Here is a 72,089-nt window from a genome sequence, read left to right as displayed (position 1 = left end):
TGCTGAGATTTCTCACTGTAACTCCTTCCGAAATTGATCTTTGTGACCTTGAGAGGGTTGGCAACCGATGGCAACCGCAACAACCTTTTAGTCTTCCTTATTTTAAGAGTTGTAGAAAAAAAAACGATCCCTATAAAATTTGAGCAGATAAAAGAGTGTAATATCCATGCCAGGCCACCGATCAGGGGGAAAAAAAAGACTTTTTGTGGAATTATTGGAGACCTTGAGACCCGGACCTCCATGTCCAGGCTGCAAATGAATGATACTAATTTAATCATACTTTCAACTTCAAAAACAGGCAAAACACTGCTGTTTTGAAACACCATTGGCCAAACAGAAACTGTGGGTCCTTGAAGACATGGCTGGTGTGGTAAGGAGCTGCAAGTCAGAAGCTGGGAAAGCTCACTTTGAAATGACAAGTTTGTGCTGGTCTTGAGTGACACACGAGAGCGTTAATATTCCCCGTCTGATTATAATCCCTGCGGTGGAGCTCATTAGCCAGGCATCCCAGTTGAACCCTGGCTGAGTCGAGTCTGTGAGCTCAGCTGTCACTCAACACCTTTTTTCTTCAAACAAAAGGGCATCAGGGAGAAATAATCCTGCTCTCTTTCCCCCTTTCTCTCTCTTTTTCTGAAGTTTATGAACTGCCTGTTTTTATGGTTTGTGCAGACGTACGCACGCAAACACATGCATAGGTCTGCACAATGTGTCTTAATGTTGTCGAATATAATAAAGCATCTGTGAAAAGTAGAGGAAACATATCACTGGAGTCAAAATTCATTATGGCACGCTTGAATCAAAACACTCTTATCTCAACTCACCTTTTCTCAATAAAATTAATGGAAATGCCCCACATTTAACAGTATTCCAGGATCACCTTGAAAGTAACAAAGAATGTTATAAAGTGTACGTTAATTTGGACAAAAAACATTCAATGAAAGTGCAGTGTAAAAAGATATACCGTCTTAAAGTGAATGGAACAGTTTTTTCCCCACACTGTATTAATAGAATGGCCATTGTGCAAATCTTTTACCAGCCTCAGCCTATCATGGAGAAGACAGGTGGACAGACATACTGTTCACTGAAATTCCTCAGCTTCACTCAGCCCAACAGTACGGCACTAATATTAGTCGTTTTTCCCAAAGGATAAACAACGTATGACTGCGACTATACTATCTAGTAACATGTGTTACCACATCGTTGCCATTCAGTCGGTTCCTAAAGGGTTAGAACATCACAACACGGATGCTATTTAGAATTAGCATTGAAAGAGTTGACTGAAAGTCAACGTTTTAAATACACTTGATTTAATTCTCTTGTGTTTATATTTAGAGTGAAGTCAGCTGAGCTGAGTTCACCGTCTCCAAATACTTGGTAAACACTAGGTTAGGATTATGATGAGGTGAAAGGACTTCATCGTGAGAGGATATAGTGCCACCTGATGCTTTGGTACATAACCACATTCTTACTCGATAAGATGACAAACTAGCTATTAGACTAGACAATTCTTATTCTATGTAGTTTCTACAACTACTACTACTACTATTACTTCTGCTGTTACTGCTACTTATACTATTATGCCTTTCCAGCAGTCACTCACGGGTCAATGTGTACTGTATCGGTCATCTGGGTTACACCACACTCTGAGAGCAATAATAACACATTTTCAAATTTGTTAAAATGTTGAAAATCATCACATATATACTGTAAGTATGTACTGGGTCCTCAATGAAGTAGAGCATTGAATCCACAGCACTTCTTTTAAAGTACGATACACAACTACATTGATGTGGATGGCCAGAAAGAATGCAACAAAGCCTCAACTTTCCGGACTAAACGTATTAGCAGGATTCCGCAAGGTTCAGCCACTGGACAAAGGTTGGACGGAGGCTCTCCTTAATAACCACAGGTTTTCTTTTCGTCCCTACATTGATCCCACTCGCCAAGTCCGACACTCAACATTTAAAAAGCAGCACGATTTTCAAAGGCCTCGTGGTTACGGAGCAGGGTGCACAAAAAAAAGCCTATAAAATGACGCTGGCCGCTTGGAAGCACAGAGCCGCCAAGGTGATTTACTTCATGCTGCCTTTTCCTGAGGGTGACAGCGGAGACAGCGAGGAAGAGTGATTTGCCCCCTTTGTGGGGTCCTCTCATAAAAAGGTTGAGTGATGAGACCCCACTGATCTTATAACATTCCTTTGTTATTTGGCTAACAAAGACAAATAGAAAACGATACGCCGCTTGTGCTAATTCGCCAGCGTCACCGAAACACTAATGCCCGCTCTTCATCCTGTATATCTTTAGCAATATTTTCATGGGAAACGACCATAAGTTAAGATGCAAACTAATAAAAGTCCATTGAATTTTGTTTTGTAATTCAAAGCAACAATAATTTCATTTGACCTGAAAATAACCGCTTGAGCTTTAAATCAGGAGAATGGCATCGAGGTTGTTGCCATAGTGACCCCCCCAGACCCCCCCACACACAGACCCAAACTTGAGATGCAAATTCAAAACCTCAGAACTGTGAGGAAGACATGCAAACCACTTGCTCACCGTGCTGCCCCAAAACATGACGTGCAATGACCCCATGCGAGGCACGTAGGATCTCCTTCCCGCAAGACAAAGCTTGTCCCACTGTCAAGATGTGTCACTTCAATTCTTAAGGCATGCACAGACCAGCTAATAGAGGTTTTCACGCGATCTTTATCTTCTCGCTGCTGCAGATTTCGTAGTCAACTGCTTTAAAAGAGCCACCATTGTCTCCGAGTACCTAAGAAGACCTCGGTGAGCTCCCTGAGCGACCATCGCTGCTATTGATGCTTTTTGCTGTATTTCAGCTTTTGATTGAACACAGCTCTACCCCATAAACTGCTTAAAAAGCGGAGCGATCTGGACATCGGCAGCTCACTGTGCACCTGGAAACTGGATTTCCTTAGCAATACACCCCAGAATGTCAAGATCGGAAACAGCACCTCCTCCACTCTCATCCTGAACACGAGGGTACCTCAGAGATATGCCCTGGGTCTTTTTCTTCATCTTCACACACAGCCGCTCTCCCATTCGCCCCATCCACACCACCATCAATTTTGCTAACGACAACGAGTCAGCTTACAGAGAGGAGGGCGCTGGTGTGAAATCAACAATATTGACATGAATGCAGCAAAGTAAAAAAACAAGGGGATGATCATGGACTTCAGGAAATCCATTAACACTGAGCACACCACCTTGTATATCACGGGAGAGGATATGGAAAGGGTGGGAAGCAAGTTCAAGTTCCACCTCAAGTTCCTCGGAGTGCACATCTCTGCAGGCCTCAGCTGGTCCACAGCTGGGGAAATCATGTCAACGATTAGACTTCCTCAGGAAACTACGCCAAGCCCAGCTCCTCCAACACCTGCTAACAATCTTCTACCGATCCAGGATGGAAAACTTCTCGAGTAGGTCACTGGATGCATACTACCAACCCTGTGAGACACCTACACTGGCAGACTGACGGACGCTCAATTTTTTTTCCCCCCTCGTTCCCTCTGGAAAATGCCACATGCAGAATGTTTAAGACTTGAACCATGTTTCAGAAAAACGGCTTCTGCCACCGAGCTGTGAAAAGCATCTGCCCTATACCTCATAGTAAGGACTAATTATGCCACATTGCTTTACATGTACAGTAAGTTCAAAATAATGCACAAGATCTGATCAAGATCAATAAATATATCAGGTATGTCAATATTTGCACGACAGCCATATCTTTAGATATACATTCACCCAAATGTGAATAATGGGATGGTCTACATTAGTGTTTTTGATAAATGTGTGTTTTCCTTCTTCCTGTCCAGTGAGAATAAAGTTGCATTCTATTCTATTTCATTGTACTCAATTCAACGGTACTACTGTTGGAGTGTCAGACATTAAGTAGAAATTGTCATCGAATCGGATCGGACAAGAGGCAACTGAATTCAAACCCATCCAAAACCAATCAGAGTTGTAACGAAATGCCGCAATGCCGTCATTCCAACATGCCTTTGCATTCAAGTGCGCTCTGCCTGGTGCGCCGCCTGGGAAACAGATGGCAACCGCTAACACCGACACCCACCCTGAACACTGAGATCCCGGACCAGACCTCCGCCAAGCACTCTGCTAGCTGGCTGTGCCTCAAATCCCCAACAACTGATCCTCTCCAGAGCCATCAGCAGATTAGGGGACACACATGAGTGAAACTCACTGGACAGCTGAGCCTCATTATCCGTCCTCTTTGACTACGAGTCCATTTACACTCAGTGGATATTTTGGATTTTGGGACAATGGGACGGAAGACGGGCAACACGGCCCCCATGAAAGCCTTTCGGGAGCCCAAACTAAGGGAGGCTCATTTATTCACTGTCTGGATTCAAACATTTAGACAATTAACCAGTTAAGCGGGATCAATTGGCTGTTGGATTAAAGACAATTGGAAACGATGATCTACTTTAGATTAGATAAAGATTACAAAGTGAACATAATGTTCTCAAAAGAGATTGCACCCTTGCATTTGGGTGCAAATTAATGGTATGCAAAAATAACAATAACAAGCATTTGACGCACCCGTGTGCTCAACAAGACGAATAACAGTGACATTATAAGGATTTCTGTCGATAGGGAGTAGTTTTCCTGAGAAATTTTGGCGGGTTCTGCATCATACAACTTTACGGGATTTCCACGGTGGAGAGATGGGTTATGTCGTGGACTTTTGTGCTCTATGAGGGCCCCCTCTAGTTCAACAAGGCCTTAAATGAGTCATGTCATGACACATCTGCGACAGCACCAGACAGACGGTCTCTGATGCTTCCCGTGCAATTATTTTAATATTTCCCATCTTTCACATCTTCAGCACTTTTTAGCTGACAACCAGGAAGTCATGTGACACAGTTGAAAGCTCCCGTAAATCTCATAGATTTTTTTGGACCTAAGGAGAAAGCCCCCACAGTGCAACAACAAGCCTCCAACAAAACTCCAAGAGGAATACGATTCCATCTTGGATTTGCTCTTCGTCATTCAAACGTCACTGCAATTGTGAGGAGAAACATTCACTTTGACGATGAAACTGGTCGTACAGAAAGGACTCGGTTAAGGCAGATTATGAAAACTGCTTTATTTAGACACATGGTTAACATTATGTCATACCGGAAATCCAGTCCTTTTGTGGGTCAGTTAATCCAGTTTTCCTAAATTCAATGTTTATCATTTTACATAACTAACCAATGAGGTGTGTAATCCGAAAATAAGCAGGTAGTAATCAAAAGAATGCTTCACCTAGAAGGGCATTTGCAAATCACATTGCTCTACTGAGGCCAGTAAAATAAAAAAGGGGAAAAAAGAACTATTTCAAAAAATAATCTCCCATGGCTGCACTCCCACCTGACTGACAAAATGAGCATGGGGGCGGGGGGCAAAATGAGTCTAGTGGGCAAAATGAACATGAAAATCCATCAACACACCTTTAGTAAAATACTCACCAAATTGCACTTAACAAAAGATTTTGCTGCCTTTGGACTTTGTGAGATCCCTTTTGCAAAAATTATCTGTACCAAGATTACGAAACCCAATCTCGATCACAATCGATATTACAAAATACGATAATACAAGATTGAGTTATTTTTGCACAGGCGTCACGTTTGTTGGAACCAAGTAATTTGCGTTACAGATGGAGTCAATAATGTCGGCACTACACTTCCGGGTTTGGCCGTTGGGACTTGGAGTCCTTTTGCTCGATTCCAGTTATGTTTGCTGAATGCTTTCTTATGTTTGGAATAATGAACATTGACAGTACATAGTTTAAAATCATGGTTGATTTAATTATTTATTATTACTATTGTGAAGTTGAAAGTATTAATTAATGTAGTATTAGTGGTAGTGGTAATAATAGTAGTACTCAGAGAATGGTTAGAGATTCAGCCATCTCGTTACCTCTGCGTCCCGCGTCCTCGACACATAATTTTCCCACGGGACGCACAGTTGCAAACAATGTGCGTTTTGGGGACTAAGGAAAATTCTCAGGCAAAACAAACAAACAAACAAACAAACAAACAAACAAACAAACAAACAAACAAACAAACAAAAAAACTACTGCAAGCCTGAGGATTTCACAGTAACAATCGTTACCGGTAGCGTGTCGTTTCCGTGGCGTCATTTTCACGGTACCGAAAAATAGTTTAATTATAAAAGTCACCGCACTTGAATTGACTGTGTGATCCACGCGATTTCACTGCGCCTGTATGTGTATTTGTGATGTGGTGTGTGAGTGTGTTTCTTCTAATTTACTTTCGTTTTGTTTTGTTTTCAGTGTTGGGTGGGGGGACACAACAGATGACGTTATGTGCGCATGCGGGTTGTTGTTTTAGTCCGCAAACTGAGAAATCGCGCGGATGAAAGTTTGAGTCGGCGGCAAAAAAAAACTCACCAAGGTCTACTAATTATGATATTTAAGAAATGGGAATGCTTGTCTGATTTTTCGGACGAATCGTCCAAAGGGCGTATCACTAATCTCACCTGCGACGTATCACAGAACGCGGGAGCGAAATACGACGCGAGGCACGATTACGAGGCAAATTGGTCATTAGATTTGTAGGCTAATCGCTGTGAAAAATATTATGAAACAGTATTGGTTATTCTATAATTTACTGGTTGTAGCATGGTAACTTTATGAATAAAACATTCGTCACAAAGTGTAGTAATGCTAATGTTAACTGTTGGTAGAACTTATGATGCCGTGTGTTAAATTCTTTCGTCAAATTGATTGTAGTTTACACATGCGTCATCTTGGGAAGAGGATGTCAAGCCACATCAATACTTACCTGTATTAATGATTACCAGTAAATTAATCTTTGCAGTGGGAGATTGGAAAAATACTCTGATGATGCCACATGAGTACACCAGTTTTTGATCCATTTATTTTTTGGAATAAACCTGGAGTACACAGCTACTGATGTAATGTTCATTGTTAATGATTCGTTTTCAAACATTTACCCTTGAAAAATTATACTTTTGAGTGTCAGAAATCTTGATTATTAATATCAGTCAAAATAGAAAAATGGGTTCCCATGATGAACGTTTACGGAACCCAACATTTGTTATCGTGGTTTCCCATTGGGTAATCCAACGGAACCGAAAAACAGTTACCATGAATTTCCGAAATCCTCAGGCCTGCTCCTGAATTATTTAAATGTTTGCAGCATTTGTTTATCATTGTATGTATATGTTGTTGTTTGTGTTATTATCATATGCAATTGAATAAGTAGACCCTTTCAGAATTTGAAATTTGGGACTCTCTCAATCCATAATGGCACTCATACTTTTCTGATCAGCGAGTCCCTGGGACTCGTTGCCGGTAAACTGTAAAATTATCACTGAGAGATTACCGCTTTTTCTGCAGTCAGTGATTGACTTCTATGCAAAGTCATTTCTCGACTTGTGTTCCGTGCCATGTCATGCCTGTTGAGTGTTGATTTACTTCATATTAAGAAACAACTGCACTAAAACATTAATTCATAAATGTATACCATATGATTTTATTTTATTTTCTCAGCATAAATAACACGTACGCTGACAGTTGTTTGAATAAAATCATTCAGGCGTTAGGGAGTGCAAAGGGTTATGATGGAGGGGTGTTGCAAATCATGAAGACCTGCTAAGTGGTATGATAGCATTGTTTTATACATGTCCTCGTGTACGCCTCAGTTTCAAAATCAGTCCTTGGTCCTTGGCCTTGGCCTCGGAGGCAAGTCCTTGCTCCTTGGCCTTGGCCTCGGAAAATTTCTCAAGTCCTTGGCCTTGGCCTTGCCCCGGAAAATTTTCCAAGTCCTTGACCTTGGCCTTGGCCTCGGAGTCAAGTCCTTGGCCTTGGCTTGCCGGTTCTTGGACATAACACTGGTATTTATCAACATGTTCCTTAAGTAGATCAAAGAAAGGTACACACCTAAACCTTGGTCAAAACGTTTTAATGTCCATAATACAAAAGTGTCGCAGATTCAAATTTCGCATCTGTGTACGGATCTCAATAATACAAGAGTAAAAGTTTATCCTGGCATTACACCAAAGCTACAATTTAAATCTTATCCAAAATGTATCCATATCCAGATCCTGGATCAGAATCCAGGTCAAGATCAAAATGTGTAACATTTTTATTAGGTCACAGTGTTGAAGCCTTACACCGATTCATTCAAAAGTGTTCGGGACATTTGTGAGTATACATGGTCATTTCCGGTCCCTGAGAAATTTCGTTCTTGGACCATACTGAAGCTCCACATTTCTCAACCGTTTGCAAATTTTGCTGGCTGCGCTGGAAACAAACATAACAGAAACACAGGTTAAAAACATGACCTCCAGTGTTGGGCGAAGTAAACAGGAGTCCAATGCGCTCATCAGCAGTCTGCATAAATCTTGCATGTATATGTTAACGTGAGATATTGATATTCATGGCTGCCACTTTCACTTCTCACTCGACGCTTGAACCTTCTCAGACTGGCTCAGTGCTCTACAAATGTCACATTAGCCCTGAGTGGCATTTTACTTTCCTCTGGACCTTGACTGGAGTCCCTGCAGTGTCTAATGTCTCTGCTTGTTAACTGTCATGCCACCCGCAGGCACCATCTCGCCTCAAAACTATCAGCAGACCAGGAAAGGTGACCTTGGCAACAAAAATATCACTCCTGACTCGCAAAGAACAATCAAGAAAATAAAGTGGTGGGTGGTCAGGGTCATAAAGGCCTTCTCTGCTGGCCTTAATGCGATCAGATGTAACTACTGGCCCAAATTTCCAAACTTAATTCCAGTGTTTGTTCCATGAAATTGTGTCAACTTGCTCCCAACCGTCACTTCTAATAATTTCAAAGGATTTTTCCTGGTCACGGTGCTTCCACGTACATGTGGTTGCTCGACTTTTTGTCCAATTACATTTTAGACTCTACGTGCTGCCATGTCAATCTAATCTGCCCCAGGGCTTTGAGGATCAATGCTGCCATCAGATATAACCTGGCTAAGACTTGGCTTGACAACATCAGCATTTTCTCCGTCCTCTGGTCAGGAGGATCATAACTTGTTCTGGCCAACTTCTGCTGGCAAAACACATCTGTGCACATTAATAATTCAATAACTAGCATCTCTGGGGAGTATCAAAATGTTGTATGTTTAAGTCATGTTATTTGAGTAAGGGAGAGTTCAATAAAAACTGATTCTGATATGCTCCAGGTGATGCACACGAGATGTTGTGACATTTGTTTTGGAAATAATCGTGTCATCGCGTGAATCGATGTGACGGCGGTATTAAGAGGTGGATTTAGTCAGGTATCAAGGGCTAGGTACCAAATGCACAACCCACCAATGAGAAAATGCATCACTGTGGAAGAGACAGCCGGCAAGGAGTCGTGCTGACCTCCGACCGTCAGCATTTATATGCACGCGCTAAATGTTGCATGTTCCATTTTATGGCACATTGAGCCACAAGGGAAAAACCTTGCGTGCACTTCGTGGCCAAGACAAAAAGATAAATAGATTAGTGTTTGCATGGTTGCAATGCAAAGAATCACATCCAAACGTATTCTTCATGGGCACCGTGAAGCGCTCTGCTGTAGCAGAAACTAAACTTGTCAGGAAAGCACATGCAGTACAGGATGACAAATGACTCATCAAAGTTTCAGCACATCTGTTGACTGTCAACAACTCAAACATGGTGAAATATGTAGCCTCCTAATGGATTGAACAGGAAAACACTGCGCTATAAATGCAAATATACATGTAACTGTTTTATTTATTTAGTTATTACTATGGCAAATAGACAGGAATATTTCCCTCTTTCTTTTATATGTAAACCAAAACAACTGCCTCAGGTTTGTTGTAGTTTGCTGTAGGAGCTTAACTAAAAGCTTGAATCACGAGTGGATAGCTCATCTCATGCCACAATCAAAAATGGGGGAGTCCAACTGCCTTGTGTCATCTTGTTCCAGGAACAAGACAAAAGACACATCAAAATTGTTTAATATTTTCATTCATTCATTCATCTTCCGAGCCGCTTGATCCTCACTAGGGTCGCGGGGGACGCTGGAGCCTATCCCAGCTGTCTTCGGGCAGTCGGCGGGGGACACCCTGAATCGGTTGCCAGCCAATCGCAGGGCACACAGAAACGAACAACCATTCGCACTCACACTCACAACTAGGGACAATTTAGAGTGTTCAATCAGCCTGCCACACATATTTTTGGAATGTGGGAGGAAACCGGAGCACCTGGAGAAAACCCACGCAGGCCTGGGGAGAACATGCAAACTCCACACAGGGAGGCTGGAGCTGGAATCGAACCCGGTACCTCTGCACTGTGAAGCCGACGTGCTAACCACAGGACCACAGGGCCGCCCGTTTAATATTTTGTATGAATGTATTTCTTATTTTATGTGAGCCAATATCCGCCTGAGTTTGTATTTCGATCTGCTATCAACAACACTAAATATGGAACACAAATAATGTACAAATTATTATTTGTCTCACTATGGAAAATTAGTGTCTGAAAGCAATGCATTTTGAATATTTTCATTCAACCAGGTAAATTCATTCTCAGGGCGCTGAAATGATCGCAGCCGGACTTTGCTTGAATAGCACAGCTGCGACTAAATCGACGCCCTGAGAATGCCTGAAAAAACAATATGTTGGAGACGTCATGATAATCGATAGGAACGGGCACTTGTCACGAGCCTCCTCTGTTGCACTCCAGTGATTTTTCCAATCGATGGTACTCTGTTCAATTTCTGCGTTCGGTGCAGAATCCGGGGTGAGGCGGGCTGTTCGCTGCCTCACTCAGCGTCTTAACAATGTATTTGCACAGGAAACACGCAAAACAAACTATTTTGGCTATGAAATCATTATTGGGTATAAAAAGAAGCTAAAAATACAGTCGGGATCAGAGAACTAAAAATTAAAAACATTATATAATCATTTATATTTGCTCCTTGCTACAAACGATGGACACAATTCTCTCGCATTTGTTAGAGATATCTGTTACAGTGCACTCCGCTTAATAGAACACCATTGGGCCGAAGCGCTTCTGTTCTACGAAGCGGGGTTTCTATTAACCCGTGACACTTTATTAGGTACACCTTCAGACACGTCGACGACCAAGTTATGCACGCAGAAAACCCCCTGCTGACGAGTTAGAAGAGATATTTCGACTGTGGACGTCCATATCTTTAATCAAACAAAACAACAACTTTAATCAACTTCATTCAAACATCTCAAATCACGAGAAAAATTTTGTTATTTTTGTCTGGAAACAGGAGTCCGTAATTTTGCGGTTGACTTCCCTCTCAATGCGCTGGATAAGAGGGAAGTCCTGGAAACCGCGGGCGTACCTTCTGAGAATCCGGCAATGCATCGTATCGTCTGAGTATGTCCTTCTTATAGCCCTCGTCTCTTGAATGAAGTTGAAGCCATTGTGACGTGCGTGTGTCTATGTGTGGAGTGACGCGTGCTACCTGTTACTGTATACGGCTAGAACTACCGCGTTTTCTCGCATTAGTGGTACAGTATCGCGATAGCTACACTTCGAAAACCACTAGTTTACAATGTTCATTGCTTACGGCCTGTTCTATTAAGCGGAGATCTGTTCTACTAAGCGGAGTATCTTTATAGGAAATTGCATTAGGCAAATCCGTTCCAGAGCCTTTTGCTCTATTAAGCGGATTACTCTATTAACCGGTGTTCTATTAAGCGGAGTGCACTGTATCTTCATTTTGCAATTTGTGCCACGACTCCCTGCAGCACAGAATTTGTCCATTTGTCCTATAACCTCCCTACATATTCTACTGAATGCTACTCTGCCTTATATGTTGTCTTGAAGAGCATTAGGTTGTGCAGATATTTCGAAAATGCATCCAAAATAAGAGCATTCACTCTCCTTTGAAGCCAGTTTGCGCCCAGTAAACATGAGTTCTCCATCAGGGGCAATCATTTGCACTGGCTTTCAGAGACTTTTGGTGATGAACAAAGCAGCTGTCCTGTGCACCCTGCGTGAAAGTGGACACGCCCCTTGCCTCCCTCGCCAATCTCCCGCCTGTTTAATGTGTGCGCTTGTAAGGAACGCACTCATCTTGCTCCAATGTCACATGATGGCACTTTGCGGTCTTATCCATCTTGCCGCTCCCAAGAGCTCTCAAGCTCCCCCGTCTTGGGTAAAAGAAAAAAACCCGGCATGCCGTCAAAACAGCCGACAGGATGTAAGTTATGGGCTGCAAGCGCTTAGCGATTCGGGAAAACATGATGGCTGCTCGTTCATTTACAACAAGCAGCTGCGCTCAGAGCCAAAAGACAAATGTTTTTTAAGAGAGGTTTATTCATTACCTCGACACTGAAATTAAAATTGCAGCTTCACCACATTTGTGCAAATAATAACATACAATTTTATTGTTTATTTTTTGTAATTTAATGAGTGAATGGCCTGTTTACAGTTTTCACCAGTTCTGCAGATTTGGCATTCAGTTCAGTCAGTTGTAAGACGGAATTGATGCCAAGTCTCGTAATGATTCACATCGACCGGTTGGCGTGTGTGCTTTGTTAAGTTTGGATACAAATTGCCATTTGTGTTGTTATTTTATACCCCAGCCACAACATTTGTGTCCCTTCTTAAAATATCTCTTTCCTCCAATCTCCTACTTCTCCCTTTCACCGACTTTTTCCATTGAATTTTCTGCTTTCAGTTTGACGCCAGCCGACGGGGACCGGCTCAGTAATTGGCGCCTGAGCAGTTACAATTCCAAATGATTCTCCGAGGAGGCTTCCTATTGAAGTGTAGTCAGTGCGTAGTCATCATTAGGGTCTTTCCATTGCCGTGAAGAGTACTTGTTGATACCGTCATGGCACCCACTTTTTAACAGCAAGCGACTCTCGCTCTGCGCCTCTCAGCTTTCAGGTGGATTTCATCAAGTTTGCCTGTGTTGCTCCTTTCCCACAGTGCAGCGTTGTTGTTCAAAGTGGGTCAAGGCTGTGTTTTTAGTCCACACAATGTCTTTTCCCAGTCTATCAGCAGGTGACATGTCACGTAAATCACAGAATCTATGACATTATTCCCGCTGTTCCCTTGAAGTTTTCCCGAGAGACAACATGTTTGATTTTGAACATATCATTAATGTTGCTAAATCGCTTCCTCAATCTAAACTGAGCATTGTTATCTTTGTAAAAGGCAGAATATATGACACACAATTCTCTGGTGCAGGCTCGCATTAGTTCATGCATTTTATGCATGAACTTGCAAGTCATTTTGATGGCTACTTAGGAAACTTACACCGGCAGATGCGCTGACCACCTCTCACTGTGCGGCCTCGATGATGACCTTTGATCGACAACAAAAACAAAATCATTATATGCACCAAATGTACCACAATGGAAAATAATAATATCCCGACAGTGTTGTTAATTCTACACGTTTGACAAATATTGATCTGACTGAGCTGGTTTTGGCTGAAGTTGGCATCCCACTTGTGTAAACAACAGCGTGGACTGCATTAAAAAAAAAAAAAGACAGAAACATGTGAATCAGTCCACAGGTTGAGCATGGAGGGGGAAACAGATGAAAGGAGTCCAAACAACCTGTCAAACATTTATATTGTGCCGCCTCTTGAGATGTTATGAGTTCAACTTGTAGAAAATTAACTCTGAAATTAGATCCCGCATGTGCATGTAGTGCACTGTTGAGGCAGGGCGCAGCATATAAGAGTGGGACGAGCCGTGTGGTCCGTGAATCACAGCTGCTCAACATCATTTCGTGATGAAGAACCTCAGAAGTTCTCACAGTTGGTAGCAGGCCCGGGAAGAATGCTGATGAAACCCAGAGGCACTTGGAAGGACACCGGGTTTTTCGTGCATTTCCATATTGTGGACATAGAGAGGTGTGTAAAATGAGATTAAAAACATGGCCGCACAACAGATGATTAGCTGTAAGAGGACCCGGCTTGGTTATGTTTTCTTAGTTGTATTGACGTTAGTTAGTAAGTCCCATATTATCCCATGTGGTTCAGTCGCCCTTCCACTTAAGTTCGTTATTTATTCACCTTCATGTCAGTTATGCATTCTGGGTCGAGCAACCTTAAAATGTGGGTGTTCCCTGTCAAATTGGCATGGCGTGCATTTTTCGGTCGACTTAAGCACGTGTTTGTTTTGCACTCCAGAAGCTGTATTAAGTCCAGCGCCCCGAGAAGGTGAAACATCATATTGCTCTTCAAATTTGGATTGAGCTACAACATATGACGCTGCATGTGTTAAGTGATTTGCAGAAAGCTATCAAATGCACTGCATGTGGAGAGATTGAAGTGATGAAAGTGGGGCAGCTACAGTATTACAGCACTTAAGATGTGATATTTAATGGGGAAGAATATTTGCACCAGCGACATTTTTTTCCCACCTTCAACTGCAAGAAGTGATTCTACTGCCAGTTGGAATGGTCTCAAGTCAAGTCAACAGTTTTATTTATTCATTTTTGAAGCATAGTTACAGTACATTCATTCTCCAAACATGCTTTCAGTCATAAGAATAGTAGTCTGATTTAAAAAACAAACATTCTCCTCCGCGATCCGCAATTTAGGGCCACCCGTAAACTTAAAGGAGTAATGCTGCTTTGGTGGTTGTGCACAAATTTCCAGGTTATGTTTGGAGGGTGTGTCATAAGTCTGGACGGGAAAATGGTCCCAAAAGCCAAGTGCTTAAAAGTGACTTTAGCGTGAATGGGAGAATATGTCCCTTGGTTAGGAATATGCAATAAATAAATAAATAAAATACACAATCAATTTCCATCAAATGCCCATCATTCAAGGTAGGTTCGCAAAATCTTTTGTGACAAAATGATTCCAACTCCCACAAACATTCGGGAAAGAATTGGCACATCAACCAAGGAATGCCACTCTTAATTTAGTTCCAATCTAGACAAAGGTGGCAATTGATTTTCCTACCTGTGATACTAATATGTAATAATACTACAGTATATGTTTGGACATTTTTCAAAATTTCTATGTGAATGATGAATATTGAAGAACATATCGAATGTACTTTCACAATTCGAAAGAGAAGTGTGACTAAAATGTTTCTAACATTCTCTCAAAAAGAAACAAAGGATAAAAATTTACAGCACACAATATCCACTTGTGACACTGTTACCATGACGACCTGGGTGGAATAAGGCTCTGAAATGATCTTACGCTCAGCTTTGACTTTTTGTGGTGTAACTGGAGACTTCTGGAGACGAATAGGAGACGTTAACCCTTCTGCATCCAAAGTGCAAATGAATTTTTTATGCGCAAAGCCACAAATTGCTAGTTTTAACAAACACACTTCAAACTTATGCCATATCGATGGCCAAAATGCAAATCCTCTTATCTGACAGAGGTATCAAATACAGGTCCAGGAAGTAAATCTTGCCAGTTTGTCTTTAGCCACAGGTCCTTCTTCTCAACCAGCAGGTAAACTAGCTCTGTTGCGGGGTTAACTCTCTGGACCTGGAAGGTGACAGGATGTGCACTTTGGCATGAAATCATGGCCCTCAGTGTTTTTCAATATTTTTCCCCAAGGAAATTACGGATTCATTTTCATTAAAAAAATATACCTAATGCAAAAGGGGGATATGGGGGCGCTGCATGTTGTCCAATATTAGACGAATCCTAATAAGGACTGTTTGGCCTTGGTGGAGGTCTGGACTCTACTCATTTCCATTTTCGTTTTGTTTTCTGAAGTCTCATGACATAAGGGAGCTCGCGTGTCAACTTTTTTGACAGAGCAATTCCCGGCATGATAAAACACAACCAGCCCACATCCCATCACCACAGTGGAGCACACGTTGCTAAGAGACAGACTGTGATGATGCAATGTTGAATTTGAAGGGCGAAGATAACACCTCTCGTAGGGAGGTCCACAATCCCAATTGACAGAATCATTTTTTTAGACCTCCATGGTGTCACGAATATACGTGATGAAGAAAAATTCCATAATTCATGAGCTAGTTAAGTGTTGAACCAGCTCTCCGTTGATCTTAATGACTTTGGGTGTGTTTCAACAGGCAGGTCAAAGCAGTCACATAAATGCCATCCAATCTTGCAACTCTGAACCTCCAAACTTGACATTAATCCAGAGGGTAATGTGGCCCTTCCTGTGCTCTAATGAAATCTGAAGCTTTTCAATGGCCAACACATAATGGCACTTTTGGAATTAAGCAGCCAGGACTGCTGGGACCGGGCTAAATAGCACACAGATGGCTCACCCCAACCCTCGTGTCAACCTCCCACGCTTGTTTGGCCTCTGGGTGTTGGTTGCATACATGCTCTGACTGATTTCAAACATTTACAATGGTACAACAAAGAACGTTTGATCAGAAATGCTAAATGAAAGACTATGTTTGAACAATCACAACAGGCAGGAGTGTTCTGTATAATTCATCAAGTCAATTGCTCAGATCCGTATGAAATTGAAATGTACCCAGTGGAATCGAAATGACTGATGGGTGTTCCAAAAGTCACTATACACTTCATTTTTGGTACCATTCAACCACATTTTCTTTGTTTTCTTTGCGCTTTGCATTTAGTATCAAAAGACCCAGTCAGAAACACTGAGTCACAACGGTACCGTCCATCCATTCCGAACATGCTCCCTCCAAATCAGAAATTACAGACAAACAAAAATACCGCAATCCATGTCCGTCCATGTTCCAGTTTTTGGGGGAGGGGCTTAGTAGAGTATGCACTTGTACTACCTCTTCAGTTTTTCATGTATCGATGAGTACTTGTAAATTCAGGAATGATTAGTCGTATACTGTAGCAAATTACGGTGTCCTTGTTTAAATTTGTGTTGCACTTCAATTTATGCAGTCTTATTTCCATACAGCTGTCTCTGGCTCTAGAGTAAGCTGACATCCTTCAATAAAAACTGATACGCTCACATAAAATGGGATGTTCATTCACGGTGGCACATCTTCAGTCAAAGCCGAGGGCGGTCTCGCTCTCACTCACACTCTTTCGCCTACCACCAGCGGTTGGCAGTTCGTAAATTAAAAGATTTGCTTTGCGGAAAATTGCACCCAGCGCACATTTCAGGCAATCAAATTTGCAATTATGCAGTCTCGCATTTCAAATTTGCATCCAGCTGTGAGACGCTCACTCATATCTGCTTGGATTTCCTGGAAAAGGGAGACATATAAAGGGATGACCTGGCATCAAACACCCAAGATGACGCTTGAATCTGTCCAACTATCTGCTGCAATCATGAAAATAACCTTTTCTCCTTCTGTTTAATGTCACGAAGCAAAGCGAAACATGACATTCCGACTTGTATATCACCAAGAAAAATGAATGAAATCCAGATAAAAAAATGACATTCATGAATAAATGTAAACCCACTGTTCAAATCTTACAATTTCAACTTTTTTTGCAAATGACAAGAACAATATTTGGATGGCAGGGAGGAGCTGGAGCAGAGTGGCACTATACGATCACAAAGTCTCTTGTCAAAACGCGTGACTACACTGAGGCTCATCGATTTCACAATATGAACTTAATGACTGCTCTATAACTAAATGAAGTTAGGCCCAAGTAAATACTTTCAAACTCGGGTTAAAAACATTTTTACAAGACCTCTGTTTAAGTGAGTCTTTGAATGTTGTATTTTATCCCAAAGAAAAGACGTGAAAATAAAAATTGTATTTCAACGATGTGAAGCACAATAACTTACCTTGTGTATGAAATGTGGAGTATGAATTAAGCAACTTCACCTTTGAAGACAAAGTCAATTAATTAAATAGTTTATTGACCTGATCAATACATAGCCTGCTACTGTAAATGCAAACAAATCATCCAATTATTACTCCTCACAGTCTATGAAAACATAGATCATGCTCAAATGTGGTCGGATTCTGGTTGGCTTAAGTTGTCCGTGAAAGTACAGAGCAGACGGTTTGCCTTAAAAGTTGATCACCGTCGCGTGCTCTGCTGTGCTAAGATGCGGACAGGATTAGATGTCTGCATGTTCAGGTAGACTCAAAATATTTGAAAGTCTGCAAGAAAGGCGACTCAGAACAGAGTTATTTTAGAGAAAAAAAAAAGCTGTAGGAGCCAGATGAGCTGGCTCGGGCATCTGATTAGGGTGCCTTCTGGACCCCTCCCTGGTGAGGTGTTCCGGGCATGTCCCACCGGCAGGAGGTCCCGGGGACGGCCCAGAACACGCTGGAGATACGATGTCACCCAGCTGGCCTGGGAACGCCTCGGGTTTCCCCAGGAAGAGCTGGAAGAAGTGGCTGGGGAGAGGAAAGTCTGGACTTCCCTGCTAAAGCTGCTGCCCCTGCGACCTGACCCCGCATAAGCGGTAGAAGATGGATGGATGGATGGAAAAAAGATGGCTGGTAAAGATCTAAGGATAAAAAAAAGTCAAAGCTGGTGTTTTATTTCTACACTGTTATTTTTCATTTCCACAATGTCATCTTTAAGAAAAATGTTGAATTCTTGCAATGTAAACTAAAGTAAAAATAAATAAATGACCCCTTTTTTTTAAACAAAATAGACTCACAGAATTCAAAATATGAGCAAACAAATGAATGTGCTTGAGTAAAATCCCATTTCACAACCCATGCCGTATCTATATTTACTCCTTATCTGTGGTAGTAGCTAAAATGAAACATGCGTTAGAATGAGGATTTGGTGCCAGTTGAGTGTTAAAGCAACATACATTAAAAACTACAATGATAGAAAAGTAAGTGGATCTGCATTGCAAAACAACTGCAAACATCTTCACATCATTACATTGGCTGGTAGACTGAAGCATTTGAATCAAAGTCAAGGAATTGGAATGACATGAAACATATCTGGAGGTTTGCTTTAACAGATGCCTCGGCATGTGTATCTTTCTTCCGCAATAAAGCACCAGCCAAGGTTTCCAAGATTTCAACAGGGTTACGGATTGAAACACTCCAGCCACTTTGCGTTGATGTGAACGTGTGTTAATGCGAGTTAGCGCTCACTAGCCATTTATTGCGTGTGTCATCTCATGTCAGAAAACACAGCGCCTGGCTTTCAGTGAAGCCATATACTGTACCATATGCTGTACTGGAACTCCAAAGTTGAACACAATCCATTCAGCTGAGATTCAAAACAATTTTCTGCAGGAAATTATGTAGTGTGATTTTATATGTTCCAGGACTCCAAAATGTTTGATATGAAATTAATATTTGGAACCTGCATCAAGATTTGACTTTTTTTTTCATATAGGAGAAAGCAACTTTTTAATAGCCGCCCACACAAGTGACCACTGTCCTGGAAAGGGTTAAATTTCCTGTACAATGAAAATATGTCTTCTCACTTCGGCACACAACAGCAAAGGGGGGTTTGTTAAAGATAAATAAACTGCTTTTTAAACTAAATTCCATCAATCCATTTCAGCCTTAACCAGAGAAAAAATGTTTTGTATTTCAATGAGAAGCACTCCATATTATTCAGTGACATGTAGTCAGAGCCTTCTCACACACACACACACACACACACACACACACACACACACACACACACACACACACACACACACACACACACACACACACACACACACTCCGGCAAAATCACTTTTGTTTAACAATTCGGATTTCAGATTCACCACAGCACCTCCACGAATGCTCAGAGAGACGTTGTTTCCTCTTATTTTTGTAGTTGTATATACCTCTGATGGATTGAGCTTAAAATGCGCACCAGATTGATTTACAGTGGAGGATGATGTCAGATAAGAGCATGTTGAATTATAGCACCGCAACATAATTGCCATTTAGGAATAACAATTAAGATGGCTAAGTGGAAGACTAAACCATGTGGCACAGCTCCATGGAATTTATACATTTTAGAATATCCAATAAAATGATGGAGATGTTGAACTGGGGTGACACAGATTTCTGATGGGCTACAGCGCCATCCCTGGTCCTAAATATACAAGGTGTCATTCTGTTTGTTTCATGTTTAGTTTGACAATCAACGTCTAGCGAGAATTTCAAACAATAGCTTGAAGACTCTTTTTTGGGAAGAATTGTTCACTATTTGCTGAATGTTGGCTTATGGTATCATGAGTTGGGTTCACTCCCACCGTACAGCACTCCTATCTCAAGTCTATGCTTGCAAGACAAAGGAAGAATATGGTCGGATGGGGCCTTGTACCTCCCAAGAACTCGTTCATTTGAAGCACTTCCCACATAAAAACAAAAAACAAACAAACAAACAAAACAATGAAATAAAATTTCATAGAGGAAATGTTGGCTGCTGTGTTAGCGAGGAGGTCAAACGTCCTCTGTGGAGACGTGACTGCTTCACAGACGTCCATTCATCAAGCAGCATGTCAAGTACAAAGGACACCATATCCTTTGCTGCCTTTTGTTATTCTTCTCTTTTTCTCAACACCCCTCAACCCCCCTTGACTCTTTTCACAGTCCGATATGAATTTCTTTGAGTGCCAACAGAATAAAGAGATAACGTGATATTTCCTTATCTTGAGAGGGGAACCCATAAATATTCTCTTGTTTGTCAAATAAAATGAAAATAAAGAGAGAATTTGAGGAATATTTCACCGCCGGTCCGTTGCTCCCCATGTGCTCCTCATTCAGGTGATTTTAAAATTCGCTTTAATGCCTCACATCTTGGTTAATGGAGCCAGGTGAGCTGGACTATCTCTCATAAAAGAGCAACGAACTGAGCCTAATGCACAAAAAAGCTCCTGTGTCATTAATAAAGTGGCCCATAAGGCAGCTAAAGATGAAGCAGCCACTAGACGCCGCTTCGACTTTATAGACCAAGAATGCTTGAATAATAAGTGTATTTGATTGCCCATATCGTAATAGGAGGGGAGGGGGAAAAAAAGAAGGGAGATGTTGAAACGTGGGATTGCGAGGGACCGGCGAGGTTTCATAATAGGAAAGAAAACAAAGACACGTTTTACAACAAGACAGAACACAAAAGGACAAAAGAAGTCACTTTGGAAATGTTTTTTTTTCTCTCCCGTTTCTTGCTCGCTTGACTGAAAGCGTTCATCACGACGGCAAGTTGTTTTCCTTTCGTTCTTTACACTTCACTTATCAAGAAAAAATGGTTTTGCCGCATTTTGTTTGTGACCATGTTCACCTAGGTGATGCAGAAATGTAGCCACTTATAAATACATCGGATGTAGCCTTGTAGTGGGGCCTGGTTGGCCTTTGGTTTTACTACAGTATGTTCTTTAACAGTGTTGGCAATTCACATTAGTTTTGCAAAGTGCCACCCCTAAACATGATTAAAAAACAAAGATTTGGGATGAAAGAACAACAAATAACTCATGTCTTAATGTCAACATCAGCTATGAGCACAGGTCATGGCAAGAATCCGTTGAAATGGAATGCAATATGCCTCTAAGTGCTTGTAATAATAAGTAATGATGATGAATAATAAAATAAAACTCAATTTTTGACATTAAAAGGGTTTACAAGTTCAGGTGCTCATGTTTTAAGTCGAACCACAAAAAATATCCTTTGTCTTGCTGCTCAAGGCGGAAGGCCTAAGAGGATGTCGTTGAAGGTTCAATGAGCTCTGTTTTCTTCAGCGCCTCCACTTCAGCGGCACAAAATCTCTTTCAAAGACACATCATGTCTTTTTTTCTTAGGGGCTGTCGTCCCCCCTCGTACCTCTTCCCTACAAAACATTTGCTTATCTCTCGTCTGTCACGTCACATCTCTCCGTCCCGGCCCGAATCGGCGAGCCCAGGCCCTGGCACGCTCAAGCGTCCACAAAAAACAAATCAGCCATTTCTAAACGGATCACGCGTCTGATAAGAGCAACAATATTGGACAGCGAGAGAGAGCGCCACTTTGGAGACAACGCCTCCTTGCTTTTAGCTTGTTTTGACTGTTTGATGCCGTTTTACAATGAAAAACAAGGCTGGATCTGCTGAGAAACAATGACACCAGCACTGGGGGAAGCTCGAAGTTGGTGTGTTTTCCTGATAGGCTGTTAGGAGCTCCCCGAAGCCGGGACGTTGCCACCGGCTGCCCCCACCGCAGCGCGCATACCGACGCACACGGGTGAGGTTAAAGGCCGAGCTTAAGATGGTTGCTGACAAGTGAAGAGGCAATCAACGGTAGCGGAGGAACAGGATGGTGCTGCTATCACCTGGCACCTGAACACACACATACACGCATGAGATCCCGTGTTGTGATTAGACTGATTCAGTGGATATTTGTTGTTCTGTAATATCTGCCTTTGACACGCGCATGAGGGTCTGCAGCAGGTTCTGTCCATGCTCATTGGGATGGAAGTGTATGTGTTCATTTTACAGCGGGCCTTGAGATACGAGTGACCCAAATTACAGCGCAGTGGTTTTGAATTTCAGCTTCGGCATTCCTGTGTGGATTTCTCTCTCCTCCTCATGCTCCTCATGCTTGAATCGCTTTAGTCGAGGAACTTTAGCTTCCTCCCACATTCCAAAAACGCGTGAGTTGTGAGATTGATTGGAGACTTTCTCTGTTTACAGGCTAAAATATTTTGTAATATTCTTATTTTAAAGACAGATATGGCTAATGACATGCCACCTTTCTTCAAATTTAGACTCAATTCATCCGTCAGGAAATGATGGAAATCGAACGACTCTCTATCAGGCTCAAAATGTTGTCATCTATAAAGGGCTTATATCATGCTAATCTTTAGGCAGTTAACTCCGGGCATATATGTAATTGTATGTTACCTTTAGCACGATGGTGATTTAATATCTCATGAAATCTGAATTATTTCGGTGTGTTGTTTTCTCATCCGGAAATAAAACGGCTGGCTCATGTAATCCCAGCTTCACTCATGATATCACCCTAACGCAGGCTGCTGCAAGCACCACCGACTAAACAGGAAATAGTATTAATTAGTAAAGATGAAAGAACTTTATGGAGCCTGATGCCCTTGATCCAGAGTCAAGTGACACTCTTCATACAGCATTGTACCATGCACATAGTAATGATTTGAACAAATAAGTTTATTTTTGCACCACAAAATACGTCTGGCATACAGTATCTTGCTCGACAACAAAGCGAGCGAATAACACATGATCATTTACTGGCAGCTCTGCCCTCTCCAGCACGTATGATTGTGGGAATTGCGGCTGTTTTAAGGTTTAATCTCCCATCCAATCCACTTAAGCACTGGCCAAGATGGCTGCTCATAGCAGTTCTCTCCCAGATATATTTGTCCAGCATCTCGATGCTGGCTCAGAGAAAGCGGGTGTGTGTTTGGTCTGCCACAGCGGAACGGGTTTGGCTCACGCAATCTTACACGTATAAGATTGATCACCTAATTATTTTCTTGGATTGGCTGGAGCTGGTTATCAGAGCGCAGGAGTAGCACAAATGCTCAGAGATGGGCGAATGGAGGAAAACACTACTTGGGGGTTGATTTTGATGAGAAATTAGAATTTTAACATGGCAAAAAGCTAAAAAAAAAAACAAGTGGATTTTGCATGATATATGCCATTTCGAGCTTTTATTAACTGTGCAGGTGGTCTTTTAAGTACTGTTCAGTAAAATGTTTCATTATTTACCATACACATGTAAAATATGTTAACTGCTCCTTTCCTCTCCTGCGGGAGCATTTTCCTGACACGGTCGGGCAGACATCCAAACTGTATTCAATAGTACACTTAAAACATTTCTTTCTGCTCAAATAGTCAGGGATGACTCAGGCTTGTCTTGTGTCGTATCTTCGTTCTGCTGCCATAAAGCTTCGACTGCTGGGGGAACCTCCTTGATGAACTGAGCTTTGCAAAAGACTGCGAGTTCTCGTGCAACCTTAGAAGAATAATGGTCACCAAATGCTTAAAATGGACTTGTATGACCTTTAGAAGCTATGCTGTCCTCCAAGACATTTCATGGCTAGATGAAAGCAGGGGACACAGTTTCGCCCTCAGAAGTGCAAAACACCACAAATGAATCTCCCGTCTCATCAGGAAAAAGCAGAATTTCAACCAGTCGAGAGAAGATGACATTGTGTCATCATTTCTTAAAAGACCTGACTACAAGTCATCACTGTTTCGATATCCAAATGCCGCCCTCCAAATAGTGGTGGAGGTTTTTCACTTTTTCTCAACAACAGCATCAACGTCTGTCTTCAGTCAGCCAAACAACAATACGAACAAACATCCGAATTCTTCATTAACATTTCCGAGAATCTGTAATTTTTTATGGAGGCGGAAAACAAACAGGAAAAATCAATTATTTGTGTACAATCATGAGCTCATGTGCTTCATTTAGCCACCGCTTCAATCGAGGGACCACCTGGGGACCAATCCTGCTGCGGAAATTGACATTGGAAAAGAGGAAAAAGATGCCATTCGCATCATACAGTACGTGTTACTTGAGGAATGTCTATTATGAAGAAGTCAGGAATCAGGAAAGGTCATCAAATGCAGACATCCACGACATTCCTTCATGTGCGCTTCCTGTAAACAGCCAAGTGTTTCCTGTGTTGAGGCAGATGTTTGGCCCTATTGCTGCCTTCCGACCTCAACCCGTGTCCTGTTGACCCGAAGCACCCCGCTCCCCCGCATGTAAACGTGCAGCCATTCCCTGGCTTAGGGTTCACGTCATGGCAGACGTCCACCGGCACACAGTGAGGAAACGCCATCTGCTACAGTTTCATTACACGGCTTTGCTCCGAGCTAAGACAATTAAAGCTAATAGAGTGCAAATGTCTGAGCTGGTACTGCCAACTTTACAATGTCGGCCATATTCTCATCCATATCCATATAACTTTTTAATGACCGCTAAGGCCACAGTCATGAATTATTAAGATGGCGGGTGTATGTGGGGGCGACGGTTGGGGAGGGGGGTGTTCAAACACCTGGATTGGGCGCAACTGTTTAATAGCCCACTCAAGCACATTACTGTTCATTTGAAATATCTCTGCTGGCTCGCTTTACAATCCTTCATGACTGTTGGATTAAATTGAATTTGGAATTACTCCTAACTACTAAGTGGGCTGGTAATGGCGCTGTAATCCCCATCTATCCACCATTAGCGACGATTGGGAAGGATTTCTGTCAGTGATCAGTGAGCACATTTGAGAAGATGTCGTGAACAAATTATTCTAAAAGCAACCAAGCTAATTAACTCCTGGCTAAGAAAAAGGGCTTAGATAAGCATCTTGAGGGACTCCAAGAGAAGCTCAACACATGAACAGGGGCTGCCTTCAAGTGCTGCGTGTAAAAATGGAAGGTGCCTCCTCCTGTTGGATCTGCAGTGGGTGGCACAGCCACTGTTGCCCCTACGGTACCCTTGGCGCAGACAATGGCCGGGTTGTTATGACACAGGAGTTGGAGAGTTGAGGGACACAGGACCCCTCTTCTTAGGTCCACACCACTAAAGTGTGACTATTTAGTCACAACACATAAAAGAAGCCTCGCTGATAGGGGGGTTAGGGTTCGGAGGGTGGGACCCAAAGGCGGCCCATCAATCAAGTGTCACTACGTGCCTTTGGGGACTCGGATTTCCAACCCCAAATGTGAGCAGATCCCATTTGAGCTCACTTAATTAGGTACATCTTCACAATGTAAAAGATGAATGCAAAAATGCAAGAGATGAATCAAAAGGTTCATGATGATGATAATGCTCAATTCCAATGTACGTTAAATTGATACAAATCAACCAATGTACAAAGTTCAGTTGTGCCTTGAAATACAAGTGACCCGATTGAAGATTTTTTTTTTCTAGATACAGGATACAGTATGAGCTGTCAGTCGGATGATTTTTATTGCTTTGCAAACTTGAGATATGAACACTGTATGGAGGCAGGCAGCTCAACTAATGTGCTGAGCCTTTCAGTGATCCTTCATTTTATACCCAATACTCATCTGTTTTCAATCAATCAGTTCAGCCTGAGAGTAGTTCCAAATGAATATATATATATATTCATTCATCTTCCTAACCGCTTGATCCTCACTAGGGTCGCGGGGGTTGCTGGAGCCTATCCCAGCTGTCTCCGGGCAGTAGGCGGGGGACACCCTGAATCGGTTGCCAGCCAATCGCAGGGCACACAGAGACGAACAACCATTCACACTCACACTCACACCTAGGGACAATTTAGAGTGTTCAATCAGCCTGCCATGCATATTTTTGGAATGTGGGAGGAAACCGGAGCACCCGGAGAAAACCCACGCAGGCCCGGGGAGAACATGCAAACTCCACACAGGGAGGCCGGAGCTGGAATCGAACCTGGTACCTCTGCACTGTGAAGCCGACGTGCTAACCACTGGGCTACCGGGCCGCCCTATATATATATATATATATATAGTGTATATTATCCATTTGACCAGTCCCAGATTTTTTTGGACTGTGTTGCAAGCATCAAATTCAAAATGCGAGGACGTTTTTTTGGGGGGGGGGGGGCGGGGGGGACTTCATTAGTTTGAACAATGTCTTAGCTTTGTAGTGTGTTCAGTTGAATATAAGTTGAAATGACTATAGAAATCTGGATGTATTGTATTGTATTGATTGTATTCTGTTTTTATTTACGTCTTATACAACATCTCAACCTGATTGCAGGACTGGGGTTTGGACAACTTGTCATGGCAGACAGTTTGAAGTTTCTTTTCTGTAGAAGTGTTCTCTATATGTCAAGCTGCTGCTTCTGAACTGAGTCGAAGCGCTCGTACCTCAAATTTTAGCTTGCAAGTCAAAGTAAAAACTCAATCAAATGACAACTCATATCTTGAAAGACTCTTTAGTCGGATCACTAAGTTTCCAATTATTTCAGTGAGTAGCCTAAATAACGGATTGAATTTGTCCTTTTGGGGCAAATGGGTTTCTGTAACCTTGATTGCAAACAAATGCAATTTTGGATACTTCACTATGCCTTGGCATTTTTTCCAAGTGGATCCCTAAACACAAATTTTATTTTGGCTTCAGGTGCATTTGTGAGTTGTGTTGGATAGCATTAGATTGAGTTCAACTGGGAGTTTGCCACGTTTCCATGTTTCGACCCGGCCACAGCAACTAGATGACCAGCCTGATGATGCAAATCAAACACTGCTAATGTTTGACATATTGTTCATTTTTGAAAACATTTTTAGTGGGGGGGGGGGGGGGGGGGATACCGATCTTGGAGGCAGAAAGCATGTGGCCTTGTTATAGCGACATGGCACGATGCGATAAGGAAACTCCCAATTCTCACAATTCATTGCAATAAAAATCAACCTTTCCTGTTTATTGTGTGGTAAACAAACGAAAACGAGATAAGTTGGTCTCTTATCGGCCTTTGTTTGCGAAAAGAATATAACAAATGTAAAAAAAATGACTGCTTAAAGGAGGTGGGGAGCAATAATTGATACGTTTTTTCCGGCAGTGACTCCCCAAGTGTCCCGGTGGCCGACTTCAAACGGCGCGTGGTGATTTAAGCCATCCATACCTATTTAGCCGGAGGCACGCTGCTGAAAGAATGGAGCGAGGGTTAGCGATACAAAAGCAGGAAGCTCATCTCGCGCCTTCCCTTCTTTCATCCGCGATAGCTTGCTAGCATATTTTCATTCCCCCGAATTCCTGGCATGTCACCCTGCATTGCAATTTCAAAAGAGTTTTCAACAAGAGCATCTGTTGGCCTATTATCATAAACCTGCACGCACCCCCCACGCTCCTTCCTCCTCTTCTTCACACCCCTCCCTCCCTTTTTGCCAACTCCCAGCCCATGCACACTTACTGACTTGGGGGGAGGTGGCTTTTCTGTGACCTAGTGGGTCTAAGATACATAAGCCACATGACCAGACAGCCTCCTTATCCGAGGCGAGCAGGACTTCCAGAGACACTCACAGCTCTGCTGAACTTGGCTGCTCATTTTCTGACACACACTGTGGGGGAGCTTGGATAGAGACGTGCCTGCAGTCATTGGAGTGGTCCTGTCACATATAACACACACGGATACACAAATACACATTTAGACAGCACTCATTTCTTACACGCGCACAGAGACACGCGCACACACACAGAGCAGAGCAAACAGTCTCACTCACTTGCTCTCTCTCTCTCCTCCCTCCCATCCACACACACACACACTCACACACACTCACACGCGCACACACACACACGCACACGCAAACACACACACACGCACACACACACGCACTCACACACGTACACACAGCACTACAGTATATCAGCGAGCGACTAGCGGCGAGCCAGAGGGGAGTGCAGAAATGAATGTGAAGATTCTGACGCTGGTGATTGTGCTCCTGGTGTCTCTGCTGTGTTCTGCCAGTGCTGGTGAGTAGAAGCGAGGCACCGCTCATGCACCTTCTCTTCTTTTTCCTCCTTCTTCTATTTCTGTCCTGTTTGTGCTCATGCTCAGGCTGATCTGTGTTTGTATGTTTGGTTGATCAGTTACCCAGCATGTGTGGGCTCTCGGCAGGATTATAGGAGCACCTGGCTGGGTACAGTACTGCACTGCGGTGGTTCAAAAGGCTTCAACTTGAATGTTGTTCTCCTGGCATAGGTGCATCATTATCGTCCCCTCATGAATCCCCCCCGTCTCACCTTGATGTGAAGCCAAGCTGCAAATGGAAAACTGAGGGCTTGTCTGTGTCGGGTGATGGATGCATGGCAGAGTGTTGTTATGAAATGTATGCTATGCATGGCACATGTTCCACAAGCCCAAGAGGTAATCTGACAAACTGATGACTTGTGTTCCATCTGACCTGCATTGCATGATGATTATTCCATGACTTTGATTGTGCAGTAGAGCAACACACTGCCTATAGAAGCATTCTGTGGTGATGGTAATGAAGACTGTCTAATTGTTGGATGGGTCGATGAGGGAAACACACACATCCCGGATGCGTGGATCCTCTCTCCCGGGATTCGGTCTTGACGCCTTGTCACCGGATGCGTGGATCCTCTCTCCCGGGATTCGGTCTTGACGCCTTGTCAGAGTAAATTTCCGTAAAGTGCCACTTTAGCCACTGTTGGACTATATCTGGATGCCTGCAAAGTCTAATGTTGCATAGTATTGCCTTGGGAGGGTTTAGGGGTGGCTTCTTTGGGGTGGGGGTGGGGGTGGGGGTGGGGGCGGGGGTGACGGGCCAAGCCTACAGATGTGATGCAGGTAACACTATGGTGTGAAAAAACAACAGTTAGGCCTTGTGTAAACGTCCAAGCCATTCTTGGGATTACCACTTACCTCCCAACTACATTTGCTGGGAAGACAAAAACAGGCTTTAGGTGATTAGGGTTTAGACCGTGAGGTGTGATTGAGTCCATTTTGGTTGCAGTGATAAGCCTACATGCCTGAAATTATAGACTTAGGTAGAAAAGAGAGGCTGTGCAACCTGGGTGCTTTCCATTCTGCGTATCGATCCACCAGAGCGGCACCTTCCACTTCCCCATGCTTCCCTGCACATTTTCCGTACAGCGACACACGCTATTTTTGTCCGACACTACTGAGCGCTCGACTAAATGAGAAGCAATTATCTAGCATCATGGCCAGTGTCTTTTTTCGCACCCCTGTGTGTGGCGAAGCATGTTCACCGCCTTGCGTAGCCCCACGGTGAAAAAACAGGGCTTTTCACCACAGCTTATCCGTCTTAGTGTTTGTTCCAGTCATGCCGCTTATGTGCTTCTCATTCCTAGCCCTCCTAACCCCCGGGCTGCTACCGTATAGTACCACAACTCCATTGATGGCGAGGAAGGGAGAAAAAGGGAGCTGGTAGAGCTGAAGGGAGGCAAGTGTGTTGCGACGGTGATGGGTGTGGAGAGGGATACTAGCTTGAGTGTGTCTGCTCGGCACAAGCAGCATGCGCCGTCACGGAAAGGTGTCAGAAGAAGCTCTTCCATGTAGGCAGTGGGTGTGAAGTCTTTTATCTTGAGACAAATGCTCTTCCGATTCATTGGGCATCTGTCTAAGCCGCGTGTGTGTGTGTGTGCGTGTGTGCGTGTGCGTGTGTGAAAGAAGGTAAAATACACAGGGAAGCGACGTTGTATCCAATGAATTATAGTGTTTAATTATGAAGTGAGACTAGATTTTCCGGTTTATAGTCATGGTGGTGTTTAAGCCAGAGGATATATTGACGGGAAACTTTGCATTATTTTGTTAATGAGAGGTTTCAACAATGGTAGCATCGTTGACAAAACGTTTTCCCTGCGAAACCGACTGAAAACACTGTTAGCACGTGACCGGCCAATCGTCATCGACTTCAGTTTATGAATGAACACTATGTGATGGTTTGAATACAATTAGTCAACAATTGTTTTTATGGGAATAAATCCATTTAGGACAGCAATAAAAAAAGTGCAATTCATAAAACCGTGTTTTTTTTTATACCCCCCCCAAAAAAATAAAAAAAATAATAATTTGCCATGTTTTGGAGTTTGTCAAAGGCTTTCTCAAACTACGTCACTACTTGGAGCCCCTAGGGGGCTACAAAACATGTTTTTGTTGGTTTATATTTGTTTTGACATGTTAAAGAGCTCTGCTTAAAATTCATTTGAACAAAACCTTGCAAAAACATTTGGAAAGACATTGAAAAAAAACTGGAAAATCGTACAAGCACAGCTGAAATTTATTGCGGGCTAATCAGCGGATGCTTTATCTCTAAACTGTATCAGATGTGTGCTGACTCCCAAAAAACACGTCCCAGAAGAGGGTGTGCACACTTGTGCAACCGCATTCAAAGAATTATTTTTTTAATCTATTGATTTGTAGACGTTATAGGTCACCTTAATGATATGAAACTTTTTTTTACATTATACAAGTAGGTCTCATTTTTTTTGTAATACAAAAACCTGGCATTTCTTGAATTTTTGTATCCACTGCAGATATTTAGCACGTCACTTGAGAAGTGATCTAAGGACAAATGCGACAAAAACATTGTGGTGCTTTTATTTTTCATCTTTAAAAAAATCTCTCTCTCTCTCTCTTTATATATATATATATATATATATATATATATATATATATATATATATATATATATATATATATATATATACTTTTGCTTGTCAAGTGCCCATATAAGGCTTCATTTTCATTGAGAACCTCTTTTTGAAAAGCTCCACTTTAGGGCGCCTTTTAAAATGTTTTCACTCTCTTAAACACTGTTGCCATGAAAACTCAATCAATTTTAAGCATAAATTGGTGTTGTGGAAATGGTAGCTGAGCACCTTGTAAAATTCAAAATCATCGAACAAAAAAGGAGCAGCCTTCTCCATGTAATACTGCCATCCTCTCGCTGTGCACTTCAATTACCCATCCTTGAAAAGCACTCTGGCTCAAGAGTCGGCTCCAGCTTTAGACATGAGGTATCCATAATTCATCCCTGTGGCCAATCGCTCTTTCTCACTCTGAGTCTTAAGACGTAAACAGTCCTTCCTTGTGTCTGTCGCATGAGCAGCCATCCATTTCTCTGCATCCCATAGCAACACATAATGGCAGCTGGAACACACACACACACACACACACACACACACACACACACACACACACACACACACACAACGCACATAGATGTAATTGTTCGAGCTGGGTTACACAGGTGAGGTAGTCATGAGGCCCTGATAGGCTGCTTTTATCTGAACGAGAAATCGGCTGCCTGGAAAGCGGGCGATATCATGTGAGCCTGTCAGCGCTGCTATTATTCCGTATGAAACTTTGATGTATTGTTGGGGCTGGATGCACGCATAAGGCACCGCACCGCAGCACGTTCATGTGCTCAACCGAGTGTTGCAGGTCAAAATACAGCCCAAAACAGTAAGGCATCTCAGAAGGGGCCAGAAAACAGCGCCTGGTCTGGACTGATTGGCAAGTGTAAATCATTATGTGGGGCGTGCTAATGCAAAGGGGGTGTTTGTGCCTTTGGATGTGCTGACGGTGACTGAGGAGAGAACAAATGTAGCTAAACATTTCCAGATGCCTAGCAATATCTTCATAAGTGCTGTATGAAAGTGAGTCAGCACTTTGGAATAATGTTATCATGGGAGTATTGGAGAAATGAAGGTACTGTGAAACATATGCACTGGATATCATGTCACTAATAAACATAGTGGGTCAAAGCTAGACCACTGCAGGAAGAATACAATTTTCCTCAACTAGAGCCAGTAAAATGGGTTGCATGGCAGCCAATAATTGACTCGGAAAGATACGCATACACAACCATTTATTAGGTACACCTCTAACCAATGAGATCCAAAACAAGAGCTAGAAATTATATTATGAGTATTGTTAGCATTACTTTAAAGTGTTTATCACTGTAGTTGTTGTGAAAATGCATTGCTTATATTTTGCTTCTCATGTAGCTAAAAAATATATTAGAAATGGTGGTGCAATGTGTGATGTATAGTACAGCAAGCAGTGCCTTGAGAAATGCGAGACCGGACCTTGGAGATTTGAGCTGATGTTCGCAAACTTGACATATGAGCGCTAAGTGGTAGCAGTGAACTCGATTCCAATCATTTTGCATCATTATATGTAGTTCAAGTAGTAGCACTCTTTTTTTATTTGATTGTATCGGCATGACTGTACAGTAATATTCTGCCTCTCAGTGGCCAAGTTGGGTACACCAGAAGGAGCAGCTGAATGAATTTGATTGCAACATTAAATCATGAGGCACAAACTGTTCAATGGTTTACATCCCAGCTAATTGTTATTTCTTTTTATACAGTACATTGCTATAGAGTGTTATTTTAAGAGGAAAACGTTTATAGAAATTAGCCAAAATCCATTTTCCAATAGCGTGATACAATTCATACCAAGTTTCATCATCGTCGTCTTTGTAAATGCTGGCTTGTTAACCAGCTCTTGCATTAGATGGCATGGGATTGAGACCAGGTGGACCCAATATTGTGGACGAGTGTTTGAAGTGAAGAATGGGTTCCCAATAGAGACGTTCTGGGCTCAAATTAGCACATTTTTAAAGCCATGCAGACGTCTGTATAATACTGGCTGACACAAGCTTTGTGAATGGCACCCACCGCTGGCTGCTCTGGTGCAAGTGGGAGTTAAGGAAACCATTTGAGAAAAATCATAAGTCATTTGGTCGGGATTTAAGGCAAACCTTTGGGTCGACGCACCTAGGAGATTCGTGAAGACTTTGGCATATGTGACTGCCGGGTCACCATATTGCAAATCAGAACGCTTTGAATGAATAAATCTACTCACTTAGATATTCCCTGGAGAGCAGATGCGGTGGAAAGAGGGGGTTGGGTGGGGTGTGGGTGGGTGGGGGGGGGGCAAAGACAAGTTAAAGAAGAAAAGCTGAGGAACATTAAAATAAAAGGGTGGACTGGGAGCAAGGCTATGTGGGAGCTCAGAGGGTTGTCTCATCGATGATCGGACAGATGCTTCTAGCCAGCAGAAAGCTGACATTGATTTTGTGGATATGTGGTGCTGTCTCGCACCTTGGAGGGCATACAATGTTCATTGAGACGTGAGTTCCATGATCATACTCATGATCATACAACTTAAAACACTCATATCGCTAGTCATCTCTCCTCATTGCAATGAAATGAAAATTCCATTCATCTGCTCCAAACTTCAACAATATTTGAAATGTGTTTTATAATAAATGAAACACTCTCTAATATTGTTCTTTATCATAATTAGAGGCAAGGGCTTATTAACATAATTTAATAGAAAGTAAAATATTTTACAGGTTTTGAATCATGATTTCATGCTTCAAGTTACTTGCATATCTTGAGCCATGTGGTACGTTAGGTACGTTCATTTTTTTTGGTAACAGGATTCAAAAATACTTGAACACAGAAAGATGTGATTTGTTCCATTACAACCGTTGAGGGGTTGATGTTTTATTTAATCGATATTAAACGTGCATCATCCCTGTCATTTAATACACTGACCACCCTCTGCTGGGACTCAGCAGTTAAGTTTAGTTAAGTGCTCAATGACATTTGCCTGGGTGTGTGCACCGTACCGGGACTGAGGAGCTTCCATGACATGTGAGGAAGCGACAGGTAGGACCTTTCTTCAGTGAGGGGTCAAGGGGCTGGAAGCAGGTTCTAAATGACGATACAAAGCACCTGTGAAGTTTGGTGCTTTGCCCTGCTGCATGGAGGGATTTACTGCTGACAGCAAGCAAGCGTAATGTCTTGATAGTGCACCGTATTTTCATGTAATATCACACAGTGGTCAACTAGTTAGTTAGCACGTTCGCCTCATGGTGCACAGGTAGGTTAATGGAACACACTAAATTAATTGTCTGTAGGTTTGATTGTAAGATGTTTCTCTAAGTGCACCCTGCGTTTGGCTGGCAACCATTTGAGCACAAATGATGTAGCAACACATGGAGACAGATCATATAAAAATCTTCTGTAGACAATGTAGGCTATGAACTTCCACGGGTAAAGATGCCTGTGTTGTTCTGCCCCTGTCATCTGAGCAATGAATCCAAACTCGGCTTTGACCCTGACATTGTGTGGCATGCTTTTCAGCCACATTCCGGTTATTGGGTGAATTTTGAAAAAAAGCATGGCATGCCTTGATTTTCGAGTGCCCCAACTTGCAAGTTTTTAGAATTATGAACCGTCACATAGTCTTCTTCTTCTTATTATTATTATTATTATTATTATTATTATTTATTTATAAACAGATTAGCAGAATTTCAAGTTCAGCAGGAAATTATTTCATTTACAAGTACATCAAGATATGAGATTAGTTGCGGCAGCATTTCAACTTATAAATCCCCCTTTAAAATGGAGAGGGCATAACCTGAGCTGGGCATGGGGCCGTATGGAGTGGAGAGAGTCAGGTTCTGACTAACCAGACCTCATGTGATCATCAGAACTTTTCCTTCAGGCCTGCCGTTCTCCCTTAATAGGAGCCAAATAGTCACTGCACTAACGGCTTTTCACCAGTGCCCAGTGAAAATATTATTTACGACCCTCTGTTTAAACATTATGTGTTTATACGTTTATACCAGTAGTCCTGGGAGAAGTAATTCCTGATCAAGATCTGAGTGGACACTTTTATTAACAAGCTACCACAGAATAAATATAGTGCTCTTTGGGAATGCAGGTGCTTTAATTGCTCATTTGAAAAAGACGTCAAAGAAAAACTTTGGGCATGCCGTTTTCATCATCATACATATTTTTCATCAAGGCTCACAAATTCAGATGTGGCTAAAAATCAACGCACAGCCGGTTGTTCTTAGTCTGAATTGGGACGGGAATAAAGCTGCGGGCAAAGAAAGGAGATCTCACCATTGTAGTGAGATTCTGTCTCAATTTTTCAAGTTTCCTCCGCGGGGGATGTGGTGTGACAGGGAGCTTTGGGCAACGTGTTTCCATCATGAAGCTATTGTGGCGCCTCTAAAGTGGTTTCAAACTGTCATGTTCGTAGTGTTCTCACTTTAAATGAAACGTTTGAAAATCACAGCATCCCTCCCATTCCCCACGTAACTGGAGATCACTCACCGGAGAATTAAATCGTGCATTATTCATTAGACTCGTTTTAACGTTGGAATGCATGTTTTGTTGTATGTCAGGTGACTATTTCACTGTTTAAATCTTGTCAGTCAAATGACCTGCCACTGAATAATAGTGGAGGTCTAGCCTATGCGCAGGTGGTTCCCCTGGATCACTACCGGGCCCCTTGCCAGGAGAATGGAAACAGATGTTTATAAAATTAGCAAATCCATTTCTAAACATTTATACACATAATGGAAACAGTTTATTCCAAGGGAGACCTTGTGGTTCATCTGCAACGCTGGTGGCTGTCAGCGAAGTAATCTTACATCTCTATCCATCTTATTCATATCTGTTTTTGATGTACACAATCATCCATGTCAGTTATGAATAACCATGACTTCCAAAGATAATTGGGTTCGGTTTAATAAGTACAAATACATCCACGTGTATGGGTCAAAGCAACACAGCATCTTAAGCCCATTGTGTCCAGGTTAAGCATCTGAGCCAACAGTATTCCTCTGGTGACGCAGTCTGATGCAACTTGGCTGCTATTTCCTGTCATCACAAGTGTATATACAGGGTGCTTTGGGGAGAACCAAGGCCCCTGCATAGTGACATTTCCCTCCTGTTTCTCTTCTCAGCCTGTCAAATGGGAGAAGGCCGGTCCACATCCCAGGGGGAGGTGGGATGATGATGACACAGGAGAGAGAGAGAGAGGGAGAGGGCGGCGTTGTGTTTTCCCTTGCCCTTGACATGACGTTTTTAAGGATATTAGCCTCTTAGACAGCTTCAGAATTCTGGATGTCCTGTTCCTCAAGGTCCAACTTGCACTAATGTACAGTGGTGCCTTGAGATACAAGTGACCCGAGTTTTTCGGGATAGTCGGCTTCATTCTGTGTATTTTTTTTGCTTTGACTTGTAAACAACAATTGCACATTCTAGCGTTGCCTTAGTAGAGAACGCTTAGCTTGATGCTAGCAAAGACAAAAAATGTCATTGACAAAAACTATTTCTCATCAAATGTGATTTTAGAAGCAATTGATATTTGAACAAACATGATGGAGCAACACATTTAGATGATATGACAATACTCACAGACATATATTCTTTATCCTCTGCAAAAAGTGAGTTATATGACATCATATTCCTGGGCGGCTTACAATTGTAGTTTCATTTTTATTTGCAGTTGGAGAGGAAGAAATACTATTCTTCTTTGTTTGGGTGTCCATGACGAGGTGGCCAAGACACACCAGAAAGAGCAGCACAAATAATCGTATTGCAGCATTAAATTGTGATGTGTAACCTGTGAAACCGTTTCTCCATGGTAACTATGACTCCTTTTTCTCAGGCCAAAAAGGGACATGTAGCTAAATCTCAAGAGTTCACCTGTGTGTTTTTTTCTGTGAAAAAAACAGACCTATTCCCATTCATGGGGCTCTTTCAATTACGTTACAGAGTGCAGTCAATGCTCTGGCCAATAGGAAAGTAGTAATTGGTGTCGGAAAAGAATGTTGAGGCGATACATCTGGACACAGAGACAAAGATCTTGGGGTTTTGGGGGAGGAGCAAAGTCTCGCCGATGTTGTTAAGGGAAGTTACAGAGAGTCTTTGCCCTTTGGTGTTTCATTTTCAAAATTAAATCATCTGCAAAGCATTTGTTTTGAAGCGCAACATTAGGAGTTTTAAATGGCATTGAAGTGTTTTGGGATGACAGCTTGTGGTAGAGTTATTATAAACGATTAATACAGGCATTTAAAAACATTTTCTGAGCATTGTAATTCATTGTTTCTGTAGGATTTCCTGTAATCCCCATATAGCAACAGCTATTTGCACACAAAAACAACTGCTTTCATTCAAGACCTTTTCATCCATCCATTATCCAAACGCTTATCCTGACGAGGGTAGCGGGAGTGTTGGAGCCTATCCCGAAGTGAAAAATGGAGGATATGAGACACTTGATGAGAACTTTAAACAGCAGTCTGTAATCACATATACCCACACAGACTACAATGACCAAATTGGTTCCATCCATACAACCAAGGAATGGTTGCCGGCCATGTTGGTGTTTTACTTTGGTCTTGTTTCAATTTCTTCGGTCTTACTTTTGGTGGTAATTATGTATTTTTTTTTCTAAGTCTGTAGAATTTAACTGGATCCATCTTCGATAACTGCTGTTTGGGCTCTCAGCAGGTGGAGCGAATTCAAATTCTTTTGCCAGAGAAAAGTTTTGAGGAGTTACTTAGTCCTGCTGCCGGAGTACAAAGGCCCCCAACCTTCAGTAACCTTGTAGCCACAAATTCACCCTTCCAACTAGAAGTGTGACTGGGAATAAAGCGACAGGCAGAGTCAAGTAGCAAGGGTAGTCGAGAGCTTCATTAGCCGGCTCAGTGCTGCTGCCGGCGGCCCTTTGAACTGGCAGCGCTATGATCATCGACGAGCACGCCGTCTCACACCTCATCATTTCATACGCTCTCTAATTCAGGCACAAGGCAGGCAGGCTGACTCAAAGGGACATCTGCAGAAAGTAGCGGGCTGCTTGTTTTTCATCTGAATTTTCTCTGAACCGTCACTCTGTGGGTATTATGGGGGTTGAGTTCGAAAGCTGCAATAAACGGGAAAAACTTTTCATGTACTTTGGTGCCCTAATGGACAAAGGCAGCCTTCAGCTCGGCCACAAGCGCAGCATTATCGCAGCACAACAATGCTGCATATCAAACAGCTCCCAGCCAAAATCAAAGACAACACAAAACAAACCCCTGAGGCTGCAGAGGAGGCTTAACATCACAGATAAGATTAATTCCAACTGTAAGGTATGCCGGCACGTTGATGAAATCTATGAGTTTAGAACAGGGGTGTCGAAACTCCTTTTCCCAGTGCCAGCGGTGCAGACTGCCCATAAAATTTGATGCAGTGTAACTAAATTCATCATCCATTTGCACTGGTGCTACCAGTACACCTGCTGATATAGAAAAACAATAGTTGTTTGTGAATATTTTTGATTGGTGTTGCTGATAAACTTGCTATACGTGTATCAGATTCAGTTCATTTCCATAGGCTGAAAATGTGGATATTCACTCTGCAAGGTGATTTGTGATTTATGTGTGGCCCTAAATTTTGTCATTGCACCCTTAAAATTTCAGGTTAGCGGGCACTGTGCTCCTAGTAAAAAAAACTGGTCTGAAGATGCGAAAATCCATCCATCATTGTAAATCAGGGGTCTCAAACTCAGGTCCTGGAGGGCCACTGTCCTGCATGTTTTCCAAGTCTCCCTGTTGCAACACACCTGATTCAAATCATCAGATCATCAGCAAGCTTTGCGCAAGCCTGACATTGAACCTGTTCATTTGAATCAGGTGTGTTGTAACAGGGACACTTGGAAAACATGCAGGACAGCGGCCCTCCAGGAACAGAGTTTGACATCCCTGTTGTAGTTAAAGATATAAAAAGCAATTTTTAAAAATTATTAATAATTATTTTTATATATAACAACTGTCAGGTAAAAATCTCACAGACAATGGTCAATTTCACATTGCTTTACAAAACAATACTGCTGGTCTCATGTGTACTCTGTTATTTTTCAGCTTTATTAACCAATTTAGAGTGGGGAAAATAGCTTGCAGAAACAATCTATTCACGCTCTTGAATGATGAATAGTCTCAGAAGTTTGGCAAAATTCCGCCCCTTCCCTCACTTGTGGGAGCCAGAATTGAAATTAGTCCAGACTTTCAATCGAAGCTCATACAAGTGAGCCAACAACAGGAACAATAATAACAACAATAATTTTGAACGATAACATGTGAAAATAGTTAGGGAAGATATATTTGAGTAATCCTGTTTTGTTAAATATTTCACTTTGATGTTTTGATAAAGAAGGAACTGGTTCGCCATGAAGGTACGTGTGTGAAGATTCAAATTTGCATTTTAAACTGCTTGGTCTGCTCATCATTTGAATTATTATATGACTCATGACTATAAGCAATTTGAGAAACAGTTTAGGAAATGCTGAAATCAAGGTGGGCGGCCCGGTAGTCCAGTGGTTAGCACGTCGGCTTCACAGTGCAGAGGTACCGGGTTCGATTCCAGCTCCGGCCTCCCTGTGTGGAGTTTGCATGTTCTCCCCGGGCTTGCGTGGGTTTTCTCCGGGTGCTCCGGTTTCCTCCCACATTCCAAAAACATGCGTGGCAGGCTGATTGAACACTCTAAATTGTCCCTAGGTGTGAGTGTGAGTACGAATGGTTGTTCGTTTCTGTGTGCCCTGCGATTGGCTGGCAACCGATTCAGGGTGTCCCCCGCCTACTGCCCGAAGACAGCTGGGATAGGCTCCAGCACCCCCCGCGACCCTAGTGAGGATCAAGCGGTGCGGAAGATGAATGAATGAATGAATGAAATCAAGGTTGTTCAAGACTTTATGTATAGTCAGGGGGTCGGTGTGAGTGCAGATTTTGATGACTTTGAACAAAATTAAGAACAACCTGAACTAATCTGACCTTGACCCATTCACAGCGGTCAAGATTTTGAATTGCGTGACTGCCGATGTGAAAGATGAGAACAAAGGAGCTCTTTTTGCCACCAAGTGCAGAAGCAATTAATGCAATGCTAGCAAACAACATAGGCTGTGTCAATTGTTAATTGTAGCATGCGGAAAGGAAAGCTAAAAAAGGATGACGAGCTGTAGTTTGGACTCCCCTGGATTATAATTTGGATGACTTCAACCGACAGTGTGATTGATTTTGCTCCGAACTGAACGTCTGCATGGTGGCTGCCATGGTAACGTGGTCTTAAAGTCAGCAATTGGTGCCACTTTCTGCCGAGGCCCAGAATTACTGAGGGAGGTGAGGGGATGAGCGTCTGTGATGAGCATCATATCTGACACTAAATGTTGGATTGTGAAGAGCCCCCTACTTGCTTAGACACCTTCCCGTATGTGCAGGATGAACTGTGGCGAGAGCTGACAAATCTCTCATTGCGAAGCTGTGACAGCGCGAGGGCTTTTTAAAGGCTAAGAGAATGTTTGGATTCTTCGAACTCAATTAACACTTCATCCCGGCTAAATCATCCTCATCCGCTAATGCGCTTACTCGGTGGCAAGCATTCGCGTCCGTCTGACTGTGCGGGTTAGCGTCTTTGCTAACGGTGTGGATTTACCGGCTAATGCCACTCACCTCCTTTTAGTTAATGAAGAAAGGGAGGCGAACGGTAGAGACAGAGGGTCTGCTCCTCCGACGTCACGCGATAACCATGGCTACACCCTCCAGGGAACTCATTCTTCCTCTATGCGGTGAAGGCAAATGATGTTTGTTTACCCAGAAGGTTTGCACATTGTTCATATAATGGGCTGCGGCCGCAGAGCGTGTTCTTCTCTTCTTTATTTATCTATTTTATCATCGACAACAATTGTCAGGAACAAATTGTAATTGTGCGGTTGCAGACAGACAATCATTGACACTCAATTCTATTGTGTGACCAAAATAGACTCTTTGTACTGACCATTTTTATCCTTCTATCAAAGGGATTTCATATTCAATCAAATACCAAAATGTATGCCCCATTTGAGAGGGGTGAGCTCTGATTTTTACCAACCCAAACATTGAACGGTTGTTTTTATATATATATATATATATATATATATATAATATATATATATATATATATATATATATATATATATATATATATATAATGATTTTTTTTGCTTTTGCAAAAGCACCAAAGGCACTTAGGAAGGCAAACATAATATCATTCCGCCATAGTTCATAAGCTCGGGATGAATCATTGCATAACATGTGGCGATGTCTATTATATTTATGAACCTGTGTTGTAGTCATCATCTCATTGTTCCGAGGGCCGGCGTACTATATGATCTAGTGAACCGCTATTTTTAGCATGGGGGATATGTTTGTTTTAAATAAACAAAATGTAATTCTCTTCTCAGTTTAGTTTCACAATAAAGTACAAATGGGAGTGGAATTAAACAGCTGGAAGCTTCTTTGTTGAAAGTGTTGACTTTCGTTCCTACTGAATATTCCAATGCAACTGACTCATGATCATAAAGCAGGGATGGTCTACTTAAATGATGGAGGAGGCCACAATTTTTCATCAGTGCTACTCGGGAGACCACGGAGGACCATGCACTTTTTAACCGGATGCACGACAAAAAGCTCATTTGAAATACGGACCAAAAATGTGCTGGCCAGGCAACAGTGAAACTCCATGTGTAATTCATGGCCACTGAAATCGATTGGGATTTTTATTTTTTTTTGTAAATACCAAAATGAAAAAATTCTAAAATAGATGTTGATAAACCTTCAATATGCATTTCCACCAAACACTGGGGTTTGCTCCCCAAAAATAAACTAGAACACACACAAAATAAACATTTTTTGGAATCTTAATAGATTCAAAACCAAATTAAAATATTTGAAACAAATCCGCATGTGTATGCTGGAGTCCGCTGCAGTAGAGGAAACATGTTTATAATTTGAGCCCCAAAAAGTTTTTGAGGGGTATGGTGGTGGATTACTCAGGAGTGACTCAGCAAAACACGGCCGCGGGCCACCAGTTATGCATCACTGATCTTGAACGTACAGAATAAGAATTGTAATGTATTTGTATTTATTTATTTGTCTATTTCTTGACTAACATGCCAAAGTTCCAAATCACACCTTCGCTTGGCATTATAGCCACGCCGCATTTGTCAAATAGCTGCTTGAAAAGTATTTTTACATTTCTAGAGGTGCCTAAAATCAGTAAATAAAGTTAAATACATCCTGATGGCATCATTCTGTGTTCTCACAGTTTGGTCACGCACACATCTCTATAATCTATAGTCTGTGTCGCGGACGTGTCAGATAACGATGTGACGAGAGTAAAGTGAACGCAGCAGAGAGTAATTGCTCGTGAGGAGCTCATCCAACCGTGAGATTTGATTTGATCAATGCGATTGCGACACGGTTGATTCATACTTGGTCCGATGTAGCAGAGCGACGAGCAAGGCGGGTAAACAAACGGCCATTAAAATCCGAGAGACAATCAATGGGAAAGTATGAAACGTGGATTAACTGTCGGTGGCCACGGTTTACGGTGCTTGTTTACATTTGCTGCCACGTTACCTCCGAACACAGCGGCCACTGTGTGCTTGCCGCTATTGTTTCTCTCGCCGTCTTGTGTCTGTTAATATTTGCTGCTCTAATGACAGAAAAATGTGTGTTGTCGCTCCATTTACGAGCGCAGTCATTTGTTATGTGGTTGTTTTGGCACTTGGTTCACACAAATCAGCTTTACGACTATTCATAAGCAGCTCGGGCCCATTGAGGGCATTGTGATGTGCAGTTTGTTCTCACCAGCCATGAGGGTAGCTGATGAACTTGGCATTAAGCCAGAGAATGGCCGTTTTCCTTCCCTGGAAATTATATATTATATGCCTTAATGCTGTGATGCTGATGACAGCGGAACAAGGATGAGCTGTCAGCATTCTTCTTTGCACCCAAACCGCGATAAGATGGCCATTTGAAGAACGGAAACAGATAGCCTCGGGATGTGTTTCGAAACCAAAACGGCAAGCAGCTCATCTTTTGCTCTGACAACTATTCGCCACCCTACTTCAACTCAATTTGCATCCTACCATCGCACGCTGTATCCATCTCCGCCGAAACAACCGACATTCTTCAAATTCTCCATATATGAAACTTTAATTTGAGAATTAGCAATGGGAAGATAAGAGTTCAGAGATGAGAGAAGAGGGTGTCCAAGGTCATCAGAGAGAAGAGCTAAGAGGTTTCTTGATGTCAGACATATGTTACCCGGCGAGCTTTGTGCTTTTGCAGCTTAAGAGAAACACAGGCATCTCTCCTGGGAAAAGATTAAAGCAGATAATAAAGGGACTGCTTCTAATTTCAGTTGTTTGTGGAGATAAACTATGCATTAGGCGCGCATACAAATTTAAAAAAAAAATCCTCGTCTCACCCCTCGGGTCCTCACTAAGCTCGGGTCCTCTACCAGAGACCAGGAAGCTTGAGGGTTCTGTGCAGTATCCTTGCTGTTCCCAGCACTGCACATTTCTGGACTGAGATGTCCGATGTTGTTCCCGGGATCTGTTGCAACCACTCATCTAGTTTGGGGGTCACTGCCCCGAGTGCTCCGACCACCACAGGCACGACTGTCACCTTTACCTTCCAGGCTCTCTCCAGCTCCTCTCTGAGCCCTTGGTATTTCTCGAGTTTCGCGTGTTCCTTCTTTCTGATGTTTCCATCACTTGGGACCGCTACATCCACTACAACGGCTTTCCTCTGCCCTTTATCTATGATCACGATATCTGGTTGGTTCGCCATTACTATCTTGTCAGTCTGGATCTGGAAGTCCCACAGGATCTTCGCTCTGTTATTCTCCACCACCTTCGGAGGTGTTTCCAATTTTGACCTTGGGGTTTCCAGTCCATACTCCGCACAGATGTTTCGGTAGACTATGCCAGCCACCTGGTTATGGCGTTACATGTAGGCTTTCCCTGCCAGCATCTTACACCCTTCAGTTATGTGTTGGATCGTCTCAGGTCCCTCTTTGCACAACCTACACCTCGGGTCTTGTCTGGTGTGGTATATCTGGGCCTCGATGGCTCTGGTGCTCAAGGCCTGCTCCTGAGCAGCCAGGATGAGTGCCTCTGTGCTGTCCTTCAGGCCAGCCCTCTCTAGCCACTGATAGGACTTCTTGAGATCAGCCACTTCAGTTATGGTCCGGTGGTACATCCCGTGTAGGGGCTTGTCCTCCCATGATGGTCCCTCTTCCAGCGCCTCATCTTCTGTTCCCCATTGTCTGAGACATTCTCTGAGTACGCCATCCATTGGAGCCTTCTCCTTGATGTATTTATGGAGCTTGGATGTTTCATCCTGGACAGTGGCTCTCACACTCACTAGTCCCCGTCTCTCTCTCTCTCTCTCTCTCTCTCTCTCTCTCTCTCTCTCTCTCTCTATATATATATATATATATATATATATACATATATATATATATATGAAAGTCAGACAACAGCTATATAGTTGTCTGACTTTTTTGCCAACTCCTCAGTTAACACCAATCAAAGCAATTCATCAAGTGTGTGTGATCAATATCATTCCGTCATTGTTTTGACATTTGTCTTTGAGGCACAAGTGGGCACCTTAAAAATTTTGAATGGTGCAAGCATGTTGTATATGTCATTTAAAGGTGACTGTGCCTAGATAATGAGTTTCTTCACCAGACGAAAGGCTAAATCCTTCCAGGATGCTTCAATTTGCCCTAAAACCTAGCTAAACAAGTCGTGTATTAATGTTCAGCCTCATGGATTGGAAAGAAATGAGCAAAATATTTTAAGAATATGCAAACTTCCCTTTTTTATTCTGCATCAAAGAACAATAACAAAAGGATAATGTGCAGATTACAGCTCCTTGCGGCAAAGATGGGCTTTAGAGGCGGAAATGTGCAACAGAGATTTTTTTTTCCCTCCCCCAGTCTGTGAATTAGCCTAGTGTTCTGCCACAAATATAGCGTGTAATATGCTTGCTAAAGGGGATTAGTGTGGAAATGGAACTCGAGATGTCTGGCATTTCAGGGATAACGTACAAAATACTCAATGAACGAGCTCAGTGACAAACTTCATGAATGCCATTCAAATGCTCCCAGTTGTTCTTTTTACATTTCTTCTTCAGATGGTGCAGCTGAAGGTTGCTAATCACAGACAAAGCTTCAAAAGCCATTCTAATCACTCACAAAATCAAGCATGGGGACCTGAGAGAAGAATGTTTGGAGAGTATGAAGCTTTCACTCGCATTATATATGAATGCTAAGTGTGTGTGTGTGTGGGGGGGGGGGGGTCCACCTTCAAAATCAATCTACCAATCTACACCCTCGGACAGGGATGGGCAACTGGTGGTCCACATGCACCCCCCACCCATCGTCTGAGTGACCCTTTACTAAAGCCTCACATGACTTGAAAAAACAAAAGTATGAATTATGAAGCAGTTTCTTTTCTATTTTTGTTGAAACTTTTATTTTTGGGATGGACAACCTCTATTTTCCCAGGGAAATTAATATTTGTGGTTTATCATCTTTTTTTCTGAAGAATTTTTAGGGTTTACAAACAAACAAACAAAATCTCATACATTTCACCGGGCATGAATTATATGCGGATCTTTGCTATTTGAAGGCTGGACAGATCCCTGTCCCTCACAAATGCGAGGGATACGATTTTAGGTTGTAATGTCACCATTCGCCACTCGATGGAAGACATCGCTTGGTAGTGCTTACACTGGGTCTGATACCACCCTACACAGGAGTAGGCCTAATAATTTTGGAATGACATGCATATACAAATTTGGATTGGATTGGATTGGATAAACTTTATTGTCAAATGTACTTATGTTCGGTGAGTATTAGTTTGCTACTCTGCAGTTTTGTGCTGTCCTTGAATGGTAATTTTGATACCTTTTTGGACGAGAAAAAAATATCACGGTTTGTTGTTATTTTTTGAAATATTTTTTTTGTTGAAGGCTGGATCTTTTATGCATGCATTGAGAATGACATATATTAAGATACGGTAATGCTCTTTAGTTGAATACAAAAACCGACACGCAGATATTTTGTCCATGTTTAGAATGGCATCACTATTCAGAATTTCTTCTGAGTGTATCTCACCAAAGCACAAATTATAAGTGTATCGGAGGAGACTTGCCAGGTATAAATGTTGGTACTTGTTAGACTACGTACTCATTAATGAAAGGTTGGCAACTTGACGCCAAAAATTTGGGCAAAAAAAACAACAAACGAAAAAACAACAACAACATCCGAGCTGCATTCAGTAATGTCAATTCTATGAAAAATGCAGCAGTGTTTTTTTTATCAAACTTCAGGCAAACGTTTTCTTCTGACTTGAGCTGCTGCTTCCCTTCCAGCCTCACCTCAACAGTCCACCCTGTGTCTTATCTCAAGCTGTGTCCTCAAGCGAGCCCTTGTAAAGCTTCCAAAGGTCACACTTTGGGAGCTCTAAAAATGGTGCCAGTGTCCCTGAGCAAACAGGAATGTCATGACCCCTATGTCAGTACTTTGAATCAGCTTTTGACGGTGCCCAGTAGGAATTGGTGTTCCCTCTGTTTTTGTTTTGAAAAAGTCTTTGGGATGCAGAGGAGATGGGCGATGGGCGAACTATAATTGAAAAAAGGAAACAGAGGGAAGACTGAACTAGTTTCTAATGAGAATAAATTAGAAATCAGAATAGAAAGCATCAATCTTTACAACAATTTATCCTCAGCTCAGCTCAGCTCAGTTGTAGTACAACACCCTATAGTACATGTGTCCCATGGGTTGATAAAAAAAACTTGATATGGAGTCAATGATTACCATAAATATCCCATTGCAAATCAGTGTGTTTTCAGTTTATGACATTTTGAGCACTCCGAGGCACAAAAGAGGTGGACCACAGGGTCTTACACAAACCAGGCCAGACTTCAGCAATGGCTAAGAACATCTGGGATTACTCTCAAACACGCCGGCGTTCATTCGCGCATGCGCGCGCACACACACACACACACACACACACACACACACACAGCCTCATTTCTAATCTTGGGACCAAACAAAGCGACAGGGTCCACCTCGGCAAGATTATGTCACTGTGAGGTGTTTATTAGAATCTACAGGCAGAGTGACCGTGACATGAAACACAAGAGATGAGCTGTTTAAATTTGCTCTTTATTAGCTCCCGCCACACACAGTTGATGAACAATGATGCGGAGTAGGCTCAAAAAAATGAAAATACCAATAGATGTCTCATGGTACCTCACTCGTTATCTCCTTGGGGGGTTTTCCACCATCTGTTAGTAGAGCATCATCAAAATGTGATTGGAATTTATTGGTTGTGTATCTGTGTTTGGATCTTGCAGGTCCAATGGCCTCCATGGATCACGGCAGAGAGCTTGAGGAAGCAGCTCCAGTGAGAAAGCTGGTGCAGCAAAGCCCTTCGAGGGGCGGTCAGAGCCACAGGCCAGCCGGCTGGAAGAGGAGACGCCCACGGCCCCGTCTTTCCCACAAGGGGCCAATGCCGTTCTAGAGCAAGGTGAGGTTGAAGGCTCGTCACCTTTCTTGGGCAGCGTTCAGTCAGTTCGAAAGGTTCCTGAGCATAAAACAGTCAAAATGTCACAATAGTCCCGGAAAGTCTGAACTCACCAAAAGAATGCCATTGTTGACTTGAGAAGAAAGGGCATGTCTCAACAGATTAATAAACTCGCTTGCCTTTATAGTATGACAGAGGCGGGTCCTACGGCAATGTCATTCATTTAACCATATGGGAGATTGATATTGTTAGAAACTTAACCTTTGGGATGATTGCGCTGGAATAAATGGGTTCTGTCCAGCGGACTGAGTCAATTATAAATAACTTTAACAGAGATAACACTTTCGAGAGTTGGGTTTCTCATCTAAACCTCTGGTGCTTAAAAGAATGTTTAACTTTGCTGTCAAGCCAAACAAGCCGTTGTGTGAAAAATCCCTGATCAAAAATCTGAGACAATATTTTACTTCTCACCTATTCAGTTTGATTTTCTGGGCTGAACCAAAGCAAACTCCCTGTATTTCAAAAGAAAACAGACGAGGAGTCACCGAGAAACTAAAACATGCTGAGGCAACATGATCAAATGTATAGTGTATACACATGGTTGGCCTATGCACTCACCAGTGTTTGCACATTGCGCAATGTCTGAATGTAAAGCAACAGCAACACGTTCGTATGTATGCATTCAGAAACACAAGATGCATGAGGGCATCTTTCCCAAATGTGCTAAGAAACAAGAAACATAGGAACAATATCCCCGCCCTCCGCCACCTCCCAGGAGGTTCCATGCAAAGAAAAAAAAAACACTGACCTGCAGAGGCCGACCATAAATTCAAGTGAGTTGAGGCTGCAGCCTGTTGATGTCTTGGCATGGTTAATCAGTTTCGAGGAATGTGAACGGTGAGGCGGAGGTTTTACAATCCGCTGAGAATTATGATCTTCATTGTGTTTTTCTATTTTTTAGTCATAGTTCCTTTTAAGTTGATCATCGTGCCTTCCATTCAGGACTCTCAAGGGCGCAGAACAATACTAAACAATGAGTGACATTCAGAAATAAGACGCATTTGACAGAACCTTAGTCACCCGGTATTCTTGGTCGAACCATAAAAAAGAGAAAAAGTGAGAACCCTCAGAACCATTTGTGACTGCTCAGTGTTTGCAACACAATACGAAAATGGCTCTGAAAAGGCAATGGTTCAGTAAATCACAATGCTGTCTCTGAAAACATCATTTAACACCCCTCTCTAGATCACATCTGCTAATTTACAGACTTATAGGAAAAGGTTAGGTGGCTAGGGGTGGGGTTGTAGAACTAGCCTGGTAGTACCAGTAAAATTGTTGGAATAAGGACCTCAAAATGGACAAATCTCATTTGCTTCAGATATCAAGACATCACTGTGTATTCCTCAATTTTAGGATAAAAAGGAAACATATTCCCTGCATCGATGAGTCCGTTTGGCTGCAATGACTTCAACGCCAAGAATGTACAATCACAACCACATCCAAATCTACAGCCGAGTCAAAAATTGGTGGCTCCCATCCACCCTCTGAGTGCCATTGAGCAGCATCTCGCCACCCGAATATCCGATGATCTTTGGACGGATCATTTTTTATTCTGTGAGACGCCACGGGCAATGTGAACGTCTCATCCTGACATGTTCCAGATGTGAGATGAAAGACATCTTCTTGATCGCAAGCTCTCACATTCAAACATTCCTTTCGGCCAATTTGATAAAAGCCAAGCCAGACGGACGACAGGATATTACACATTTTGAAGCCACGGGCGATTTCTGGAAGCCCTATAACGGCCTTTGTGAGAAAGCTTTGTGCTTAATGCTCCAGTGATTTTTTTTTCCCATCAAAAATGAAGAGGCGTTCTACAATTCCTCCTTTGGGATAAGGGGTTCGGTTGTGAGTATGAATGGTTGTTCGTCACAGTATGTGCCCTGTGACTGACTGGCTATCAGTTCAGGGTGTAGTCGGCCTTTTGCCCGTAGTCAGCTGGGTTAGGCTCCAGCACCCCCCAGCAACCACGTTCAGGATAAGCGATGTTGAAAACGGATGGATGGATAAGGGGTATGACCTCAAGCAGCTGTAGTGACATCATTCTGAGAACCCAGCAAACAAAATAGGTAGACAACTCTACGCAGATCAGATCCATGCGCGTCAATTCAGTGGGCATTACATGACTGCAGAACTATGCCAACCTGAAAGAAAAAAGAATGGGCCCTGATCAGTTAAAGCAACTTGTTTTCATGCAACAGAGCTCAAACTTATGGGGAATCTTGGGAAATGATCACAGGCTGGGCGAAGATAAAACGCTAAAGGAAGATAAAAGATATCCTTTTGGAGACGCGCTGATCCTGTGTCGCAGGTGTAGAATAAAGTTGGGTTTGTGTGGTAGATGAGACATATACTGTGGAACTCTTGACTAAAGGCCCTATGAAATCTGGTTGAGACATGTCTGGATAAAGCTTTACATCACTCTTTCTTCAAAGCAACACGTGGTGCCACACAAAAAGTTCTGTTTGATGTCGCTCAACGGGATGGGAAATTGACATGTCTGTGTGAGTCATGAACAACAACAACAACAAAAAGAAACAAGAAAGCACGTGCCGATGATACCTTTGTGTTTCTGTTTTGTAGGCACTGCTTTAAGCGCCCTCCCCCAGGTTCTGATTTCTATGCTCTTCCTTTGCCATGGGGGGCCTTGCTGCTTAAGGGCCTCTGCTTGCCCAGCCTGAAGAGTGATGTCCATAGCACCTGCTGGTTCTTCAAGCAACTCTGTCCACAAGAAAAAAAAAATCAGGACAAGCTGCTCAATCCTTAGGTCGAAGGAGGAATGAGAGAGGGCAATGATTGGAGGGGTCAGGGGGAGTTTTTGAGCCCCTAGCTATCTGAATCTATTCCTCTGTCACCTTAAATGACTTGAGCTCTCTGTTTTCTCGCAAATTTAGTTTTTTTTCTTTTCCTATCATTTATTTTTTAGACACTGATCATAGCTGTGTCTTACACACTTGACTTACTTACACATGACATGGTTCAGACGCGCTCTCTCTTACAGCATCTGCCATTTTTCCATTGTGTAGTTTTCCTTCAGTTAGTGTAACTAGAGGATACTGTGGCCCCCGATTTTATCACTTTGTAGCAGCTTAATGGCGATGGTAAAGAAGAAGGCACTAATCATACAATGGTTAATTAGTTATAGATCATTCTTATTCTTATCATCATTTGAAGGTCTGGATTTCTACTACTACTTCGTGCGCGATGATAAAAGCAGGAGTGTTGCATCTGACTGTGCTTTGCATCTTCGAATGCCATCCACATACAGCTTCATATTCAACTGGAACTGTGTCACGCATAATATCCAAAACGGTCTCTTTAAATGACAGAACTTCTACTATGTTTAGGAGATTCTGAAATCTGAAGCTTGTTTGGTGTTCGGAACTGCCCTCAAGCTCTGTAGCAGTATGCATCAACTCAAATGAGTCTTAAAACTCAAATCTCATTTTCAATCTTGACTCCAAAAGCCGAGTACCTTCCTGCCTCATGACTGTTAACTGGCAGGGGCGGTCTGTGCCACGGACAGACCCGCCATGCCTTTTAATGAAGTGCCAAATAATGGAGCCTCTTCACAAATGCTGACTGGTTGTGAAGAGGTTACCTCTGTTTTTCGAGTTTTGAAACACTGACATTCATTTCAAGTCAGGGGTGACTCAAATTTGACCTATATAATTTCGATTCGACTAAAATAACTAGAATGGCACTATACCCGTGGCCAAAATACTTCTGGTTTGGATCAGTTTAATTCCACACCTTCAAAAACAGTCATCTTCTTGATGCCTGGATTTATTGCCCTGCATTACTTATAAGAAAGCCACACAAATGAGAAATTACATGGAATACTCACCCACCTTTACTCCATTATTCCTTGGCGCGTGCGCCAAATCTAGATTAGTCTATCACTAATGGTCCTGCTGTCTAATCCTATCTTGACTTTCAAACCTTTTATCAAACAATATGCCTTTGCATCATACTGGAATACATCACTGTTTATCTATTCGCTTTGTGTTTCGGTCTTTATGTTTTTTTCCTCAGGGTGTTAGCATAGAGGCTTTTATTAGAGCAGTCTATCATATAAAACAATCATAGAGTTCGCAACATTTAAAGCTTATAATCAACATATTTTCATAAACGGCATTATTCTCATTGCGTGTAGTACAATATAACCATGTATCCACACGACCCTTTGCAGAGGAGATCTTTTGCCTACTTCGAGTCGGGTACAGTTGCCTTGCCAGCCACCAGCTTCTTCTACAGCACAGGTGGTCAAGGCTTTGATCCTTACCCTCATTAAAACTTGGAGTTAATCTTTCTCAGATGGATCTGCTCGAGGCTGACCGGGAGCACGTAGACTGAATTTGTTGGTTAAATTGGCTTAGACTGGAACCCCAGCATTCAACTCCAATCCCTCAATGCCCTCCGTCACTGGTTCAGTGTGTAACCGTGTCAAACACAAGGACCTTTCATCGCCGTTTGTTAGGCATTGAGGACCAAAGCGCAAACTCTACCGTAGGACACATAACATTTTTAACTTCAAGCCCAGTCCTCCGTTTCAGTTTCGCTCTTTGTCACTGTGTCTCATGCAAATATTTTCATCAAATGACTAGGCTCATAAGCCTTGATAAAGAGAGCACCAAAAAAACATTGTGGTAGTCAACACTGCCAAGATTATACCATGATCGAAAATGTATTCAGCCCTCGAGCACTGTGAAGCGTAATAATTCCAGTTCCGCCGTAATTATTATTTTTTTCATATCCTCTCAGACAGAGATGTAGATTTCATTAACGCTCCTCGGGTGTGAGGTGTTCTATGATGCGGGAAGATAGCTGGGGGACAAAAGTCCTGATGTTGGAAGTCGCGACACGGGGTTCGTATTGATATCCGACCCCCCCTCGTCCCCCCACACACACCCCATCTCAAAAGTTATTGTAAATGGAGCCAAACGTCTGTATCCGCACTGTTCGTCATGAATGTATCCTCACCATCTGCACCAGCCGCGCTGCCCTTCAAGAGACCGGAGCAAACCGACGTCAGCGCTTTTAGAATCTTGCTGGATCCAAAATTCAAAGACACGTATCACACAGATCCAAAGTATACGGTTTGAAGTAATCTCAACAAATAAGCGTGGCTTTACGCCAAAGCCTCTCTGCATGGGCTCGCCAAGCTGCACTTTTGCAATTACATTATGCTGCTGGAAAAATACACCCTGAAAACAAGAGTCCCTTGGTTTGAAATGTTTTTCTAGTGTGTTGTGACGATTTTATCTTGTCTGTTTTGTTTTTGTTTTGGGTTTTTTTTTGTCGAGCTGGTTGTCCAAAGCTGATCTTTTTGACTACAGTCTGAAACGTTGTATCTTTTGTGGATGTGACAATATAGAAAAGTAGTCTGCAGCACAATATGTCATGGAAACGTGAAAGCTTTCAGGCATCCTCTTTTTTTTTGTAGATCGTAGCCCAGAGCACATCAGATTAATGGGCCTTGTGGTGAGGAAGGACAAGCATGTTCGGGCTCGGCCTGAAACGGTAAACCAATACATTATGCTCGAGGAGCTAAACCATTTGCCCTTATGTTTTTTTTTCCCCAGCAAGACTTACACAAGAGAAACCCTACTTTGTCTCTCACTCTTCTCGCCGGTTCTTCATCTCTGTGACCGAGTAATGTTCCTATGCACTTGTTAGCATGTTTTCCTTCTCGAAAATGTTTGTTCTGACACCTTGCCCCCACGTTTTTGTTGTTCATATTCATTTGATCGGGAGTGAGAATTTACAATGATTTGTGTGTTATTAGTCAAGTAACACATCTTTCACTAAGCGAATTTGTTTTAAACCTAGTATCATTTCATACTTCGGCTTACAAAATAATGCAAAATTAGAGACAGAAGCTCGCACTAGACATTCCATCATCATTTTACCGAAACACATCAGGTCAGCCTTCAGCATGGGTACCGTTTAATCCTGTGTATTCAAATCGTTTGGGCCACCCAAAGGATAACTAGTTTTTTTTTTCTCCCGTGGGAAACGACTATGAACTGACATTATCTCGGAGCTTGGCAAATGAGACTGCCTACACCTAGAATAGCACACAGGCCCCTCTCCTGCCCTGATTGTGACACATTCTCAATCCATGTGAAAAGCGTTACGCCCACCGTGCGGGGAGACTTGCGGGCTGGTATAACAGTGTTACTAGGTCTCGAGCAGTAAGACAATGTATTACTCCTATATTCTGTTTTAAGGTGTGTGCGCAATATTACTCACCAGGCCAAATGTACAGTCCCGTCTCTGTTTTGATGTTGAACTGGGCAAAATTAAATGACAAATAAAATAAAACAAGTGTATCAGAAATGGTTGAAATACTGTGTACATATTTGAACTTTTGGTTTCTAATTTATAAAAGATACGCTTTAGCTCTTGGAGTACTTATTTTATTTGATTTTTTTCCTTTCATGCGTAGCTTTGTGTTTTTATTTTCTATTTCTGTAAAGTGTGTAAATATATCTTTATGATAATAAGTAATATTAAAAATCTTATTTTAAGAAAATATGGTGTGGAGTTGTCTTTGGCTGAGAAAAAAAAGAAAACAAAATGATATGGTCCCTTTCATGCAGGCGCTGAGCAGCTGATAGAGTAGGTTAAAAAACAAACACCCCCCCCCCCCCCCAGAAAATACATAATACAATAGTTAACTGTTGATGGTGCAAAAAGACAATATTGCCAAGTAGTAGCAGACTGTATCCCCTCCAAATTTAGCTTAGCGTAGTTTGGCATGGTTCGTTACTTCTATCAATTAGTGGTTGACAGACTGCTTTTGGAGTTCATTCCTGCATATTTTGTCATGTTAAAAATATAGTGGCTATATGACTAACTTAAGCGGGTATGCACACAGATGTACCGATACTCTGGCCAAAATATAACCCCCCCCCCCCCCCTTCCCAACTCCTATAAAAGTCACTAAACATCCAACTGTTGAATGTTGAAGATTATTCCAGTAATCATACTGTGGTTTGGGGTGTGTTAAGAGTTATTTTTATTGGCGTTTTTCCACATGAAACGGTCATGCTTTACGCGTTATTTGTAACCCATAATTGTCGTGACTTAAAAAATGTAACTATGTATACTGAACAGTGTTATGCTGCTGCATGTCAGGCAATCAATAAAGTGACAATTCTTTAATAATTTCAAACATTGGCAAATTGAAAACAATAGATCCCGCCATGCATCTTCTTCCAGTTATCCGAGGTCAAATCCCGGGGGCAGTGGCTTAAGACATGAAGTCCAGATTTCCTTCTCCCCAGCCACTTCTTTCAGCTCTTCTGGGGTGACCCAGAAGCGTTCCCAGGCCAACCGGAAGACAAGGTCTTTCCTGTGTGTCCTGGGTCGTACCTGGGGTCTCCTCCCGGTGGGACCTGTCCAGACCCCCTCACCGAGAGATGTCCAGGATGCATCCTGATCAGATGCCCAAGTCACCTCATCTATCAATACAGCTCTACTTTGAGCGAGCCTGTCCCAGATGACTGAGCTTCTCACCACATCCCTACTCATGAACATTGGTGAGGGTCGGAAAGTTGATCAACTGGTAAATTGAGACCATTTCCTTTCAACTCCTCTCCTTCTTCACCGTGAATGTTTTAAACTGTTCTGTTTGCAAAAGAAAGAGTAAAAACAAATAAAAAAATACAAATATATTAACTTGTGGATTGCATCTGCAAATCGAATACACCAAATAATGGAAATAAAAAATTCTTTTTTTGTCACGCTACTCTACAACGTTTATTACAAGAATAGCTATTCTTGGACTAAGGAGGCAAAGGCGATAGAGTTATCATTTTGATGAACGCTAAATAAAGCTTAAGTGAGCGCTATAACCCGCCCCTGCATCACCAGCTAAGAGCCTGTGCATTAAAATTCACTCCCTATCTTTTACAAATGTAAAATAACCGGATCGGAACGCATCCAATGAAGACAGGTAAGCTGGTCTAGCACATATAGTGGATACTCAACATTGTAAGCATGTTAAACTGTGTATTGTTTTGTGTTTTTTATAATTGTAAAGTGTCCTTGGGTGTCTTGAAAGGCGCTTATAAATAAAATGTATTATTATTATTATTATTATTATTTTTAATGAATGGCAGCTGCTGAGAGTGCTCTCACACCACTGAGATGTCTACATGTCATACAGTATCTGGTCACCACTTTAAACTGGCTCGTATTGCGTACAAATAACAGACCAAGTGAGGACAGACTATAACTATAATTTTGGGAAACAAAACACAAATTGGACTATATTTGGACCTATGAGGTTTCCGTTGGACAGCGACAATATTGTGCAGCTATAAATCTAATGAGGTTTTAAAGATGCATGAAGTGAATATAAAAATTCAATACAACCGTGTTCAATTGCCAGATTTTTGTGATGAAAAGAGAGAGAGAGAGAGAGAGAGAGAGAGAGAGAGAGAGAGAGAGAAAGAGAGAGAAAGAGAGAGAGAGGAAATAATGTAACAATAGAAACATTTTTCATTAAAGACATAAATTGTGGTTGCTGATTGGTTTGGGAAATTATTGGCTGGTTGTACAAGCTCAAAGGGAGACAATGTGAATCTACACTTAGATGACCAAGTCCGGTTACTGACATTATAAAGGGTTAACACACAAATATTAGTATATTAGTAAAATATTAATATCAAACCCACTTTAAAACATGTTTGTGAATGAATCCAGAGACAAGTAATTTCCAAACCTTTTCCACCATTAATATGACATGCAGGCCAGTGGGAATTTTCGGGAGATTCCCGAATGGCCAATCCATTGTCAATTGTGCACACCAAAGACCAGCCCCCTTGTCCCCCATAACTGATGATGTGGCTGTATTCAGAATTAACCAATCGCATTTATCCATCCATCCCTTTTCTGAATTACTTTATCCTCACAAGGGTCGCGGGGCATGCTGGTGCCGTTCCCAGCTGTCTTCGGGCAGTCGGCGGGGGATACCCTGAACCGGTTTGCCAGCCAATCACAGGGCACACACAGACAAACAACCATCCGCATTCACATTCACACCTTGGGACAATTTTGAGCGTTCACTCAGCATGCCATTCGTGTTTTGGGAATGTGGGAGGAAACCAGGGCCCGAGACCTGGGAAAACCCACGCATGCACGGGGAGAACATGCAAACTCCACACAGGAAGGCTGGAGCCAGGATAGAACACATGAGGTTGACGCGCTAACCACTAGACCACCGGGGCGCTCCCAATCACATTTAAATCCGTGTTAAATGAGAGCCAGCACGCAACTGCCAGCATTTAAAATGCCTCTGAATAACCTCAAATACTTTTCAACTGCTCTAGTTGACTTTTCCTGTCATTTCTAGCAGAAGCCTTCGGGTTTTATGTTAATATTGACTTATAATTTGTTGTTTTTTTTCCACAGTATAAAATACTGGATTGTGTTTTGTATATTTTATGTATTTTTTTCCATTAAAAGAATACATGTGAGCATCACTAAAAAAACAAAAATACGAATCTCAGAGAGGTCCCATTGCCCCTTTTTAATCATCACATTGTTGATCAAAAGGGGTCTTTATGAGAACATGCTGGAAAGGAGCAGGTCTTGCATTGGAGACACTATTCCTACCCATAATCCCCACCGGGCCCAGTCGGGGAAGTGTCTGGTTAACACTCACGCAGGGCTGACACGTCATGATCGACAAGAAGTGGACCCCCTTGATCCCCAGCACTCCCCAAAAGACGCCCGAGGTTATATCATCGAGCCTGGGTCATCTGTATAATTGTGCCCATGGTCAGCAGGAGGATATGGAGCGTGACAATGAAGCTATAGGGTTACAGTTTGTGGTCTTGGGAAGGGAGGGTGGGGGGCGCTATGGGGGAAGGGGGACATTGCTGCTAGGCCAAACGTCCCTTGAAAGAGTTCAAGGTCCATCTGGCATTGTGACTCGGGTCCTGTTCACTGTCACTGTTGGAATGCGTGTCGGTGCCTGTCAGCCACTAGACTTCTGCTGAGGGGAGGGATGGCTTGGCGGTCCATGTTTGGTTGGCTGGAAGACAAAAATAAAACACTGGGTCCTCTACAGTGTAGATACTAAGACACAGTTGCAGTGTAATGGTTGACATGACACATTACACACATTATTCTTCACGCGTTAACTTTCACAAGTCAGCACCATGTCTCTATTTCTTCACCCACGGTATAATCATTGTCATGATTATTATTGCAGTGTTGCCTTGAGATACAAGTGACCCAAACCAGCCACCATTCGGGCAACTTTGATTCGTGTGCTCAAACTTGAGATGTGAGTGCGGTATGGTGGCAGTTAACTCATCTCAACTTACTTCACAAAAAGCAGCTTGCCATCTGGTCAACAGTTCTGCAAAAAAGAGACTTTAAGCTTTTTAATGTCACTCGTAGTTGGCAGGGTTGCGGTCAAAGGGGTCAAGAAACGAGATATGGGAACATTCGTCCTATTCCTGATACGTTGGCTTGTCATAATTTTTTGATTGATTGTCTTTTATGATTTCATAGCCTCAGTTTTGCTGCAACTGCAACATACAGTGATCACGAAGGCTTTCTCTTCTATTTATGTTCATTCACTCATTCTGTACAGCAATTAGTTACCGTTGTACCTAAATTTGTGATCTATAAGCAAAGTTGAGTTGAGAGTTCAGCCAATATTCTGTGCATACTGTATCATGGGGGCTGAGCCCCTACTTTCAACAGGATTTCGTGACAGGCCTCGGTCATGCAATCATTTGTTAATTTATTAATTTAATCCTTTCAGGGACAGCGTTTACTGCAGTGGACAGCTTATCATGTTATCGGGTTACAGGGTGCATAAAAGTCTTAATAATATTATTTCTACAGTTCTTACTATTATGATGTGTTTCGTAAGTACAATGCAGAGCTTCAATTGGAAAATTAATAATCATGACAAAGCTGGGTGATTCGTTGGCTGGCTGAGGCAGTGACAATTGAGCCTGACGACCAGCAACAAGTGGCCACTTGAGAAAAAAAATCTGCAATTCTGATCTATTTTGCCATGTTGCCCATTTAAACAATCTGTGCTTTGCTATTATTTTAAATATGAAAACAGCACTGCTTCTATTCGCGCGCGCGCGCGTCTGTGTGTGTGTGTGCGTAGCTGAAACAGATGCAAGAAGAAACATCTGGATGGCTTTTGGCAGTGACTCCCGGAAACAACTCCTGCCTAATCATAAAAAACTTTTAGTGTTGTTGGCTCACCCGTGGTACCACCAAAGACCGACATTACGCATCTAGCCGAGCACCTGTACAGTGAAAGTTCACGAGCCCAGCGACGATCAATCCCATGTGTCTTGTAATGACCAGCAGGTGTTGCACGCACTTCTCTTTTTGTGTCTATTTGTGGCATTTTGACACTGTTGTAAACATTTTGTTTTTTAACTCATCGCAAAATATCATGTGATGTCTAAATTTTAGTTTCACTCCATTGTAAATATAAATACTCTGGCTCTCTCCAATACCAGTCTAGCCTGGAATAATCCAAATGCTTCTAAACAACATCGCGTTACCCAAAACTATTAAAAGGGTACTGAAATGTATTTAAGGGTATAATTACTTATGTTCTATTAATTTTGTTGCAGTATTAACAACTTGGGACATCACCTTCAGAAAATAATCCTTATCAAATTTTACTGTTCATATTATGAGTCATTATATGAGTCAAATTTGTCCCATGCCTCAAATCACTTCCCATTAATTTGCTCCAGACTTTTAAAAAGTGTTGTTGTTTTTTAAGAAAATAGTACAAATATTTAAATGTAAAGAAAAAATTGAACAGTTTTTGTCACACTTTGCATCAATTGAGTGGCCATTGTACTGCTTCAAACCATGGCTCGACTCCACGCAGAGGGTACAGAATATATGACTGTGAGTACTGTTATAGTAAATGTCTACATGTGTTGGTGTAATGTGTGTTCAAATCGCATTTACTTAATCGCTTATTTGCCTATATTTCCCCATTATTATTATTATTAGCATTAAGCTAGCAGACAAAGGCTAAGTTTGTTTTGAATATAAAATGTGCGATTTTCCTTGTTTTAAGTTTAATCTGACAGTAAGTTTTAACTGGGGGTCGCAAACAGCTCGAATCACTTTTTGAAGAATTGTTCACAACAGTATTTGTCAAAGAGCTGCCTGTTGTGAAGTGAGTTGAGTTCCCTGACCTCATACAAGGCTCGTATGACAAGTCTGCACTCACAAATCAAAGCAAAAAATAAAAATAAATTAAAAAAAGCAAATTATGGTTTCTACCTCCAAAAATGCGTAAATCGGGTCACTAGTATCTCGAGGAAGCTCTCTTCTTGCTTTAAAAGGAAATGTCTTTTTTAATGTGTGGCTAGGAACACAGTATGCGTCTCTTGCCCACCCATGAAGTGTGAAATTAAACAAACAAAGACATCTTTCGTCCGCTCCCTATTTATGAAAATGTGTCTGGAAGCGGGATGCTATGAAGTTCGTCAGATTTTGGTGTAAAGTTGCATCTAATTTACATAATATCACCACATGCCGGTTTCTTGGCCAATGACTTCTTAGCTAACTAATTATTCTTTTCGCTGAAATTGTCACTGGTGTACATGTGGTTGCATTTGGATTACATGACGTTGCCGAGCATTACACTCCATTCATTCTTTTTCCCATTTGCAGTTAAATCTGGTTGAGTATTTTACCGTTTCAAGGCACTGCAAATCAGTACAATTTAGTCAGGCAGACAAACTTCAAAGTAGTTGACCTTTTTCTCACCGTTCCCAAGCAGTTCCGTTTGGTAAGGATTGCCGTTCTAAGCATTTCCTAGCAGTGCGGTTTGTTTCAGTTCAGTTTTGCGAGGGCTGCATTTTTGAACACTTCCAAGTAGCTCCATTTCGTAAGGTATGAATTTGTTGCCGTATTCCAAGCAGTGCTATTTGGCTAAGTGCATGCATCTTGTGGCATTTCCAAATACTGTAGTACATATTATACTGGATGTGTTTCAAAGCTGTAAGGTTCAGTTCAGTTATGTATGTGCGAGAGGCATTCAGATAGAGAATTACTTCTATGTGCCAGTGGAACGTAAAAATGGAAGTAAGAATTAAAGTAGCTGACTCAGTATCTCTCCAGAAGATCTCAAACACGATCTCAGGGTTTTATCCATCCCATATTGCCACAAACCAAACTGAACTTTATCACTCGGAGCTGCAGAAATGGCTCTCAGTTTTCGGGTCTCTCGGTTTAAATCCTCGGGGCTTTAATTGTTTTCTTCAAATTTGTAAGAAAAGCGGCTCGTGTTTCCTCGTCCATAGGTCTCCTTGGAGACTCATGTAACCATAGTCGGTTGCTAATGTTTCCGGGTTTAAGAGGAAAGAAAGTTCCCAATAAGAGGACACTTGACTTGGGGCTCGTGGGACGTATAGAGCTTTACAGCGAAGGCCTGTCTCTCAACAGGGTGTAACATTGTCCTGATGGCAAAGTTATGAGGCTGATTGAGTTAAGCATTTTCCTTCGAGCTGCCCTTCACCATCTCCTTCCTGTGTTGTGTTTGCCTAACCACGCCGCCTTTCCCCACATCTATTTTATGATTCGTCACCGCTGACGAAGCTGCCGGTGTCAACACAGGTGAGGTGCATTACACCGCCAATTTGTTTGTATGTCTAACTCAGAAGCTGAAATAATTATTGTGATGCACCTTAATGAATGAAAGAGAAACCAAGTTGGCTGACAAAAAAAAGTACTGTGGTACCACAAGACACGAGTGTCCCAACTTACGAATTTTGTAAGTACAATTATGTACAAGTTGTCATTCAGCCCTTTGCAAGTCGCAATTTGATCCCTTCACACAAATTACATCCCTCCTCCCCCAGATGTGGCCTTCCACGCAGTTCGCGATCCGCGTGTCTGGAGAGCGGATGTGACTGGCATGACGATACCTTCTCTGTGCGACTGCTGCCATGATCAGGCTTCCACAAAGGAGCGCCAATTTGACATCAAGCTTTCTAGAATTGTTAATGGCTTCACTCAAACTGCGTGTGGAAATTAGCTCTGGTGTTAGTGAATTTGATATTGTTTATCAATGAGGCTCATTTGCATGGAGGTGGGCAATTTCAAAGCTATGCATATTAACTCAAATAAATATGCAAAAATGCCATCAGCATTCTGCATGGCAGTGCGGTCTGTAAAGCATTTCACCATCTGCGTGTGGTTTGTAAATGAGGTGCCTTTTGTTTCCTTCATTTCTATCGATTACCATCACGCAAAAGCCATACAATCCAGTCCACCCATGCTATTTTCATGCAATTGTCTAAAAAAAACATCCAGACATTCAATTCTACCACACGGCTTCCACAATGTGAAGAAAGAGATGGAATTTTATCGCACTTCAGAGATTTTGAGCGTTCGTAAGTTGAAATAGCTTTATTCTCAAGACATTTCCAACACTTGAGTTAGTTAATTTTATATAAAAATAACAGATGAAGTCGGGACAGACCAGTAATATCAATTTGTGAAAACTAGATTGACCATGTTGGGAGGTAAGGGGTTTCCGCCTGACAGTGATGACATGCATTGTATTGCTTTCATTTTGGCTTTGTTTTGCTCTGTTGTCTCAGGCCAGGTCGGCATTGCAATTGAGGATCTGTTCTCAATTTCCTTCACTAAATTTTAAATGCATACCTTCCCAAATTGAAGTGAATCTTTCAGCTTGGCGGAAACGAGCCTTTTGAGGTCTATGCCCAACAAAAACCACATGTTTATCCAAAGGCATGCATGGCATTGTTTTTCTCAGAACGCGCTTAGCCTTGCCATTTTTTAGGTCTCCCAACCCCAAAGAACCAATTTGCAATATTATCATGTTAAGACCAGTTAAAAGCCCGTGTCTCTGATGACTTAGTCCAACCTGTCAGTAGGCGTCACTTTGTCGTTGAACCACGAAAGCATTTACACTGTCAGGCAGACAGAACAGACAGCTACGCCAATCCCACCACTGACTTGAAGGTATTTCCCTCTTATCTCCCCGTGGCCTTTCAAGACTACACCGTGAGGACGTGCAGGTGTTCCTGTCTGAGACTGCAAACCAAAATTGGAAACAACACAGGGTCTCCATCAGGTAGATTACATTCTTTCACGATCTCGCCAATTATATTTGAGTAGCTTACCGATTGCTCAAAAAACATGTGGACAGTATTCATTTCAGTCTCCTCAGTTCTTTCGTCATGAAAAAAATAATACCAATGAAAGATGACGAAGAAAGATTTGTTCAATAAACAGAGCCCAAGCAAATGATCAGTCACAGAAAATAAATATTGGACAAAGTAGTTCTCACTGTGTCAGCAAGTAGATGAACTAAAAGAGAAAGAGATTACTGTCATTTAATTCAAATGCCTTTCACAGTTGCATACATAAAACAAGCACATTAAATGCAATTCTATTGAGTGCCAATTGGATTGAAGAAAAAAAAGGTTATTATTGTAATTTCATTTGCAACATTGGTTAACATCAAAGTCCTGGGGAAATCTCTGTGTTTGTAGGTTCATGCATGTCTGGCTTTTCTCAGGTCAGTCCAGATTCCAAAAACATGCATGTTTCATTTAGTGGAGGCTCATCAATGGAAGGCACTCGGGTGCTACCCGACTGACTCACATTGAAAAGGGACAAAAAATGGATGAAAAATACAGAAAAAAGTCAATTTGCTTTTAGATGAGCAGGATAAATAGTATTTGATGCTTAAAATGGATTTAATTTTCTCTGGCATCTCAAGCAATGACATATTTCCAGGTTGTGCAAATAGAACATCACCGGTAGACTGAATAGAAATAGTGTGACGTGCAGTAGATCATTGTGCAGTTGCAGTAGATCGTTGTGCAGCTGTTGGGCACTGAATTCCATCCTCCATTGGTAGAATAAGTCACAAAATTTTGCTTCCTCATTGAAGCATTCAGGCCATTTGTGCGCCTGGAAGTCACACTTCGAGTAGGAAAGAGAAGCAGTCGGCTGATTGCACGGGGAGCCAGAAGACAAATATGGAAATGGACGACAACGAATGGCCACTGCTGACCTTTAATTACACACAGGGCCAGTGATTGGCCGCCTCTTGGAGAGCCCCGTGGCCCTAAAGGGGGAATGAGGGCTGTCTTGCAATTGCCCAGGATCACCAAATGGCTGTCAGATGCCCACTGGCAGCCCACTCCAAATCAAAGTAATTCTCCAATCAGCAGAAGGGTGACTTGGAAAAATGGTAGAAACACATAAGTGTGCTTCAAGTAAAAGAAGCAGTCCTGGAATTGATTGGTTGTTGATGATTTAATATTATGAAGTAATTAGTAAACATTATTTCATTACAGTATGTTTTTAAATTAGGGCGGCCCAGTAGTCCAGTGGTCAGCACGTCGACTTCACAGTGCAGATGTACCGGGTTCAATTCCAGCTCCGGCTTTCCTATGTGGAGTTTGCATGTTCTCCCCGTGCTTGCGTGGGTTTTCTCCGGGTGCTCCAGTTTCCTCCCACATTCCAAAAACATGCATGGCGGGCTGATTGAACACTCCAAATTTTCCCTCGGTGTGAGCGCGAATGGTTGTTCTTTTCTGTGTGCCCTGCGATTGTCTGGCAAACAGTTCAGGGTATACCTCACCTAATTACCGAAGATTGGTTTAGGCTTTAGCACACTCCGGGACCCTTGTGAGGATAAAGCGGTTCGGAAAATAAATGAATGAATATTTTTTTTAATTGTATTTTTGTAACTTATTTCTTTAAAAGCAAATAGTAATTAAAACATTCACGACAAATAATAATCAACATATAGTGTACACTAAAAATAGTGAAGTATAAAAAACATAATCACATAATAAAGATGACATTCTTAAGTACATTGTACCACAGACAATGAGTATTTTTGTTCGATGAAAAATAAATACTTTGGATTTACTTCACTTAAAGGTCATGATGCACATGATTAAAACTTGGTGGTTGACTGAAAAATTGATTCAGATCTTCATATTGCTAATTCCACAATTTACAGTCATGGCAAGATGTGCGAAGCAACCCACTAATGAATACAGCATGAAAACATCATTCCTGATGCACTGAATCGGTGTGCAGCTTTCGACTGAGTAGTTGGAAGAATTTGGTGCCTTGTTCGAGGGTATATCAGCCCTAAATGTCTATGACGGTTGAGGGAATTGAACATGCTTGAATTTTGAACCACAGGATCACGGCTGCCAATTAGCTTTTCTAAATCAAACATTCGTGTGGAAAAAAGTTTACTGGAAAGTATTTGGGCCGCATCCAGCTGTGAATGAATAATGTGCCAGCCTAGATTAGACAAAGTCTATTTAAACATAGCAGCAGATTTCCTTTACATCACTGGCCAAACTCCACCGTTTTATGAGCATCTGAGGATGCACTGCAAAAGTTTTGCTGTTAGCCATCAGGCACTATGGTGAGTCTAGTGCAGGTCAAGCTTGCAGACTTGCAGCTGCTCGGAATAAAAGCCAGAATCAGCAGCTCTGCCTCTGCTGGCTTCCTTATCTGCTCGCGCAGCTGAGAAGCATGCGTGTGCCCATTGGCAAGCTTGCACTAGCACAATTACCCATGCAACCATCTGAGTGGTAAGAAGTGGGGAGGTGAATTTGACCCCGTTAATAAAACAATGGTCGTAGGCATAAATTCTGCATCCTCTGCCATGGATGGGCAACTGATGACCACACTGTGCGTGGTCCCTTCCCTTGATTAATTTTAAGATTTTTAAATTTTATTTATTTTCCTTTACAAACCCATAAAATTCTTCATGAAGCGCTAATAAGATTAAGATATCCTTTATTTGTCCCCCATTGGGGAAAAATCAATCAGAATTCAGAAAGGAAAAACGCTGGGTAGGGAGAGGGGAAAAAAAAACACGCTCGAACTATCCTCTTCTGAGGATAATTTATGTCCAGGATAAATAATGAGCATTCTGTATATATTTTTTCGCTCATGAAAAACGGGCAAAAGGGGCAAACCCCACTGAAAAAAAGGAAAAATCCAACATATGAAAAAACATCGAAAAAGAAAACAAATCTGCAAATCTACAAATCTGTGGGTTCTAAACTGCAAATATACAAGGGATGACTCTAGTTTGAAGTTGTAATATCACTAATCACCACTAGATGGAAGACTTAGGTGTCTTAGGTGACCTTCCACATGGGCTGTGCCCACGCTGTGCCCTGTATCGTGCACTATATAAAGGTCAAGCCATTTTGTAGGAGAGTCGGAATGTCCAGAGAATAAATCAAGTGCACTCAAAATGACCCACAATGCCCTTCAAAAAGTAGTGACTGTCAGTGCTTACTCAACAGGTAAATGTAGACCACAAAGCATTGCAGGCAGCTTTAATCTCATATTTTAAGAGATTCTTGTTTTTTTTTTAATGAATAGATAATGGTGCAATGTTAAATGAATATGTTTTACAATTGATGTAGTGAAATAGGAGATTAAAATTAAATATGCATGATATTATGGAAAAATGCAGCCAAGCACGACAGTCAGTGATGCTCTTGAGCTGCTTTGCTCCACATGGCACACAGTCTTTTAAATATATGCATAGTACAATCATAACTTTAAGACTGCCAAGGCATTCTGGAGAAAAATGTCAGAAAGCTTGGGCTCAGTTAAATTCTGGGGCTGCCTTGCTACATCCAACAATGACTGAACAAAACATCAGGCTGTTCTGAAGTGCCCTGATTTAAACCTTATTAAACATCTGCAGAAGAAGCTGGAACATTCCGTTTGTAACCATTTAGGTTTTCAGAAGCAATTCAGTAAATATGTACAATTACTCCAGACAAGCATTTGTGGAAGTTTTGCTAGTGTTCTTTTTGGAACTGTACATGTACAATAAGTGCAAACAAGAGCCATATGCAAATATCAGAGAATTGTCCTTGGCTGCACATTCCCGCTGGAGCCCCTCAACACCTTCTCATTTCTCCTTCAGGATGTTAATTGATTAAAAATTCAACATTATGCTAATTGAACAGAGACTGCGCTCGCAGGCAATAGTCCCCGCAGTAAATCAAAGTGCCGTCTTATCAGCTAATTAACTGCACCAAGTTGTTTTTCAAACAATAATAGCTGATTTCCTCTTCGGCAACAGTTTGTGCAAGTGTTTGAGTGTGTGGGGGTGTTTTTGCAGTCGGCGTGCATGCACATCAGCAATATGCGGTCGATACGCATGGTTCGCTGACCCCAAGGAAAACACAAGTGAGATGAGTCAGGACGGCTGCAGCGTGCCGAGTATGACGTAGGTGCAGCTGGTTAATTCTGCAAACTGCAGATGCTGCTTTAATTTGACACATAATTTAATAATCTCATTCATCAGTCTATGGGTCACTTTGTGGAAAACTGCACTGTTCTGATGCATTAGTTTTACATATTGATGATGGGTAACCGTCTTAAAAATTCATGAGCTGACCCTGTTGGTGTGAAAATATCAAAGGATGTTGTTAAAAATTTAGGAAATCGGCATTGATTGTAAATTTTCCCAGTGTGGGACAAATAAAGGATATCTTAATCTTAATCTTAATTGATCAGTTCACCGCTATTATCTACAGTAAAAAAGCAAGCCTGTGTGTCCACAACAGGCACATTGTAAAAACACACTGCACCTGCTGCAAATATGAACTGGGTCACCAAATTGCTCTGCTTTTTTTCAGGCCATCAATTTCACAGGTGTTTTTTGGAATTTGTTGCAGCCTTGCGGACATCAAATTCAACATGAGTGAATATTTGCCCCCAACCCCCGCAAAAAACTCTCTCTCTCTCTCTCTCTCTCTCTCTCTCTCTCTCTCTCTCTCTCTCTCTCTCTCTCTCTCTCTCTCTCTCTCTCTCTCTCTCTCTCTCTCTCTCTATCTATATATATATATATATATTTACAAAGGTCTATTGCATTCAAACGATGACACATGCAAGAAGCCGTTGAAGCACTGACGCAGATTGCCCACATCAAGGCTCTGCCAGCCAATCAAAACAACAACAAGGCTAAAGTCTAACCTACAGCCATTCTGGTCGATAAGATTTTACTGGTCAGCCATGTGGCCGTCTGGTAACACCCAAATGTTGATGCCACAATGACAGGACATTCAATAGGATCACCAGTGACTATCAGAGCAGAGGAGTAAGCGGACTCTTGTTATATCAACAAAAGTCTTAAAACTGCTGCAGGGGTTATACTCTGTCAAACCGGACTGCTTGTTAAATCCCGAAATATGTTGAAGCCACACACATGGGGCTAAACAGAGATATACAGAAGAGTTCGGTGGCACATTCTTTGCGAAAGTTGAGAGATAAATCGAGATAGACAGACACGCAAACACTAAGTGTTTGCGTGTCTGTGCACACGGGTGTGTGCGCGCATGCATGCGTGTGTGTGTGTGTGTGTGTGTGCGTGTGTGTTGCTAGAGGCCAACTCCATGTGTTCCTGTCATCATGGGTTCAAAAGCTGCACGTGACCTCTGCTAGATCGACTATTTCCTTCCCATGCTTCCTTGTATGTTCCAAATGTGCGTTATCTAGCGAGCCAGAAGCTTCGTTAATGCGCACACACTGATGTAGTATCTGTAGCATGTCCCGAAATAGACGCTGGCAAATTGTAAACATAATAATATAACTGCATCGGTCATTTTTAACATGTTTTCAAACGGGGGGGGCGCGGGGTGGGTCCAGTATGGGTGATGGCATGAAGAGTGGCTAATTTGCATGGGACATGAACCCCGCCCCCTGGCCCCCTGTCAAAACAAAGCATGTACAGTGTAATACGATGCTGTAATTCTTGATACTTGGGGTACTTTGCTTAAATTAAGACACTTTTGAACCACCGTAAATTGTGGGGGAAAAAAACCTCCCATCTCTGCTTTTCTTCCAGTCATTATGCCTGCAATCATCATGTATGCGATTCAACACTGCACAAGGACAGTATGAATATCAACTATAATGCCGCTCGTCACCTGGCACACAATTCACACGCGTGTTATACATAACAACCGGCATGATTAGAAACATGTTTATGCAGTCGCCATGGTAACAGGGTGCAGCAAAGGCATTTTTCTCTCAGGAGAGTTGCCACTAGACTGTGTCAACTGCTCAAAGAGCATCTTGTCATGTGTGAGAATACGGACGCGTCATGTAAAATACAGACCGGGTTTGTTTATATTTCATGTAAAAGATCGATAGACTCCATTTGTTTTGACATGTGATGCTAGTTATTGGAGCTGGAAGATTTTTGAAATGTTCCCATGATTGAGAAGTGTATCCCGAAAACAAATACAGTGTAACCATTTCTGTCTCTAGAGGTTATTTCCTTCTGGATTTAACAAACACGCCATGTGCTATAAAATATATTTCTCATAAATGCGCCTGCAAACAAATCTGCTTCCTTTGCTGCTTACCTCAACAATCCACACGGGCATTGTGTGGGCCTATTAAAAAGGGCCTCGGGTTTAATGATCAATTAATTAGCTTCTTATTCCCTCTTAAATGCACACATGTGCTCCTTAACAATTGTGTCGTCCCCCCCCATTGATGTCAAAATGCATCCAGATTTAAAGGCAGTTTAATGTTTCATATGAAAATAATTACATGTACGCTGAAAGCTACCGGGAAATGTAGGAGCAGTTTCACCTTTGACATTTGAATAAAATTCCATGTAAACACCTTTGACTGTTACGGGGTTCAGATTGGCCATTCCTGTTGGGCACCGTTCACCAAAAATGAGTCTTCATCTCCAGAATAGCTGCTTGCATGATGATTAAATGTGTTTTTATTTAGCGGGGCCATGTTGCAAACTTCTTGTGTGGTTGCACACTCTGGCCTGGCATGAACACTATTATTATCCCAGCAAATTAGCCCTTGTTTCGAGCAGCCGCCTGCTCCAGATCACTCTTTGCTAGCCCCTCATTTTTCACTCTGTCTGGACGCCTGGACCCCGGGATCACCCCTCCATTGACCACCAGCACCAGCAACCCCATCCAGGCAGATCTTAACCCCTGTGAATATTAAGCAGGCTGCAGGAATGCTTCAACTAAATTGGCAGCAGATGTCGTTGAGGGGATTTGCCGCAGAGGTGTTTTGTCTATGGAGTAAGCTATAAAACATGGGCCAGGCTGACAGCTCCTCCGGCAAAGCGGCACAGGGTAGCCGTGTGTGTGTGTGTGGTTCGACTTGGACGAAAACATGGCGGAACGTTACACCTTCTGTTGAATGCTCACTTAGAGAAGGCCTCGGGGGACTCGCTACTGTGTTGAGGGATTCTTATGAGTTAAAGTGAATCTTTATGTTGTCATTTGGTATCTTTTAGCTGGAAAGGAGGGAAAAAGTGGCAGAATAATGGGTGACTTAGTGACTCTACACAATTCATCCTAAACCTTTCCATGACCCTGCATTGAAAATAGACAGACGGCCGGACGCACACACGTACACACGGCCGGAAGGACGGAGAGAGAGAGAGAGAGAGAGAGAGAGAGAGAGAGAGAGAGAGAGAGAGAGAGAGAGAGAGAGAGAGGAAATAATGTAACAATAGAAACATTTTTCATTAAAGACATAAATTGTGGTTGCTGATTGGTTTGGGAAATTATTGGTTGGTTGTACAAGCTCAAATGGAGCCAATGTGAATCTACACTTAGATGACCAAGTCCGGTTGCTGACATTATAAAGGGTTAACACACAAATATTAGGATATCGAACCCACTTTAAAACATGTTTGTGAATGAATCCAGAGATGACGTTTTAAAAAACCCAAACCAAACCAAAACATGATCTATGGCATAATTCAAATCACCTACAGAGACTTGGAAAGTGCTTTTACCTGCCGGTCACGTCACGTTGACGGAAAGCAGGCACGAGTTCTCAGAGTGTCTGTGAAAAAAAGATGAATGACTGACTAAGAAGGAGAAAATGATTAGGTCATTTGCAGAAAATTCTAAAGAAGCAGTTATTCCAGGCTACTACTGTCAACATAAACTGTGATCCGTGATTTTTTTTTCTTCTTACTCCCACACGGAATTAGAAGTGCTTGGAACTCCTGTAGAACTCTTGGCTCATAAAGCAGCAGGAAGACAAATGGGACGCAAGCTCAGATAAGTCAATAGAATCTAATAGGGGGTTCAAGTTTTATAAGAGAAAGGAAGCATAACTGAATCCAGTGCATGACCTTCCTTAAAAATTTAAGTATTTAAGTAGTCACTAATTGGAATTGTTGCTAATTCCTTCCACCTCGTCTAAGGCCCCAGGTCCAGCTGAAGAAAAAAAGAAAATTCCACAACATGACGCCGCCACCAGCCACCATGCGTCACTGCAGCTATACAAATTTTTGTGGTGATGAGCAGTCCTGTGTTTGCACCAAACCCACCTTTTGTAATTTTGGCGTAAGAGCTCAGCCTTGGTGTCATCGAATCATAAAACTCTTTCCCACTTTGTTTGAAGTTGTTTTTCTTTGTAAGACAATGTGTCCCTCTTGCCATACTAGCCCACAGCCCAGAAAGATGAAGAAAAGGTAGATTGTTCTCACTAAACAGCTACTACTTGCCAGAAATTATCCATCTTTTCATCAAATTTGGAAGGACATCAAGTTCTTACTAACATCACTGTTGAGTGACAGTTTAGTGCAGTTCATATACGGTAAGGCCTGCACAGTTCTTGCTTTGTGTCACTAATGAATTATAACCGTTTCCATCCCTGTGAATGTTCCAGGTCCATTCACTTTGCATAGAGAGCTCTCCGAGTTGCTGTCACCGGCGGGGTCAACATCACTCTCTGGCGTCCGAAGTCCTTCGGCAGCCGTCCCAAGTTACCACCTATGAGCTGAGGGGGATGAGCATCGGGGACCACTGGAGGGCATCTTCTTCATGGTAAAAACCATGGGAAGTTTCAACAGGATGTGCCTCGTCCTATTTTTGGAAACCTATCATTTGACTCAGTGGATCTGGTCAGGTCTGTGCGCCCCTTGCTAAAATTATTTACCACAAACGTCACTATTTCATCCATATTCATTCATCTTCCGAGCCGCTTGATCCTCACTAGGGTCGCGGGGGGTGCTGGAGCCTATCCCAGCTGTCTTCGGGCAGTAGGCGGGGGACACCCTGAATTGGTTGCCAGCCAATCACAGGGCACACAGAGACGAACAACCATCCACGCTCACACTCACACCTAGGGACAATTTAGAGTGTTCAATAAGCCTGCCATGCATGTTTTTTTGGAATGTGGGAGGAAATTGGAGCACCCGGAGAAAACCCACGCAGGCCCGGGGAGAGCATGCAAACTCCACACAGGGAGGCCGGAATCGAACCCGGTACCTCTGCACTGTGAAGCCGACGAGCTAACCACTGGACTACCGGGAAATTTCAGATGTACATCTGAAATTGTAAATATGGCAAAAATTGTTGTAAAAAAATAAATTTGTAATGCATATACTAGATTTTTATGACTTGATGGTGGCAAATTCTGTCCCAAGTCAAGTCACACTTATTTATATAGCCCTTAATCACAAAC

The 72,089-nt window shown here is 42.2% G+C and overlaps 1 protein-coding gene across 1 annotated transcript; it reads left to right on the top strand.

Moving 5' to 3' along the window:
* The first annotated feature begins 27,767 nt into the window (after nucleotides 1-27,767).
* On the top strand, nucleotides 27,768-54,099 carry apln (apelin). Its single transcript, XM_052071299.1, has 3 exons — nucleotides 27,768-28,276; nucleotides 47,332-47,504; nucleotides 50,145-54,099. The coding sequence occupies exons 1-2, from the start codon at nucleotides 28,210-28,212 to the stop codon at nucleotides 47,496-47,498; spliced, it is 234 nt and encodes a 77-aa protein (XP_051927259.1). The 5' UTR covers nucleotides 27,768-28,209; the 3' UTR covers nucleotides 47,499-47,504; nucleotides 50,145-54,099.
* The last annotated feature ends 17,990 nt before the right edge of the window (nucleotides 54,100-72,089 follow it).

The sequence above is a fragment of the Hippocampus zosterae genome, chromosome 1 (genome assembly GCF_025434085.1).
Source record: "Hippocampus zosterae strain Florida chromosome 1, ASM2543408v3, whole genome shotgun sequence".
NCBI lineage: Eukaryota > Metazoa > Chordata > Actinopteri > Syngnathiformes > Syngnathidae > Hippocampus > Hippocampus zosterae.
This window is presented reverse-complemented; position numbering and strand designations above follow the sequence as displayed.

Coding starts and splice junctions, on each gene's coding strand:
- apln (XM_052071299.1), top strand. CDS start 28,210: ATGAATGTGAAGATTCTGACGCTGGTGATTGTGCTCCTGGTGTCTCTG. Junction 28,277..47,331: donor GCTGTGTTCTGCCAGTGCTG/GTGAGTAGAAGC, acceptor TGGATCTTGCAG/GTCCAATGGCCTCCATGGAT.